The 72,089-nt window shown below is 36.2% G+C and overlaps 1 long non-coding RNA gene across 1 annotated transcript; it reads right to left on the reverse strand.

Annotated features, from left to right (window-relative positions):
- Window positions 1-2,500: 2,500 nt before the first annotated feature.
- LOC149544297 (uncharacterized) lies at window positions 2,501-29,140 on the reverse strand. Its single transcript, XR_016355765.1, has 4 exons — window positions 28,580-29,140; window positions 27,411-27,477; window positions 12,895-12,986; window positions 2,501-2,832 (listed from the first exon to the last, which is right to left on the reverse strand). It is a non-coding gene; the product is annotated as an uncharacterized LOC149544297 (long non-coding RNA).
- Between the last annotated feature and the right edge of the window lie 42,949 nt (window positions 29,141-72,089).

Below are 72,089 nucleotides of genomic sequence, written 5' to 3' on the forward strand. Positions count from 1 at the left end.
GGTGATGATCTTTCATGAACATATTTATTCAAAAGGTAATTACTTACAAGGTGATGATCTTGTAAATAATAGGCCTGTTATCATGGACATCTCTAGACATTGCTTCAGGCAATTAGAGATCATAGATAACGAACTCATGTTATTATCATAGACATCTCTAGACATTGCCTCGAGCAATTAGAGATCATGAGTAATAAATTTTCATGGACATCTCTAGACATTGCTTCGAGCAATTAGAGATCATGAAATCTTATGTTATTACTATGGAATCTCTAGACATTGCTTCGAGCAATTAGAGATCATAGGTAACATTTTCATTGTGGTTACTCTAGATATTGTTTTAGAAAATTAGAGATTATAATATACATTATGATAGTGTTCATAACTTGGTGATTTTTGTTATCTGACTTATAATTGTTTCATTGTGTGTGGAGATCAGATAAAGCAATTAGGTATTCTATACTGAAATTCAAATGGTGCATTACTTCTCCCTTGCTAAAGAGGGAGTTTAATGTTTTAGCATCAGTAGAAGTAGATAGTGTTTATCTGATATACTAATCCATAGTTATGCTTTAGATAAACTGTTATTGTTGCTTATCAAACATATATATACATATTTACATACACACACACACACTCACACAGACACACACATGCTTGGATTAATATATGTACTTGCAGCATAATCATTGATTGATAAATAATGCCTATCGACAGTATGGTCTTCATCATATTATGCAATAAGACAATTCATATTTGTATTGACACACTATTGTTAATGTATCGAGTGCATTGTTAATATCGGGTTTGTCTTAGTTTGTTAGTCATTCCATAGAGGAAGCATGACTCTATGGTGATCATGACTCTCCTTTCTTTTATAAAAGGTAAGGAAGATCATTGTGGAAAGTAATCAATATACGACATAACATACCCAACGATCTGCAGATAAATCGGTATTATTATTTCAATATATCTTCCATTAAAGTCTAACTTGCAAGAGCATCAGAACAATCAGCATACAGTTTATTTTATCAGTGATTCACAAAAGAAAGAATCTGAACTCAATTAGTCAAAGGTCATCATTATTTGAAGTCATACTATGCACTTCTATAATACAAGTGTTATCTCATTTATTGTAATTGTTTTATCTATCTGAGATCCATATAACTTAACAAGGGTTCCTTGGCTGCATTCTTCTTTGCTTCAGACTTCAATACTACTGTAAAAATTTGACATTCTTCATCCTTGAGGTCTTTAACAAACTCTTTCCCACTACAAAACAACACACTAGGCACTTTTTCTTGTGTTTCCTCCCCTTCCAATAAGGACTGAATTCTGAAAGTCTTTCCTCCCTTCTTAAAAGTTATGGCATTTTCTCTACCATTATACACAACTTCCCTATCAAATTGTCAAGGCCTACCTACCAAAATATGATAAGCATCCACAAGCAAACCATCACACAACAGTTTGTCCTTGTATCCTGCTATGGAGAATTCCACCTAAGCTTGCTTATTCACCAAGATGCTTAGTCCGTTGTTGAGCTAAGTAACCTTGTAAGGGTTTTCATGAGGCACCTTCTGCAATTTCAACTTAGTAACAACCTTCTTTGATATTACATTATAAGTAGTATTGGAATCAACCACTCCTTTGCATACTTTTCCTAGGATTTTGCATTTTATCCTAAACAATGCCCTTCTATGTTTAGGTTCATTAGGAGCTGGTTGTTTGATCAGCAGTCTCCTAAACATGAGGTTCTCACCTTTTTTAGACTCAATGTGATCTACATCAGATTCTTTTCTGCAATCCTCTTCAACACATGCCATTCTTTTGTCTTGATTTGAGGAAGAAGGCTTCTCTGGGCATCTGTAGGCTAGATGACCCAAGTGACCACAATTGTAACATTTCATACTTGCAAAGTATGAATTGGATCTGCCTTATCCTCGCCCTCTTCTTGATCCTCCTTGGTTGCTTTTCCCTATAGTGTAACCACCTCTTGAGGAGTTATCACTAGGTTGCTTTATGAACTTGCTTTCTCCTTGATTCTTCTGCTCACTACCTCTACCCTGGTAGCCTCCTCTTTGCCCTCTTTGATTTTTCTCCTTGCCTCTATCCTTGAAGTTGGAATCTCCTTTCCTTTTGTTCTTTTCCTCTACCTTTAGAGCTAGCTGATGGCATCTCTAAACTATTCAAGGTGCCCACAAACTAAGCTCCTCTTGGATATTCCATTTCCAGCCACCTAGATATCTTGCCACTTTGATTGGCTCATCTTCTTGCTGCTTGGATCTAAAACATATCCTCTAAAATTCCTCAGTATAAGAGGTCATATCTAGGTCTTTTTGCTTCAAACCTTGCTTTCTCTTGTGGAGTTGAATTTCAAAGTCTTTAGGCAGGAAGTTCTTCACTTTAGTGACCATAGCCTTCCAGTTAGCTATAGGAGTCTTACCCATGTTGATTCTTTCACCTTATACATATTGTTACTTAATTTTGACACATGTTAAAATTTAGTTCTGAGAATTCAAGTTTTATTTGCTGGAAACGCTTTGATTTGTTATTTGAAAGAATATAAATGTCCTTGTATCATTCATTTCATGAATATACATTTGATATTTTACACATAATGATGAAATACTGAAGGAAAAGTATCTCACACAAATTGAGAATACAATTGCTATCTTTCATATGTACTAAGAACAAGAAAAAAAAAATATATGAGAGAAAGTCAGAGATAACCAGTCATTGCCTTTCAGACTTTGACTGGTTAGATGTTCTCTGTCACTGCATTGTCGCCCATGGTTCAATTTTGATCTAGTAAGCTTCTGGTTCTTCGTTCTCCTACAAGAGAAAAGAGGTGAGGTTAGACCTTTATGATCTAAGCAAAGACTAGTTATCTATAACCACATACTCGCACACATCATATTCTTCTTATTTTTGAATTTTTACAAAAAATAGCAATGTGCATTCTAAGTATTCAAATGCAAATCACAGAAAGGTAATTTGTGAGTGTCACGAGCTCGTGCTCGAACTTCATAAAAGACTATTTCAAATACCAAAAAATTGAAAAGAGTGAGTTGCTGGAAAATGAAGCACTGTGACAAGGAACAAGCAGAGATAAGAACAAATTTTTTAAAAAAATTGTTAACAGTACAACAGATCAGTTAGAAAACATGGAAGTATTATCTGGAATACTGAAGCATAAACACTAAAACAAGCTGTAAGACAAAATGATCATCACTTTCATGCTATTTGATTGCATTACTGAATTACAGTGCGGTTCCAGATGAAATCTTTTTTGGATTTGCGTATGAAGCTTTTGATTTCATACCAAATAAGCTCAGTGATAGAACAACAACGTTTAAAGTTATAAAAGAATGCAGATATCTAGATGAAGATTATACTGTGCTTAGAATGTTATCATGTGGAATTTCACTTGATGAACCATTATTACAATATAAACTAAGGCAATGTATGCTAGAGGAAATCAAAACATTGAAGGAAGGCAAGGTTCCTATTGATGAATCCTTTTATTTGATGGGTACAACTGATCCAAAAGTATAATTAAAAAAGAAATGAAGTTTGTATAATTCTTGATCATGAGCAGATGAAATTGCAAGAAAGGACTTTGATGGTGACCTGTATTGGGTATCAATGAACACAAAGCTTTTGGAACACTTCAAACATGAAATGGTATGGGAAAGAATGTTACAAGAAGTGATAAAACTTTCAAACAACTAGTTAAAGTAGAACCCTATCTGTCAAGTGGGTTTAGAATACAATGCTATAGCCAGAAATAAGATGAAAACAATAAATTTTTATATGCAAGAAATCGTGCTTCCAGCACTAATGATGTTAACTTTCAAATACTGATATCTACTCAAAACCCAACTAGATACCTACAACATATAATCAAATATGGAGCTATTTCGACATAGAAGAGATAAAAAATGTGCCCCAAAATAAGGTCAAAGCAAAACCTTGCAGAAGAACGTGCTCCCAACACTGGTTCTTAAAATGGTGACAATTTTGTTAAAAGAAAATTGTGCTTCCAGCACTAAAGTGAAAACGCATTTTGTCATAACGTTTCCAAATATACCATCAAATGTAACAGAGTTGTGCTTCTAGCACAACAGCAAAATGTTTATTAAGAATGAAAAAATGTTACCTCCAGCCATAAGAGACCATGGTGATTCTAGAATATTAGCAGAAGAGATGGAAAAATCGTGCTTCCAACACTCAGACACGTAGAGAATGAGCAAAATAGGGTGATTCAAACACTACAGCAATCTGGTGACAACAAACAATGGAGTTTTCTTAGCAAACCCTAGCCGACTATCTCTCTTTTCCTCCATGCGATGTGAAGCACGAATGAACAACTTTTAGGGTAGCTAATATGACTTAAGTCTCTCACGCCTTTCCTGCATTGAATAAATTTTGAAATCTGTGGGAGACTTTTAAGTCGGTTTGCTTTTCTTACTTTCTTTTCACTATGTGTATGTGCCATGGGTTAGAAGTGTTTATAAACACTTAATTATTTTTGTAAATTCATTTGAAAACAAAAATATTTAATAGTGACCTTATAAACTATTCTATATTTTTTTGTTTTAAATGGAAAATCTTTGCAAATATGTTTCCCTTGTTTTCTATCTTTACCTTTGAGGACAAGTAGATAAGAGTGACCTATTTTTAAGAGAGGAGAAAGATTCATTGAAGACTTAGTATTTCAAATCCTTTGGATTATGAAGAGAGATTGTAGAGATTTTTATTTTGGTCGAATTCATACTTTGACCAAGCTTTTTGGAGGTCTTTATGGTCTATTATAACTCTTTTAGAGATTTTTAACATGAGTCATAGGTCCGGTTATGACTTAGTGCAGTTGTTAGGAAGTGAGTCATCTTCTTGATAAGTTTTGACTCTCTTTTTGTAGCCTGTCTTTCTGAATTCGACTAAGGTTGGGATTGTATTTAGGAAGCTTTTTGAACTCATTTAGGGGGTTCTAATTATGCAAAGAGGGAGGCTCTTGTGACATTTTTTGTCCTTGGCAGTTTTTATGCAAAATTTTGTAACTCTTTTGGAGACTAGTAAATACTGGCAATATTTTGGAGCAGTTTTCTATCAGATTCAAGCCTTCTTTCTTCCTGTGTTTGTGTGTCAAGTGCATAACTGATGAGAGATATAAGTGAGTTAATAATTCCTTATTTTCTTTTGTCTCATCTATTACCTTATTGCAGGAGTGTATGTTGTATGCAGGTTATAATTTGTGTCTAAGTTAAATTTGGTTTTCATGTGAAGAGCTCCTCTTCCTTGCTAATCTGTTTAAGGACCTTATTATGAAATATTAATGCATATCTATGCAGAATAGAAATGTTTCATCTTTAGTTATAGAATTCATATAGTCTTCTTAAGAAAGCCATTATTTTCTCAGTATTCCTATCACATTTGGTGTATCACCTGATTCTTTAGTTTAAGTTACAAATTATAAGTTCATTTCCAGTATTTCTAACTCTTTTCCCCATAAGTTTAAAGTAGTTTCATATAATAACTAGAGATTATCCAATAGGAACCAACTTAGAATCTAGAGGTATAATTTCTAGGTACGCATGTCCCACATACAGAAATGACTACCATGTTAGGTAGGATTGTTAAACTGGTATAGTTTAATAGGGTGCAAATTGTCAGCCTTAATAGTTTTGGCACGCCCGGTGGGACTTAAAGTTAGATTTTTTGTTCAAGAAACTCTTGCTATGTGGTATGCTACAGCAAGTTCACCACTTTAGAGAAGCTCATTTTCAGCATATCTGGCAACTCCGTTGGTGAAAGAAGGTGACCAATGCTTAAAATTTCATGAAAAAGACTAGAAGTTCAAAATCTTTTGAATATTTGGAGCTGTTGTCACCCAAAAGAAAAGGAAGAACCTTGGAAAAAACTCCTCGTACAAAGAGAGTTCAGACCACTCCTCCAAGAGTGTATGTTAGAAGAGTAAGATCATTGCAGAATGAACGTTCTATAATACGTTCGGCATCACCAACTATTAGAGAACAATCACCAGCTAATATTTCAAGAGATTTCAACTTTCAAAATAGCAGAAATAACTTTGTACCAGCCATTGTTATTACTGTATCAGCAAGTACAAGCTTAGTATCAACAAATATATCAATACAAGTATCCACAATGGCTTTACCAAGAGATTTTTCTTTTGTACCTTTCAATCAAGGAAGCCCTTTGAATCTACAGCAGCATGATGATATACCATTGGCAGCTTTGAAAGGATTGCTGGAATTCACAGGAGAAGGACAGATCACACCCTTTGAGCACATAAGAGACGTAGCAGCACTATGTAATGTTCACCATGTAACTCAAGAGAATGTAGCAGTGAGATTATTGGCTGCGTCATTCAAAAAAAAGGCATTATAATGGTTTAGAAGTCTTCTTGTGGCTTCTATATCAACTTGGGATGAGCTTGGAGATGCATTCACAAGATTTTTTGAAGAAAAATCAGATCATTTGTCATTGGTAGAGCAGCTGATTACCATCAAGAGAGCACCTCAAGAACAAATGATAGACTTTAATATCCGATTCCAAAAAACTTGGAATAGGATACCTGTTGCGGTAAGGCCTTCTATTGATCATGCATTTTTGTATTATCTAAAAAGTCTTAATAGTGATATTTCGATAATGATTCAATCAATGGGGGGACAATCATTACCTCAGGCTTATAGTATAGCTATTAGGGCAAAAAATAGTCTTATTCAAGCAGGAAAAATAGCCCCTAGGGCTCCCATGCCATATTTTTTGAATATTCATCCAAATATGCCACTTCATATACCTCCTCTTGCTACTATACCTGCTGTTCTAGCTATAAAATCAGCAAGGAGCCAAATTAATGCTATTCCTGGTCCTTCAAATGAACTTCAAGAAATCAAGACCTTTTTACAAACCCTAGGAAATGAATTAACTAGCATGAAAAAGCAGCAATACCAGGGTCCTAGGCTGTCGTATCAAGGGTATAACCAACAGCAGCAAGGAGCGGCTCAATCTTATCAAAATCAGGGGTATAATCAACAATTTCAGCAGAATAGACAGCCATATCAAGGTCAATGACAAAATATAAATCAGAGACCATATCAGCAATATAACTCAAGTTCTTCAAATCAAGCTAATCCAGTGAGAGATATGGTTCCTGCACAAAATAACCTTGCAGCAGATTATGAATGGTGTTATCCATGCAACCAAACACATAATCAGGCCACATGTTCAAATGGAGTGATTAATCAGGTATTTATGGTCCAAAATGCTGCTAGTCTATAGCAAGATGCATCTTCTACCATACCTGAACAACAACAAGATGTAAATCCCAATGAAACAACATTCCTGAATTGGCAAAGTGGAGAATTATGTGGCGTAAATGATGATTCAACAACTGTAACATATGCTAGAGCAAAGAAAAGAGCTCTAGAAATTGATCAAACAACTGATAAAGGTAAAGAGCATATTATACATGTTGGGCCATCATTCACAAAGAGACCAAATATACCACAGAAGCCTACAATCCAGTAAACGAGCAATCAGCCTCACAAAGATGTAGATTCGATTGTTGCAAAAATACACTAGAAGGTACATTCAGCTATACCTTACAACATAGTGGACAACATGAAGAGAATGAATGTGTCTATGACTAAGTGGGATTCCTTATCTATTCCGGGACAAGCTGAGATGTTAAAAAAGGCATTAAATGATCAAGGTGTGCAAGAGCAAATTGTTGCAAATCGTGAGAAGGTGCTGATGATAAATGTTGAACCAAAAAATGATGAAAATAGCAAATAAAAAATAACAGTCCAAGGTAAGGATATGAGACCTCCTCCTTTCTATGTTTCTTTAATCATTGGAAAAAATTTGGTACATAATTGTATGGTTGACAGTGGAGCAACTTGTTCTGTTATGCCAAAAAGAGTAGCTAATCAATTAGAGCTAAAATATGAGCAGTAAAAAAAGGAGTAGTTCAGCTAGATGGAACTTCTGTAAATGCCATAGGTCTCATTAAAAATTCTTTTTTGACCTTGCATGCTTGTCCTACCTTTTCCATTCCACAAGATATATATGTGATAGATTTACCTCCCTATTTTGGCCTTTGCCTATCAAGAGAATTTACAGCTAAGATAGGAGGTTATTTTTCATCTGATTGGACTCATATGATTTTTTGTACAAGATATGGAACAAAGGTGAACATACAATCATAAGTACTTGCAAGAGATATTATAGAGCCTTATACACCTAGCACAATAAATGCAAATTTTTTCAATTTTGGCCAAGATGATTGTGCTGCCCCTGTTTCACATACATCCCCTCCTGAAATTCCCGACATACTTTTAGATGAGTGGGCTACTGAGAATGCTTTCATGGCCGATTCTAGTACTATTCTAGATGCTGGGATAGGTAATTACATGTTTCAAGAAACTGGTTTGGAGTTACCAAATTTAGTTAAAAGAAGAGAATCTAATTTTGAGCAGCAAGATAAGGTTTGGAATATGTTTTTTGATGGATCATGAGGTAAGCAAGGTGCTGGTGGAGGAGTGATGTTAGTATCCCCTAATGGAGTGAAACATTATGCAACCTTTAGATTTGCTTTTTCTTGTACTAATAATACTGCTGAGTATGAAAGTCTGATTCAAGGATTAGAATGGGCAAGGAAAAGGGGCATTAGTTGTATAAAGGTTCATGGTGATAGTGAACTTATCATTAATCAAGTAAGAGATTTACATGTTGCTAAAAATGATATATTAAAACTATACAAACATCATGTATGGGACATTATTGAAGAGTTTTCTGCTTTCAATATTGTTTCTATTCCAAGGACTAAAAATCAGCATGCTGATAGATTAGCAGTTGTAGGTGCTCAATTTGATATACCTGCAGAAATCAGCAAGGACAATGTTCAGCAACATGTCAAGATTGTGGTAAGACCATCAATTCCTAATAATAATGTAAGGTGGCAGGTTTTTGAAAATGATGAATAGATCTTGTAGTTTTTGCTAGAAGAAGATATTTTTGCTATTTCTAATCAGAATAAATTAAAGCAGAATTATGGAGATCAGATAATACAATTGAAATCCAATAAATTGCCTAAAGATTTGGTATCACTTGAATCTATCTTTAATGCAGATGATCAGACAAAAAAGGGTAAAACTGGTTTGCTGGTTTCTTAAGAACATTATGATAGTTTAGAGGTGGCACCAGGGAAAAGCTTGAAATTTGGTAAGGTAAGTACTCCTTTGGAAAAAGAATCTTATGTTCAACTTTTTCAGGAGTTTGCTGATGTATTTGCATGGGAATATGGTGATTTAAAAGGTTTCAATCCTGAGTTAGCACAACACACCATAGAATTAGAGCCTAACGCCAAGCCAATTAGGCAAAGACAAAGACCCGTTAATCCCAAATTAGAGCCATTAATGTAGATAGAGGTTTTTAGGCTAATTGAGAGTGGCATTATTTTTTCAATTAAACATATTAGTTGGGTGTCCAATCAAATCCCCATTAGAAAGAAAAATAGAGAGCTAAGGTTGTGTGTAGATTTCAGGGATTTGAATAGAGCATCATTAAAAGATAGGCACCCTCTTCCCTCTATGGAATAGATACTTCAGTATGTTGCTGGTTTAGAGCATTTTTCCTTGCTAGATGGTTATTCGGGATATAATCAGATTCTGGTAAAGAGTGAAGATTAGTTTAAAACTGCTTTTACCACTAAATGGGGTACCATGGCATACAAAAGAATGTTTTTCGGTTTGTCAAATGTAGGGGCAACATTCCAAAAAGCCATGGATATGGCATTTAGTAATTTGATGTACAAATTTGTATTGGTATATCTTGATGATATCACAGTATATTCCAAAAAGGCGGCAGATCATTAGAGCCATTTAAGGCAGGTTTTTGAATGCTACAGAGAGTTTGGAGTATCTCTTAATCCAAAAAAATGTGTTTTTGCTGTGCATGAAGGTAAGCTTCTGGGATATGTGGTTTCTAAACAAGGGTTATAGTGGATCCAAAAAGGATATCAGCAATTTTAGAGTTACCATTGCCACATCATAAAAAAGGATTGCAGTCTTTTATTGGCAGAATTAATTTTGTAAGACGGTTTTTGCCTAATATTGTTGAATTATTGAAACCATTAACTGCTATGTTGAAGAAAAATGCTGTTTTTGCTTGGACAAAGGAAGCCAAAAATAGTTTTCAAGTTATTAAAGAATCTTTAGCAGTAGCTCCTTCTTTAATCAATCCTAATTTTAGTAAAGATTTTATCTTGTATGCATATGGTGGTTATGATACCATTTCCACAATGTTGGTACAGAAAAATGCAGAAGCTTTGGAATAGCCAATAGCCTTTTTCAACAAAGGTTTAGAGGATTATGAGCATAAATACAATTTTTTGGAAAAGCATTTTCTCACTGTTGTTAAGGCACTTAAGAAATTTAGACACTTTTTGTCTCACAATAAGATTCATTTAAGGGTTGCACACCCTAGTGTCAAAGAATTCTTAATCAACAAGGATTTGAATGAAAAAAGGGCTAGCTGGATAACATGAGTCATGGAGTATGACATGGATATTTAGGTGACTAATTTGGTTAGAGGTAAAGGCTTATGTGAGCAGATTGCTGATGGAGATGTTTTAAGGTCACAAGAGCAAGTAGATACTGTTTTGCTGATTAATGCAACAACTGATGCTGATATGTTAGCAAGCTAGTTACAAAATATGGTTCATTTCTTAAAAACTAGTGAGTGCCCAACTAATTTAGACAAGGAAAAATGAAGGTATTATTGTTTACAATTTGTTCCTTTTGTCTTAATTAATGATGTTTTATATAGAAAATATCACAATGGTGTCCTTCTCAGATGCATCGATTCCGATCAGATTGCAAATATTTTGCATGAATATCATGATGGTCATTCAAGAGGCCATTTTTCCCCTAGAAACACAACATATAAAATTATTAGAGGAGGATATTATTGGCCTGATATCTTTAAAGATAGTCATGTATATGTCAGAAAATGTGTCAAGTGTGCCATGTTTGCAGGAAAATAAAGGCAGCCAACTTTGCCTTTGTAGCCAATTAAAACAGAACAACCCTTTCAAAAGTGGGGTGTTGATTTCATAGTACCAATTAATCCTTCGTCAAGCACAGGACATAAATGGATAATTACTGCCATTGATGATTTCACACGTTGGACAGAGGCAACAATACTCAAGGATGCAAATGAGATAGCAGTCCTTAATTTTTATGATGATATAGTACACAGGTTTGGAGTCCCTGACTTTTTAATTTCTGATAATGCACTTGCTTTCACTGGATTAAAAATAACTAGCTAGGCACTTAAACATGGAATTTATCTCAGTACTAGTTCCAACTATTATCCACAAGGTAATGGGTTAGCAGAATCTTCAATAAGAATTTAATAAGGATTATTAAAAGAACGCTGCAGGAGAATCAGCGAGATTGGCACTCTAAGTTGAAGGCTGCTTTATGGGTGGATAGAATTACTCCAAAGCAAATAATTGGAAATTCACCTTATCAATTAGTTTATGGAAAGGAAGCTCAGTTGTCAATTGAAATAGAATTAACAACATTTGATCTCGCCACTCAATTGGTTCTGTTTGAAGAAGGAGATCCTATGTCAGTGCGATATGCGCAACTACTAGAATTGGAGGAAACTAGAAGGAAAGCAATGCAAAATATGGAGTATCAGCAAATGCAGGTCAAGAAAAGCTTTGATAGAAAAGCAAGAGTCAGAGACTTTAATGTGGGTGATGTTGTTCTCAAATGGGATGTTTTGAAAACTAGGCTAGGCCATCATACTAAGTTTGATCACATGTGGGCTGCTCCATTCCTGATTGCTAAATGCAAGGAGCACAATGCTTTCCAGTTGGCTACAATGGAAGGGGATATCTTGCCAATCCTTGTGAATGGGATTCACCTCAAGTCTTGTTTTGAGGTATGAGTTTCAGTTCTACCTTGTATATATTAGGTTAGTTTTCCTTATTTTGAATAAGTCCATCTGCATTTATAGTTGAGTTTTCCTAAGCGTTGTCCAAGCGCGTGTTAGTTTCTTGTTTTCCTAGGTTAATTTCTTGTTTTCCTTAAGTTTTAGTATGGTCAAGTTGCTGGTTTGTGTTGATAAGCTTTCATAATTCGCCCATCTCATTCATGCATGCATCAATACATGTGTTTAAATGAATACATATACATAACAAACACATGCATACACACATACATAATGTTGCAGCTAATCAAGTCCTGCTGTCAACATACATACATGCATATTCACATATACGCTATTCTACGCATTCATTCAAACTCACCCATTCATCCATACATCAATAACATGACCAGATTATGAAAGTTTCGCTTCTAAAGCTGTTACTTGAATTTGGCCATACATGTCAGTAAGCTAAATAAGAGCTTTTAAGTCCTATTAAACTCACGTACATGCATTCAAAACTCAACCAGCAGCTTTAGAAGTCGCGTCATGTCAGGTCTGGGTGCTAGGATGCATTTTATTTTCGGACTCCATGCCCAATGGATTTTTTAAGGCTACTGATCAAGTGTCTAGCAGGAAGACAAACAACAAGAAGTCGCCAAAAATGTTACTTAATTTTAACACATGTTAAAATTCAGTTCTGAGAATTCAAATTTTATTTGCTAGAAACGCTTTCATTTGTTATTTAAAAGAATATACATGTCCTTGTATCATTCATTTCATGAATATACATTTGATATTTTACACATAATGATGAAATACTGAAGGCAAAGTATCTCACACAAATAGAGAATACAATTGCTATCTTTCATATGTACTAAGAACAAGAAAAATAAAATATATGAGAGAAAGTCAGAGATAACCAGTCATTGCCTTTCAGACTTTGAATGGTTAGATGTTCTCTGTCATTGCATTGTCACCCATGGTTCAATTTTGATCCAGTAAGTTTTTGGTTTGTCGTTCTCCTGCAAGAGAAAAGAGGTGGGGTTAGATCTTTATGATCTAAGCAAAGACTAGTTATCTATAACCACATACTCGCACACATCATATTCTTCTTATTTTTGAATACGTACAAAAAATAGCAATGTGCATTCTAAGTATTCAAATGCAAATCACAAAAAGGTAATTTGTGAGTGTTACGAGCCCGTGCTCGAACTTCATAAAAGACTATTTCAAATACCAAAAAATTGAAAAGAGTGAGTTGTTGGAAAATGAAGCACTGTGATAAGGAACAAGTAGAGATAAGAACAAATTTTTAAAAAAAAATTGTTAACAGTACAATAGATTAATTAGAAAACATGGAAGTATTATCTGGAATACTGAAGCATAAACAGTAAAACAAGCTGTAAACCAAAATGGTCATCAATTTCATGCTATTTGATTGCATTACTGAATTACAGTGCAGTTCCAGATGAAATCTTTGTTGGATTTGTGTATGAAGCTTTTGATTGCATACCAAATAAGCTCAGTGATAGAACAAAAACATTTAACTTTATAAAAGAATGTAGATATCTAGATGAAGATTATACTGTGCTCAGAATGCTATCATGTGGAATTTCACTTGATGAACCATTATTACAATATAAACTAAGGCAATGTACGCTAGAGGAAATCAAAACATTGAAGGAAGGCAAGGTTCCTATTGATGAATCCTTTTATTTGATGGGTACAGCTGATCCAAAAGTATAATTAAAAAAAAATGAAGTTTGTATAATTCTTGATCATGAGCAAATGAAATTGCAAGAAAGGACTTTGATGGCGACCTGTATTGGGTATCAATGAACACAAAGCTTTTGGAACACTTCAAACATGAAATGGTATTTGAAAAAATGTTACAAGAAGTGATAAAACTTTCAAACAACCTATTAAAGAGAAACCCTATCTGTCAAGTGGATTTAGAACACAATGCTACAGCCAGAAATAAGATGAAAACAATAAATTTTTGTATGCAAGAAATCGTGCTTCCAGCACTAATGATGTTAACTTTCAAATACTGATATCTACTCAAAACACAACTAGATACCTGCAGCATATAATCAAATATGGAGCTATTTCGACATAGAAGAGATAAAAAACATGCCCCACAATCAAGTCAAAGAAAAACCCTGCAGAAGAACGTGCTCCCAGCACTGGTTCTTAAAATGGTGACAATTTTGTTAAAAGAAAATTGTGCTTCTAGCACTAAAGTGAAAACGCATTTTGTCATAACGTTTCTAAATATACCATCAAATGTAACAGAGTCGTGCTTCTAGCACAACAACAAAATGTTTATTAAGAATGAAAAAATGTTACCTCCAGCCATAAGAGACCATGGTGATTCTAGAATATCAGCAGAAGAGAGGGAAAAATCGTGCTTCCAGCACTCAAACACGTAGAGAATGAGCAGAACAGGGTGATTCAAACACTACAACAATCTGGTGATAGTAAACAATGGAATTTTCTTAGCAAACCCTAGCTGACTATCTCTCTTTTCCTCCATGCGATGTGAAGCACGAATGAGCAACTTTTAGGGTTGCTAATATGACTTAAGTCTCTCACGCCTTTCCTACATTGAATAAATTTTGAAATCCGTGGGAGACTTTTAAGTCGGTTTTCTTTTTTTACTTTCTTTTCACTATGTGTATGTGCCATAGGTTAGAAGTGTTTATAAAACACTTAATTATTTTTGCAAATTCATTTGAAAACAAAAATATTTAATAGTGACCTTATAAACTATTCTATATTTTTTGTTTTAAATGGAAAATCTTTGCAAATATGTTTCCCTTGTTTTCTATTTTACCTTTGAGGACAAGTAGATAAGAGCGACCTATTTTTAAGAGAGGAGAAAGATTCATTGAAGACTTAGTATTTCAAATCCTTTGGATTGTGAAGAGAGATTGTAGAGATTTTTATTTTGGTCGAATTCATACTTTGACCAGGCTTTTTGGAGATCTTTATGGTCAGTTATAGCTCTTTTAGGGATTTTTAACATGAGTCATAGGTCCTATTATGACTTAGTGCAGTTGTTAGGAAGTGAGTCATCTTCTTGATAAGTTTTGAATCCCTTTTTGTAGCCTATCTTTCTGAATTTGACTAAGGTTGGGATTGTATTTAGGAAGTTTTTTGAACTCATTTAGGGGGTTCTAATTATGCAAAGAGAGAGGCTCTTGTGACATTTTTTGTCCTTCGCAGTTTTCATGCAAAATTTTGTAACTCTTTTGGAGACAAGTAAATACTGGAAATATTTTGGAGTAGTTTTCTATCAGATTGAAGCCTTCTTTCTTCCTGTGTTTGTGTGTCAAGTGCATGATTGATGAGAGATATAAGTGAGTTAATAATTCCTTATTTTCTTTTGACTAATCTTTTACCTTGTTGCAGGAGTATATGTTGTATGCAGGTTATAATTTGTGTCTAAGTTAAATTTGATTTTCATGTGAAGAGCTCCTCTTCCTTGCTAATCTGTTTAAGGACCTTATTATGAAATATTAATGCATATCTATGTAGAATAGAAATGTTTCATCTTTAGTTATTGAATTCATATAGTCTTCTTAAGAAAGCCATTATTTTCTCAGTATTCCTGTCACATTTGGTGTATCACCTGGTTCTTTAGTTTAAGTTACAAATTGTAAGTTCATTTCCAGCATTTCTAACTCTTTTCCCACAAGTTTCAAGTAGTTTCATATAATAACCAGAGATTATCCAATAGGAACCAGCCTTGAATCCAGAGGTTTAATTTCTAGGTACGCATGTCCCACATACAGAAATGACTCCCATGTTAGGCAGGAGTGTTAAACTAGTATAGTTTAATAGGGTGCAAATTCTCAGCCTTAACACATATTTCTAGCATGTTAGAGCTGAGCCCCTATGCCTTGACTTAGCAACTTTAACCTTTTGTGCCTTTGATATCCCCTCACACTTAAAATGGTTCTCCATGCCATCTATCTTGTCCATGGTTGCATCTATATCTATCTTTCCACTGAAAAGTGGTACACCTTCCAAAGCTTTTCCTCCTAGGGCTTTGATAGCCTTCAAGAAGGGCTCTTCATTCAAGATAGGGTTAGGTTCAGGGACTACATCCTCCTCTGCTACCTCTCTACCCTTCTCAAATTCTTCTTCTTCTTCTTTCCTCTTGGCTGCTTGAGCAAATGCATCCAGTTGCACCTTTACCTTTGCTAGGGATTCTTCAAGAACTCTTTTCTTCTCCCTTTGTTCATCAACTTCCTTGGGGTGAACCCACAATAGTGTGTTACACTTTTCGGAGGAAAAAATTCCTCCAAAATTGAAAAAGATGAATTTTTTGCCCAAAAACTTTCGATAGAAAGTAATCATATAGTTTTGATAGTAAGTATGAAAGTTTCTATAGAATATACTTATTAATGTGGCTAGTTCGGCATTTTTCACCATGCTGGTTTCACCTACTGACTCTCCAGTAATTGCAGACATCCACCAACTTTGCCTAAGTCTTTAACTTGCTTTGATACCACTGATGTGACAACCAATCTTGCTCACAAACCCTAAGCTCTCTAGGGTCTTCTTAGGTCTTCTAACTAATCAAATAGGGCTTCTTTCACACCCCATTCCTCTGAGGATTCTATCAAAGAGATCCCACTTTTTCAATTGGTGCACATCAATAGATTAGTACAAGATTGCTCAAACTTTCACAAACACACAAATAACCCCAATGCTCCTTGGACCTTTCCATATGGTCAAATGAATAACTAGGCATGCCTTAGGTTACTCATCAACATACTACACCCAAAACAAGTGCAAAACCCTATTCAAATTGCAATCCACAGGTTAATTTGTACTCAGTTGCTTGGAAAAAGGCTACAAGAATTCACCCTCCAAACGCACTAAAATTGAGAAAAATCCCTTAGCAGCCAAAAAAATCACCTTTCTGGATACCCTTTTTGGAGTACTTGAATATTTTGTAACTCCTAAGCCCCAACTTGTCCATACAACCCAAGCAAAATTTTACGCTTAATTTGAGGGTTTCAAGGATTTTAGTGTTGTTCGGATTTTAAACCTCCTAAAATTCTTTACCAAGATTCTTCCTTTGGATTGGAGTTAGCCCTCACCATCTACTTATTCACCACATTCTTGGAAATAAGAATTAGACCTTTGAATCCACTCCAAATGCTCCTTTTCAGATTTGTGATCCCTAACCAAAGATGGTTTGCTTGCCTAGGGCATCACACTAAAAATGCTTGATGTGCTTCCCATGGTCTCTCCTTTTCTGTACATAATGTACACGAAGTCTAGTTCCAAATCTCAATTGGTCATACACTTCATACAGTGGGAGATGGCCCTAGCACTCCATTTTATGCTAGTTGCTCGGTTCAGAACAACAAACTGCTAGAACACAAAACAATTAATCTAAGCACACAAACCCTATGAAACAACATACAAAATAAAAACAAAAATGAAGGAAAAACTCCACTAACACTTCTAACTCAGAAACCCTAAGTTTGATCTTTAGAAAGCATGGGAAAACACTGAAAGCAAGAAATTGTTGTAATAAAGAATATGCTGATTACATTCTATACACTGTCATTTCTCCTTCTTCCAACCTCTTGAAAAGGTTGAGTTCGGCCTTATGTAGGCTTGAAATGTACATTTTCAACTAAGTTAAGTGGTTGAAGGGCTCCCATGAAGAAGTTTCTCTTTTTGCATAAAAGTTGCAAAAGTTGTCAATGACAACTTTGTAAGAAATGAGCAATTTTTGCAATTTTGCAAATTATCTACCCAAATTTGCTCTAGTTGCCACCAAACTTTCTAAAAGGCCTAAAATGTATCGAAAACACCTAATAAGGACCCTAAAACACTTGCTTTCCCTTTTTGGCCCTCAAAACCCAAAAATGCTTTATGGAGCCAAATGAGCACTTTTTGAGAAAATTAGGAGCAATATTTTGCATTGTGGGACTCTTCAAATCTATTCAATTTCACCTTACGACCAAGTTGATCCTATTATTACTCTAGTGATGTGGCTAGCATCACTACTAGCCAAAAACACCAAAGAATAACTAGGTCTACCCTTTAGCCTACCTAGGTGCTCTTGCACCATATCTCCTAGATCCTTAAAATATTTGTTACTACTTCATAAAGACCAAAGACCTTCTCAAAGATGTTTTTAGAATAAGATACGACACATGTTCTAATGGATTTGAACTAAATCATGAACCCTCATGATATTTGATAAGGTTCATGAATGCCCCTTAATGGTTAAAGGTTTTTAATACTCATTTATTTTCCCTTTCCATGTGATTGTTTACCGCATGGGGTAAATAGATTAATGCACATAGACAATAAACAAGAACAGTAGTACTCCTTTTATTATTCGCATATATGCTAAAGAGATTACATAGTGCTTCAAATGATGATTACAATGATAATCCAAAGTTGTACGAATACCATTTTGAAAAACCTTGCTGAAGGGGCCCGTCAGGTACATAATATCTATTGATGACATCATCCCCCCCAAAAGACAAAAGTCATCTCTGGACGACAATTACAAAATATCTGAGACAGATTAACAAAACTAAATACGTTAACTGACTAACTACAATGAGATACACCACTTTCACATTCATCATGTGCCTGCACCAAATTGGTCTCCAAACCATGTTGCATCTGTAGCATTTGCTAACACAATAATGTCTCCTTAGTCAAGCTAACCTTGATAGCCACCCATGCTGCTTTCTCTTCCAACTCCTAGGTACACGTAGCCAAGTGTTGCTCTGCTGCCCTCAACTAGATGATCAGCTCCTCCCGAGCTCTCTATGCATCCACCAAGATAGCTTCATGTCCAACACCTACTCCAAGTGCCTCAAATCATATCACCCTTCTCAAAGGGCTTGCTCTATTAATCTCTCCACCTCTGGCACACTATGCTTGTAGCAGCTCTAGGTCTCATCAACTAGTCACACTTTCCACGATTGATAACTAAACTGACTAGAGGTCTAGGGGCATTGCCCCCAGCGGGGTCAAGGGGTAGCACTTCTAGCCAACCACTTTTTTTTTCTACCTATTTATGTCTTTCCCTTCCCTTTGACATAATACATTATTCATTCTGAACATTTTTTATTTGTCGTCTTTTTTTTTTAGCTGTAGATTCTTCCTCTTCCTGCAGACTCCATTTGTTCTACTTAGTTAGGTCAGTTACCCCTTGACACATAGAACTTCTTCTCCTTCCCTGGCATTCGTATGGCCCTCCTTCAAGACTTTATGAATAGCTTTTGGCTTCTGCTATCCTCCTGTATTCATCCAGTACTGAAATGTACATGCCATACAGACCATGTGAAACATAAAAAAATGTGGTCTCCTAGTTCTCACTATGCAAATCCTGTGTCAACTCCTTGCTGTACAGTGGTCAACATATACTAGGTAATCGCCGTACAACGGTCTCTGTAGTCCTGAGCAATAAAATTCCTCCCACTGTTCTTTTTGAGTGTATGACCTTTAACTTTCTTTACTAGCATACAAAATGCCTGAGATGCTTTCCTAATCTCCCGAATCAAGCCGTACAGTGCCCACAGACCATATAAATTGGCCGTATGACGATCATATAGCTCCTGCATATGAAAAACTCCATATAGTGTTTAAATAAAAAGGGGGCCATACGGTGTCTGAATAAAAAGGGGGGCCATACAATGTCTTTACACCTGAGAAAATACCATATGGGCAATTAAAAAACTCACTAAGGCAAAATCTGTACGGTGGATAAATCAAGCACTATTTCTCTTTTTTTTTTGTATGGTGCTTTTCATTTTTCTAAAGATGTCGTACAGTGACCTTTAGTAATTTAACTTTTTTTTTTTTCCATTTTTATTTCTATTTTCTATTTTTTTCTATTTTTTTCAAGTTTACTACTTCTCGATATTCGTTGACGACGGAACAAGTCACACATGATACATTTTCAACTTTGAACCGTTCACCATTTCTGAAATTTCCTACCTGTATAGTGTCCATAACTTTATTGCTCTATTATTAGCTACTTCCTAAATCTGGTATGGCCCGACCCATTTGACTTTAAACTTGCCTGGTCTGATTTTGTTCCATCCGTCATACTTCAACACCAGCTATCCCAGTTGAAAATTGTTCAGTTTCATGTGTTTATCATGCCATGCTTTTCACCTATTCTATGTTACCTTCATGGCCCATTGTGCCTACAGTCATCGCTCATCAAGTTTATTTAAGTTACACGATCTTTCTTTCAGGTTCTCCATATCGCCTAGCTTGTTCTCGACACTCGGTACCATGAATTCCATTGGCTACCACTCATTATCGTCAATAACTATATTCTTGATTTTAGAACCTTCACTTCGTACTATTGAAGCTTTTATTAAACCCTTCCCCTTTGTTTCTTGTGCAGACTGTATGATGTGTTTTCCTTGTTGCTAGCACCTTTCTACTATATCCATGGTTCAACATAACATTTTCTTTCTGCACGGTTTGTTTATTGTGTACCATACGATGAAATCTTTCCTTTTTCTAGGTTCGTACTGTATGTACTTCCCTTCAGCTTTTTTCGTGACCGCCTTTCCTTCTTCCACTTCTCTATATTCCTTTAGACATTCATCTCCCTCTGCTTTCTCACCTTTGTCAACCCTTAACATATTACAACTCGAAAAGAGCTCGTAATCCTCCATCTACCAATGGAAAAGACCATTCACCAAATCCAAATCATCGTCTGTCAATCTAATTTCCAACTATAGAACTCCTTCCTCGTTGGGTTCCAATTGCTACTTTCCTTCATCCTTTTCTTTAGAATCAGATGATATGGCTTTTTTGCTCACCATTTGTGTGTGTAAATCAATAATGAATCATTATCCCCTGCTTTGCATTGATAGTGTATTCTTGTTCCAGTCATGCTTAACCTTTTGTTATACAAGCCATCCCTAGCCCAAAATGGCATCATATCCTCTCCTCTTCAATGGGATGATGACAAAATCGAGTAGGAATGACTGTGTTCCAATAGTCACTGGTTGTGCCATCAGGATTTCCAATGATTTGATCCTGTGCTGGTCTACCATGAGCAACTAGAATGTAGGTGGCCACAACATCAGTTGTCCCAACCTCTTCCAGGTATCCTCCGGTAACACATTCATGCCTAACCCTCTGTCTACAATTGTGTCTATTAGAATAGTTCCTACAATTCCCATTTTGACGACCGTTGGATGCCATTCAGATGTAAGGGCTAGTAGCATTGAGTCTTCTGTACTTGCTCCACTTTTCTTCTCCCTTCCTTGTTCTCTTGGTAATTTAGCAGTTGGAGCAATGTTTATGAGTGTCAATCAAAGTTGAGGAATTGTGAGTAGTAGATCGTTTATTTTGACTGGTACTTCAGTTTGTAGTATCTACCATACAATGTTATGTTCTGCGCAGTTCCTTGTTGAGGTACAAGTAGTGTCCTTCAAGTGAGCTTTCTTTGCCTACATTGCTCTCTCAATTTTGGCCCACGCTTCTTCCAATCTCTTCTTTTCTTCTGTGGAGTCGGGGTATAGTTTTTCTTGTTCTCATGTGATTGCTAGAACTTCCTCTTTGTTCATCCCAATAGTGATCAAATTCACTCTTAATTTTGGGCACTTGGCATCTTCATGGTCTCCTAGACCGCACCATCTGCATAACAACTTTGGTGCATTTACTGATGTATAGTTTCATGCAAAGTGGCCCCACAAATTATATGCTCGACATTGAACCATCGGACGATCGTTCGCATTGTACTAAATTTGACTGTGGCTCCCATTATTATTGTTGGTATTGCTGTTTTTTCCTCTTCTATTATTTATGTACCCACCCGAAGTGGCACCATCATTGCTGGTGTTTCCACTCCCTCTGGATGTAGAAGCCTCCTGTGCCAGGAGCACTTGTTGAGGTCCTCTCATTTTCATATTGAAGGGGCATATTTTTATGGAATGTCCCATAATTTGGCAGATCTCATAGAACTAGTTCTTTGGACAGGGTCCCTTCGTGTGGCCTTCCATCTTGCATTCGGTGCACCATAGCTCGTATCCATTTGTCTCTTTCTGCATATTTTTAAATTCTTTCATCATTCAGATCATATCCTTTTGGAGGGCTCAGACCTTTTTGCTGCCCTTTTCATCATCACCGCCATCTTCTTCCGCAAATGCATCATCTGAGTCGGATGAGCTACTTTTCTTTTTCTTTTTCTTTTTTGTCTTTTGTTCACTCTCTAAGTTCATCACCTGATTGTATGTTTTGGTGTATGACGATGGTGGCACAATTTTTATTTTCTTCCTCAATTCTGGGTGTAGTCCTTCAATGAACCATCTCTTCTTCAGCCCATCATCCGGCTTACTTTCCATTTTGTTTATTAATTCTTTTAACTTTCTGGCATATACACAGATGGTTTTATTTTTCCCTTGCTTTGTGGTGTAGGTCTCTGCTACTATCTTATTGTCGTCCCACAGTAATTGAAACTCAATGATAAATTCCTTTTTAACATTTGCCCATGTAGTTACTTTTTGGGGATCCGCATCAGCAAACCAATCAATTGATACACCCCTTAGGGTTGCCAAAAATTGTCGGACCCATTCATCTATATCAGTTATGCCATTTTCCATCCAAATTGTTTCACATGTCTTATAGTGTTTGATTGGATTGGCCGTTCCATCACTATCAAACTTTAGCAACTTCTCCTTTGGTCTCGCCAGTATTACTGGATTTTGCGTATGGGCATTGTTCTGTATTGCTCCACTGGCACCGTTTGGCATTGCAACACTAGTGTTGTTTTGCACTCTGACATCAGTGCTTTGTATCTTGGTAGTTTTTACTCCGACACTGGAACTCTATATCCCTGCGGTTTGCACTCTAACACCAGCGCTTTGTACTCCCACATTGGTGCTATTTCGAACAGTCATCTTATCAACATTTATGTTCTTTGGTGAAGAAGGATTGTTATTAAGCGAAGTTGTTCATTTCGAAAGTGTATTGCGGACGAAGAGTTCACTTGATGCTCATGATCCCTTGGCACTCCAAGTTGTGCGAGTCAATTCCCTTCCATCTGGATTCTCTTCCCTCGGCGTATACAAGTTCAAAAATTCCTCCCTTGCTTCTTCCACCAAATCCAACTGCTATCGAGTCTCTTCCAACAATTCTTCGGTGCTTCGATGTCCGTTGGCAATCTGTTGAAACCTCTATCTACGCTTGGCCTGTTGTGCCAAAATTAAATTTTCTTGTGTGGTGCATATTCCATCTTTTCCCTTTATCTTATTTCTATCCTTATTAAGCTAATTTGGAATTAGTCTTCATTCCTCTGCCTTCATTCTAGGTCCATTGGGCAACAACACCAAATGTTTACCGCATGGGGTAAAGAGATTAATGTACATGGACAATAAACAAGAACAATAGTACTCCTTTTATTATTCGCATATATGCCGAAGAGATTACATAGTGCTTCAAATGATGATTACAATGATAATCCAAAGTTGTACATATACCATTCCGAAGGGGCCTGTCGGCTACATAAAAACTATCAATGACATCAACTCGTCGGCTACACAAGATTTACCGATGATGTCAACCCATCGACTACACAATATCTATCGATGACATCAAAAAATGTTTACCGCATGGGTTAAATAGATTAATGCACACAGACAATAAACAAGAACAACAATACTCCTTTTATTATTCACATATATGCCAAAGAGATTACATAGTGCTTCAAAATGATGATTATAATGATAATCCAAAGTTGTACATATACCATTCTGAAGAACCTTCCCAAAGGGGCCCGTCGGCTACATAACAATTACCGACGACATCAACTCGTCGGCTACACAATATCTACCGATGACATCAACCTGTTGGCAACACATTATCTACCGATGATAGTGACTTTCAGATATTAACATATGTTATTCAAGTCACAAAACTGATGCCCATATGCTATTGTCATCAATACCTGCCCCCTACATATCACTATCCTTCCCATCTTTATAACTGACATCAGCCCTTTTTCTCACAGTCATAAAGTCTTGTCGTGTTCCTTGGCAAACTCAAAAGTATCACTCTTTCATGTTCATCATTATTTGAAGTACATGTCCTTGTACATGGAATTTTCTTTATAGCCCGAGGATCTTTTTTTCATATTTTGGATTATATCTCGCTTTCTTCTGATTGCAGAAATCATTTGTTGTCCATTCTTGCTTATGTTTATACATTCTTAAAACTGATCTTAGCACTTCCATAGCCTACTTTCATCACTGCTATACAAGCTTTATGTAATGCTAACAATGAAGATGCCTTTTCTTGCTTTTCATTCAATCTGATTAACATCATACTTTTTCATCTAAAACAACTTTACTTTGTAGCTCCCCTCTCTTGATTGTGTTGCCATTATGACACTTAAATGTTTCCTCTAATTTCTTTCTATGCTAGATCTGAAATTGTGCCTTATACTTGCTCATTTGTCCATGGGCATCCTCTTTAATATTGTCTTGAAAGTTTCGTTGCATTAGCTCTAGTCTTTCAACGAAACTTTTAATCTTCATCCCATCTTTGGATTGGTTACTTGTATTCTATATTGACTAACATTTTTATTCTAATCCATGTAAGTATTGCTACAACTTAGTCTCTTTTTTGGTGTCATCTATTTTATCATGATTGTCACAAATTTCTTATCACTGTACCTTTTTCTTTTGAAGATCTTGATTTTTTTTATTAATCTACTACTATTTATGTTACAAGATTCAACAATTGGCAGATTAATGGATTTCTGAATGATTGATTGATTACCAGAGGAACAAATGTGTTCCTTATAAAGAATTACAAGGACGTTGTTTCTAAAAGAAACAACGTACGCTAAAGACAAAATTAGAAACAAAACTAGAGATAGGATAGGAAAAATTCCTATCTGGACTGAAGACAAAAAGAGACACGATAGGAAACATTCCTATCTAGACTGAAAGATAGACTTTAGACAAGTACTTGACTATTATAGAAAGTATAAGATATTATCTTAATACCCTCCCTTAATGGTCAACGTATGGATGTCAAAACATTCTGTGATAACTGAGACCCTCCCTAGATCTATAGAATGCTGAAACCAAGAAGCTTTTCCAAAAGAGTGCTATGACTCAAAAAAAATTGACAAACCCAAAAAAAAAGAGACAGATTCAAAAGGCAAAAAATGCAGCTTTGTCTTGATTAGAAAGCTCGACAACTTTTACTATTGGCTAGGAAGCATTTTACCTTGGTTGGGTAGCCAAACATTTTTGGCACTCGAACTTCATATGGCCAAACTTGTGACAATAATTACACTGCACATTTTGCTTCGTAGAGCCATCCAAGGATTGAGCAAAAGGCTGATGCTAGGAAGGCTGAGAAGACTAATGGTTGCTGATGTTTGGTTGAAAGGATTTTGTAGCAAATGCCTGCTCTGAGGAGGCTAGAGAAGCACTGCTGCCAAACTGTTGTTTCCAACGATCCTGCTGCAGAAGTTTGGTGCATAATTTTGGAAACTTCAGATCAACATTAGTTGATGTAATGTTGAGTGTTTCTATGAAGTTCTCATAGGACGATGGTAGACTTTTTAGAGTGATGATGACCATATCCTCTTCCTCCATTTTTTGACCAATAGCTTCGAGCTAATCACGGATGTCCTTAACCTTTGTTAGATGCTCTTGTAAGGACATATGTTCATCCATCATAATGGAGAACAACTAATTCTTCCGAAAGAATGCTCGACTTTTGTCAGATGTTTCATACAGCTCCTTCAGATATTTCCAGATTTCTGCAACTGACTTGCCTGAAAGAATCTGCGGTAGCTGATCATTGATAACAAAGAGCTTAAGAAGCATAATAGCCTCTCAATTGCGATCATCAAACTTGTCCTATTTTGCTTGGTTGGAGGTCAGACGAGTCTTTGTGCCTAGAACAAGCTCATCCAAATGACGATATTCGAAGATTGTCAACATGCATTGCTTCCAGTGATTATAATTGTGGCCATTGAATCATAGGCTGCCCTCCAACATTAGATTAGTCAAAGATGCCATTTGCACGAAGTTTGAGGCAATGTTGAGGCTGACCCAGAAAAAAATGACAAGTGCCCAGAAGAGTAGACAGAAAACCCAAAAGGAATTTGTAGTCGCAATGTAAATCTGTCGGCCCAAAAATTGAGGGATGAAAAATGAGGTACCCAAAAATTTCCAACGAAGACCCAGATGAGATCTCGAAAAACCCACCAAGAATCTACAAACAAAAATAAATTTGGAGGTCAAAAACTAGGGTTTCAAGAAAAACCCTAGTTGGCAGCTTTGAAGGTCAGATTTGTAGGAAAAATGACGGATATAGGTAGATTTGAGATGGGTAGATTTTAGACAGGCGGATTGAACACATTTTCATTGCATTTGGAGGGAAAAAAATCAGATTTCGCAGTGGCAGACTTGCTGAGAAAAAACACAGAGCCGTTTTGAGAAAACGACACCAAGAAAAGAAAAATGCAAACCTTTTTTTTTTGTTCCATGATTTCGCAGACGAATGTGGCCCAGAAGAAGTCGAATCCAATCACAAATCTGGCAGTTGCTGAAAAAATCGTGATTGGAGAGAAAATACTGCAGTAGAATTTCAAGGACATTGTTTCTAAAAGAAACAACGTAGGATGAAGACAGAATTAGAAACAAAACTAGAAACAAGATAGGAAACATTCCTATCTGGACTGAAGACAAAAAGAGATAGGATAGGAAACATTCCTATCTAGACTGAAACACGAACTACAGACAAGTAGTTGACTATTATAGAAAGTATAAGATATTATCTTAATAATTTATACATATGTTCTTTACTTCATCTTGGGACTATGCTTTCACAATGTATGTATGTGCTTGCTTTATCTTTCCATGACTATCATATCTTGCAAGAAGTGTTTATTTTATTTTATCTGAGGCTTATAGAGTGCCTCTGCAAAGACTCTTTTGTCAAGGGACATACCTATTCACAAGTTTTGGACTATGCTTTGTCCTCAAATATTCTTATTTATCTTATAGGACTGCCTCTCTATAATCTTTGTTGTCTCTGTGTATTGACATTAACATGTCCACACTTCAAGCTCCTTCAATCTCCTTTAGTTTATGAGTGTTACTCAATTTTCACACATGTTCAGATGGAGTAAAGCATACATGTTTTATCACTTACACATTATACTTAGAATTGCAAAAAAGAAGCATTTTTTATTTATATTGAAATAATATATAATGCTTTTTGAATTATTCACCATGATGGTACAATTGATATTTACAAGCGTGGAATAAAGATGTTGAAAGTGAATTTCTCTTACACATTTGATAGTAAGAGTAGTCCCTATCTACTGATATAAGCTCCTATTCTACCAAAATGAATAACATGAAAGGAGTATAAAGAGAGGAAAGGTCATGGGCACTAGTCATTGCCTATAATGATTGGTCGAGTTGCATCCATTTGCTACCCCGAATCGCATCCCTTCCATGCAGCCGATCCCTGCATTCATAAAGAAAGATATGTTAGATCCAATAGATTTAAGCAATGCTAATACCTCACTTTGCCTCATATTCACAGTCTAACATGCTATTCATCTCAATAAAATAAATACATACATCAGTAGAGAAAGAGGACAATCAGGGTAAATGTTTCAGTATCAACATGTTTGTTTCTTGTATAGCTGATCATAACATATTGAACTATTTGTGTGGGACTGATTCATAATAGAAAAGAAAAAGCATTAAAGGGACAAGTCATTTTGAGTTGAAACCTTTTTTTTTTAATATTAGAAAAAGTCAAACACTAAAGGGACAAGTCGAATAGGATTGAAACCTTTTGTTTCAAATAGAATAATAGGGCAAAAAACATCAAGTTGCTGCAAAGAGCAATACAAGCATGCTTGAAAGTGAAAAAGCTACAGGATGAATCAGAAATGAAAAGTAAGATGAACAAATACCAAAGATTAAAAATAAATATCGTCATATTTAGACATCAACAAATGATGCAGTCCGTATAAAGTGTTTTATTTTGAATATTTCAGCAACAAGCAATAATATTTAACTGCAAGATTACATGATCAAAGTATAGCAATACAAATACAAGAAATAGTACGAATGGAAAATGCAACCATCAAAGAAATAACAAGAAAGTTTGAATGTGATCATGAGTATATCTTCCAGTCCATCAATTACCTTTCTGTCAAAGAATACAAGAGGGACTATACTTGGCAACGTCTATTTATATATAACAGATGTCAGAAGCAAGCTGTTACAATAAACACATAGCCAGAGCCATTACATGGAGTGGCAGTAGCAAATCATAGAATGGCCATAAAAACAACTTCCAAAATTGGTCATTACAATGAATACCCAGCCATAATGAGTAGGAAAAATTCCGTTTAATGGCAGTTCAAACATCAAACAATGTCAACCAGTTACAACACCATAGAATAGAGCAACAACCAGACAATGAAATAGCAATATAACAACAAAGAGATCCCAGTCATAGCAAACGACATGGTAACAACATCATATAAAATATCATAATGGCATTCGAAGGTATAGAGAATACAAAAATGCAAAAGAGAAAGAAGCCGACTTACCTAGTCCAAGCAATGGTGGCATTACAACAAATAGAGACCCTAGCCCCATTTTGTCTTTCAAACAGCAGCCACGTCATGGAGTAACAACTACAGCGGTCATGCCATAACAGTAAATTGTAGTAGTTATATCCAAAAAACCCAGTAAGTTGTAGCCAACCATGTTTCCCAGCCAAGACAAGGAGAAAGACATTCATGGCATGGAACAACTTCAGCACTTGCGACATGATAATGAAGAACAACTCATGGAGTAATAACATGAGCAATCGTGCCATTATAACAGGGCAAAGAACAAGAAGAGCTCAAAAAAGAAGTGCCATATCATCAATGTCCAGCTACAACAGACACGACATACATCCGTAAGGAGAAACCAAAGCCACAACATGGACAAGAATCAGAGCCATGAAATGAAATGAAGCAAAGACATGAAATAGAGTGATTAGCACTCATGGCATCAAAACAAAATCCATAAAAAATCGTAGAAAAGTCGTGAGTTCCTTGCTTTTTGGCTAGGGTTTCTTCAAACCCTACTCTCCTCTTTTCATGAATCGACAAAGTGCAAATGAAAGAAATATCCAACCTTTTTCTTTGTTATGAATGCCAAATTATGTTAAATTTGAGAAGATTTCAGGTCCATCTTATGTTGGAAAGTTTTCTTTTTAATATTTGTTATCAAATGATATGTGATTCAATTTATAGTTGCAAATTATTTATTTAATAAATATATATTCTAAAAAGTATATGGGTTGTTTATTATTTGTTGCATGATATATATTGTGATTATTATTATAAGTTGATGTTTTATAAATCAATTTGTAATAATAAACTTTAAAATGCACAAATAAAAATAGGAGGGAGTCCTTGTTGACTAGGCTATTTTTAGACTAAGAGAGAGTTGCTTTTGTAAATGCCTAAATTCAAGGGTAATTTCCAGTTGCTATTTTTGGACTCATAGATCACACTCATGACTTTGGAGTCAATTATGGAGAGGTATTTGGCATTTATAGAGTCCTTTTGGACTTTTCTACAAACGTGTTTGGTCAAGGCATAGTTTGGAGTGCATGTGACACGTTTTTTGAGTTGTAAGGCTATTTTTGTAAATAGTTTTCTCTAGATTTTGACTCTTACTTCCCAATTTTGTGGGAAAGTGGTGTTGTTTCAATATTGTTATGTACCCCTCTTGCTTATAGATTTGAGGCCCAGATTTTGAGAGAGAGATGTGCATGTGATATTCGTCCATGGCATCTTTTTCTTGTTTTTTATGAGCTATTATGCAAAGATATTGTTATTTGGGCCTTTGATCAAAATATAGTTTTCATTGGATTCAACATTTGGAGTAAAGGATTTGGTTGTGTGCTTTGTGGTGATTGATGTTATCTAGTTGTGTTTTATTGATAAACCTTTTGGGTAATGTTTGTTTTGCATCTTCTATGTCTGATATCTATTGTTCATAGGTTTTCAGTTGTGTTTCCTTGGTGATATATTTGATTGTGATTGATTTCCTTTCGTATATTCATATTCTAACCTTTTCTTAAAATATTTATGTGGATTAACAGTTCTTTCAAGCTGTGTTTTCATGATTATCTATTGAAATCGTTCATCATGTTACAAGTATAACAATAATTTGCATTATTAATTCTAGTTTGTCACCTTAGTTCTCATTATTTAGGTTTCCATTTTGAAGTTTACCTCTTTACCCTTTTCCATACAAATTTCACATCTTCATTAGTATAGGTGAGATATCAAATATATTAGATAGGAACTGGCCTAGAATTTGGAGGTTCAATTAGGTCATAGGTTATCCACAACCTTTGGTTGATCCAATGTTTCTCCAAAATCACTGAGGGTTTCAGGACTTAAAGCAATTAGGGTGTGGATTTTGGAGGTAACAATGACAATAATTTCTTGCATAAAATGTTGCGTGTCTATACTCAGCATGACTATGCCATATGGTAGTCTCACTAGCTCTGTCATGCTACAAGTGCAACTTTTTATAATCACACATACAAACTTGTGCTGGATCTCTTAATACGTTGCCAAATTTTTCATTTTGAACACCATTACAGACACATTTCTTGTTGTAAGTCTCTTATGATTTACTACGACATAACTAGCTCATACTTGGTCTTGAAATTCATATTTTCCCTATTTTGGATCCCCAAAGTGAATGATGTTGCTAGAGTTCTCCACTTAGAACTGCCAAGAGAGTGAAAACTCTTGAATGGAAGTATGGAAAATCTCCAAGGTCATAAATCTTATTTGAAGCCATTATTTCTTAAACACATTTTGCAGATATGTAAGCAGAGTCTATATGCACCCTTTGTAATGCCTGCCCAGAGATCCTTGGAACAAGTATTCGATACAAGCCAAGATATTTTTCTTTACAAGTATGAATGCACATGACAACATTATACAGGGATCACAAAAATTGTAACAAAAGACTTCACCAACAATCCCAATAACCAACGAATCTCCAAATGCCACTACCAAACTGACACATACAAACAAAGAAATGAAACCAAAGATGACAATAGAACAAGGAATCTCATATATGTCGAAACAAGGAAATTAAGCAAACATAAAGGGTACCTAAAACACCAAATTGTGTTCCTTGAAAACCAGTGGAGACACCCCTTGTTTTTTGCGTGAGGAAATACGACCGATAGAATTTTGTGTGAGGAAGTACTTCTTCATTCGCGGAAGTACAACATGCCACATGCGGATCTAACTTTTGAGCAAGGAAATGCACCAAATGGCGAGAGGAAATGCTTTGCTTAGCAGCGAAAATACCCAAAACTAGTGTGGGGTTTTGTGCAAGGAAGAGCTGTACGAGAAAACCCAACACACCATGTGAACTTTTGCACTATCGTGCAAGAAAGTACAATTTCATGCAAGGATCCAAAACAACAAGCTAGAAAACATAAGGTAAAAAGATAGGAAATGAAGTCTCTCCGTACTAGGGAGTACCGGATCCATAAATCGAGGCATAAACACTTGAACACTATAACTACAAGATGAAAACTACATTAACCATTTGAAACATAGTAGTAAAAGAACATACTAAAAGTAACATTGCAGTGTACATAAGCAACACCATAGTGTGCAAGAATAACAAAACTCATGCGCAGTTTCTCCCAACCATAATAGCATCATGAGACCTCAAAGGTCCTAGCCATCCCTCGCACATAACATCCCAAACTACCGACTAGATCATCGGAGCTATCTTATGAGGATGTCACTACTAAAATGTACTACATCATAAGAATAAGGAAATCTAACATGCTAAAAGTAAAGCATTAGCTATTCCAATGAATCAACACATCATCTAACATATGCTAAACATCATAATAAGGGAATGTGTCAAATAAACTAACATCATCTAAACATGATATCCAAGTATTCCAATGAAAGTGTAAATCACAAGAAAGCATATGCCAGAACTCGAAGTACCAAGTGAAAGCATCCAGCAACAGATGCACTAGGACAATACACCATCTCTGTACATTGGTTCCCAGCAGTGGCATAGGTAGCTATGCCTCCCAACTACATGAAACCCATAGGTCCACTCTTGTCATGCTAATGGAGATAATGATACAACCACAAACACACATAAAGCAAACGTTTATGGCTAACACTCACGCCAGATAGTAATGATGATGAAAACCAAGATCATGAGACAATGCAAGTACAACAGGTCCTAGTTAGACACTCAATGGGCTACTATGTAGGGGCTGACATCATGGAGAGTCGCTTGGCATCAAAAAGCCCAAGCTAGTATTGGCAGCTGCACTCCCTAATGGAAGGAGCACAATCCAAGCAACAACACTCCCTAACGGAAGGTGCACAATCCCACTTTTTAATTATCTTAAATTTATTATCACCTAGTCTATTTATTTAGTTATCACTTATATAAAACTTCCTCTATCAACCCATGGGAAATAGTCACCAGGCTTTGAGATAGAAGCCCCTCCACATGCTATGCTACCCTACCCATGTTCATCCAATGATGAGTTCCCGTAGTCATGCATATTGCCAACTCAACCCCAAATGATCATAACTTCCGGCAAGTCCACGAAAGATTGGGCCTCGCAAGTCACCCCACCAATGCACACGTATGTGCTCGTGTGTGGTGCACCACCATCACAAAGATCATAACACAAGGACTAGATGGGAACACAAGTAAAATATCACTCAATCGAAATAAACTAGGGAAAACAAATTCTACATGAATCCTAAGAAACAATAAAACAATGCATCATAAAACTCACTCAACCGGCCTTAATCTGGGAGGATGGATTCTACATGAATCCTAGTGATCCAATAAAACCAAACATCATGAACTCACTCAACCAGCCTCAATCTAGGAGGATGGATTCTACACGAATCCTAGTGTCCACGAAATAATAACAAGGATCCAAAAGAAACAATAGCACCACGTATAAAATCACTCAACCAAACACAAAGTTAGGAGTATGGATGTGACACACATCCCAATGCAACATAAAAATGCAACAATGATCTAACTGGTATCCCAACAGATGATCTAGGTCCATGATCAACATCATGCCAAGAAAATTCAAGAAAACAGGGCAATACGCAAAACAAGGTAAAAACCCCAAAACTTGAAAACTTCAAAAATAAAACCCATTTGGTCTTTGGGCACAAAAGTCATGAAAATCCAATAAAATCTGGGTTTGGAGTCTGTATGCAAAAATAGGCAGCATAATGGTGCAAAACCCCAAATCCTCATCCCAAAAAAAAGGGAAATGCTCATACCCGCCCAACTAGGTAGAGCTAGCATATAGAAATGGAGGGGAACACTAGTTCTCAGCCTCCTAACAAATGGCTACCAAAAGCAAAAGTAGAAACAGAGCTGAAACAACAAAACAATGTAATGTTCCAAGATATTGATGCAACAATTAGCCGAGGGTTTTAACAAAAAATGACTGTAATTATGTTTCAAATGGGGTCCGTACAGACTGTAGCTATCTGGAGGGTGCCATATAAATTGAGGAAGAATTGTGTACGGATGTGTCTGGAGGATGGTACAATGAACGTATGGAGTCAAGAAATGAAGCAGGTCTACAGTACAGATTCAGGAAGTGATGTAGGTCTGTTGTACTCTGAGAATGGAAGCAAAATATGGTTGTACAGTAATAGAAGCTTGCCACACTATGCAAATTCAGGCCATATGGTGACCAAGCCTAGCCGTACGGGGGTTGTAGATGCTGTACGATGATTGTGGAGAGGGGAAAGTATGCGGATGCAGCAAGGGAGCCGTATGGGGGTGTTTGAATATGCCCAACATGTTTGAATGTTGAGTGTATGGTGAGTGGATGGAGGGTGCAAGACAATTACTTAAAAATGTAGAATGTAACATACAAATTGCAGACGAAGAGCCAAAGATTCACCAACAGGTACTGATATTTCCACATACAATTAAGCCTTCAATTTTCCAGATACAGACTGAGTTGAACACCGACAGAATAGGGTGAGGGTTGAGTCCCACTGAAATCGCACGAGCCAAATAGGGAAGATCTTTCACTTTTGAAATGGCGAACAATCTGGAACTCCAACAAGAATTCATAGTATAGAGAAATATAATCCCAAAAGCATACCTACAGACTACCTACAAGCCATGCTTAAATACCCATTGGAAAACTTTCCAAGGGTGTACAAAGATAGCTGACGACGACACAAACTACGGAAACAAAAATAAAAAATGGGCCTGAGATATACTAAATCAATCAGAACCCCTAAATATAAACAAGAATAACTTGGGCCCAAATTAATTAAAATTGGGAACATCAGAAATCCTCGCCGCCCAAAAATCACTTGTCCTCAAGCAATTCGTAACTCCAAGATCCCATACCATGTGCTAACATGGATAGCCATATCTGATAGAAAGTCCATGCTTCTTTAGGGTCACATGAGCATGATTGAATTCAACTGAGATTAGTAGACCACCATCAAGATTCTGATGCACCACTTTGATATAAACATTTTTGTATCCTGACTCACTGGGATCCCAAGGATGTCAATCATAACATATATTGATGTCATCATGTTCATCACGAACTCGATGAAGGACTTAGCATCAGAGATGATGAACACGAACTTGGCATTGGTGATGGACATGATAGTGATGGACATGATGGTGACAAACACAACAAACTTGATGACTAATATAGACACAGACATGGACTTGGTGTCGGTGATGGACATGACGATGTCAGACACAAACTCGATGATGGACATGGACTTGGTGTCAGTGATGAACACCAGCTTGACAATGGACTTGGCATTGGTGATGGACATGATGGTGTGGGAAAAAAACTCGATGACGGACATGGACTCGACTTCGGTGACGATGAAAGTGTCGAACATGAATTTGATAGCGTTGGTGATGGACATGACGGTATCGAACATGAACTCAACGATGAACATGAACTTGGCATTGGTGACAGGCATGATAGTGATGGAAATGATGATGACAAACACAATGACAGTGATGGATACCAAATTGATGATGGACACGGACACAGACTAGGCATCGGTGATGGACACGACAGGGTTGGACACAAACTTGACAATGGACATGGACCTTAGCAATAGACACCACTTCTATGATGGACACAACTTTGGCAACTAATAGAGCTTCCTCAATGGATAGTGTGTTGGTGACAGGCACAACCTCAGGCACAGCATGATCCATCCATGTCTTCACAAGATCCATGGAAGCAACTTCATCATTTTTTTGGTGTTCTCCCCATGTTGGTGTAGTAGAAAGATTTAGAAAATCCTCCTGGAGCTGCTTGTAATCATGTCTTCATTCTCCTAATGGAAAGTGTCACTCTTATCATTGTCATCCATTTTTTCCCACTTGTGCAAATGAGATATTAGTTTTTCTTCACAATGCTTAAAAACATTATTGACCAATCTGCATGTGGCTATAGAGGGGACACATTCAGGATTACGAACAACTCATAACATAGATGTGATGGGTTGGAATATTTCATCCATCTCCTCAATGCATGAAATCATAAGGTTCTCCATAGCAACTGAAACCTTAGTATCATGATCTTCCTTGATGGTGGCTAAAAAGTGATGAAACATGTTATCAACTAGATTTTGCAATTTTGGATCTCAGAGGAGGTTACCCATTTTTACATTTGCATGATTCTCCAAGATTATAGATTTTCTACAAAAGGGATCAGCACTAATATCTAGACTCTGAAAGCTATCAAAATTCAAATGCAGGATCTTTGTCATGGTGTTATCATCATATGGTGTTCTAGGGGTTGATATTCTCTAGATCTCACTGATACATGCTGCAACTGCCAACTTTTTCCCCTTGTCATGGTTTCTTAAAAGCCTAGGTTGACTTAAGGCATCCTTAATTGGTGAGAGGATTCTCTGTATAAATCTCGAAGGTAATTGGTTAACCTTACACAAACATACTTCCAAAAAATCTAATGGAAGATCAACACCTTCGTTGAGCTCGTTGCTGATCCCTTGTAGTGTCTTCAACCACCACTCTCCATTGGTGCTTAGTGTCATAGTGCTATCCCAATCCCAAAATCTCTCAATCATCCCAACAGGCTGACAAGATCACTAGCTCTGATACTACTGTAATGCTCCAAGCTAGCGATGGAGAGATTAACCGAGGGTTTTAACAAAAAATGATTGTAATTATGTTTCAAATGGGGTCCATACAGACTGTGTAGGTATCTGGAGGGTGTTGTACGGAGTAAGGAGGAATGGCGTACGAATGTGTCAGGAGGATGGTACGATGAAGACCATACAGAGTCAAGAAATGAAGTAGGTTTGTCGTACGGAGTCAAGAAGTGATGTAGGTCTGCCATATGGTGAGAATGGAAGCAGAATATAGCCATACGATAATAGAAGCTTGCTGTACTATGCAAATTCAGGCCGTACAGTGACCAAGCTTAGCCGTATGGGGGCTGTAGATGGTGTACAGTGATTGTGGAGAGGGGAAAGTATGCGGATGCATCAAGGGAGCCGTATGGTATGGTGACTAGGCTGTACAGGGGTGTCTGAATATGCCCAACGTGTTTGAATGTTGAGTGTATGATGAATGGATGGAGGGTGCAAGACAATTACTTAAAAATGTAGAATGTAACATACAAATTGCAAACGAAGAGCCAAAGATTCACCAACAGGTATTGATATTTCCACATACAATTAAGCCTTCAATTTGCTAGATACAGAGTGAGTGGAACACTAATGGAATAGGGTGAGGGTTGAGTCCCACCGAAATTGCATGAGCCAAATAGCGAAGATCTTTCACTTCCGAAATGGCGACCAATCCTAAACTCCAACAGGAATTCGTAGTACAGAGAAATATAATTCCAAAAGCATACCTACAGACTACCTACAAGCCATGCTTAAATACCCATCGAGAAACTTTTTGAGTGTGTACAAAGATAGCTGATGGCAACACAAGCTACGAAAACAAAAATAAAAAATGGGTCTGAGATATACTAAATCAATCAGACCCCCTAAATAAAAACATTAATAACTTGGGCCCAAATTAATCAAAATTGGGAACATTACAAACGAGAGAGCCCTACCTCGCAGCAAAAAGAGAAAAATGGGAATCTGAATCATAAAATAAAATTCTCGCAGAAGTAGCCAAAAATTGTGGCGATCCAAGGTGTCCCCGAGCTGGATCCAACGAGACCGATCTTGCAATGATCCCATGCCCGTAGGTCCCACAACAAAAAAATAAGTAAATCCTCATGAAGAGGATTTTGGGTTTTACTCTCAAACTTTCTAATTCAAAAGTGATAAGTGAGAAATTAAATTCCTATTTGGATACTTATTCACTTTTCGAGTCAATAATGGATTAGGGAAAATAACAAGGAGAAATAGTTAAACCTGAATCAACCTAAACAAAAATAGGCTATTCCAAGTAATTGAAATTCATTTATGGAAAAGTTTCCAGAAATTAAAATTAAATAAAATAAAGCCCGAAAAATTAAAAAATCACAGAATTTCCTTAACGACCTTTGCGACAATGAAAGCCTCCAAATGCACAAACACATTCACAGGTCTAATCACATAATGCAAATGAGTCCAGATTTATCAAATCATTAGAAGGTTTAATTTAAACATTTAAATAAGATATGTCTACCATACAAGGACGACATTGGTAAAATATGAATAGCTGAATCACATACTCCATGTGCCACTACTAGGGATATAAATCTGACACACTAAAATATATGATCAAGTGCAATTGCATATAATGACATAGTCAAAGCAATAAATGCATTAAATACTCAAGTTAACCATTTACTCAATTATACCGAAATAATCTATTTACATCACTCACGCTTGTATATAGCATAATGAAGCAAAAATGAAGTAAATAACCATAGCATTAAATCTATCACATAACATAATCAGAGATATGTCCAAATACCAGATAATCAGATATCATCATAAAACATACTGTCATCTCAAAATGGCATCATCATGCAAATACGATCAACTGAGCAACATAGTAATCTAATATCTATGATACTAAAATCAAAGTATAACATCTGACCCTCAGGTCATCTCAAATGTAAAACGTAACAAGAGTAAAAAGGATCTCTTGGATCAAAATATAACAAGGTAAGTATCCGCAGCACATAATCAATGAATCCAACATGGACAATCCAATTCTAATTATTTAATCATTTAATAATAGTTGTATAAAAAACACAAAAAGGCACTTAAAACACATATGCGAACAAAGTCATATGCATGACTAACCATTGCTATAGGGACCTAGTCTAGTGTAGCAAGGTAATAGTATATAGTGCAATCTCTGCACACATTTCAGGTTAATTACAGAACAACATCATGATACCACATCTACCCTGGTAACCACTAGTACAAACCTTAGTGAAACCATCTAACACATAATAATCTTGTAAATCAACCATAAGCATAATCAAAGCAACTGATACAGCAACATAAATCCAATCACCTCAAGGGTGTAGACCACTCATGGTCCCAAACATGATCACTTTACATAGAAAGATCAATACTGTTGCATCCATCAGGATGACTTACAGAAATCAAATGGGAGAGGCACTACACCCTTATTTATGATAGTGGCACTCATTTTTGTACTTGTCAATGTTTACCACATAGATTAAGTAATGCACATAGATAACAAATAACAATAGTACTCCTTTATTCGCATATGCCAATAGGTTACATACAAAGCATAAGATGATTTACAATGTATCCAAATAGGGTATAAATACTTTCTGCTGAACCTTCCTGAAGGGGTCCATTGGCTACAAAACAATCCTAATCTACCCGTCAACTACCAAATACACAATCTCCGACGGCATAACCTAGTCGGCTACAAAATACAAAATCTGCCCACGACATCATCCCCCCCAAAAAGAAAAGTAGTCTCCTGATGACTAACAAAATAGGAGACAACCCACATACAATAAAACAAAAAATACTAGAGAGGAGGTGGTGCCCCTGAAGAATGTTGCTGACAATGCAACTCATAGACTTGCTCTGTCAGGATGCTCAAATCCTTCTGAATTCATGTGTTAACCTCTATGGCCTCCTTCAGAAGAAGCGCTACATCCATAGCCTGTATCTTTGCCAACTATAATTCCTGTTCAGGAGACAACCCACATACAATAAAACAAAAAATACTAGAGAGGAGGTGGTGCCCCTGAAGAATGTTACTACCAACGCAACTCATACACCTGCTCCGTGCAGATGCTCAAATCCTTCTGTATTCGTGAATTAAGCTTGACGGCCTCCTTCAAGAGAAGTGCCACATCCATAGCCTGCTTCCTGGCTAACTGCAACTCCTATTCTGTTGCATCCTTATCCCGTACAACCACTTCCTTATTTCACAAAAAAGCTGCTCTCTCAGCTACCCATGCTGCCTGCTGACTTGCCAAATCCACTGCTAACTTCTCTCTAGCCTCCCTCTCAACCACCAGAGATCTCTCGGCTGCAATCTTGTCTACTGCCCTATCCACCTCCGCATGCCTGTGAGCATAATAATTCTCCTTATATAGTCTCACAATCTCATGCACTAGCTTCTCCAGCGGAGTGTTACGCGGCCCCAGCTCTGGCTCATTGGCCCAATCTACCAACATCTCCGATGTCTCAACTATTGGCCAACCTCTCTCCTCAAAACATGAATGGAACCACTGTGGACAGATCCCCCTGATGTAAGCTCGAACCAAATGCCACTCCCTCCGCTGAGTCATAGCCTGCAATGCCACATCGTATCCCTTCTTTAGCGCAACCTTCATAGCCTTGAGGTAGTCTCTACATCTGTCCTCATTCGACCCATAATCCTCCTTTGGAAAATCCTCCATCGTCCACTCAGCACCACTATCATGTTCTTCATCTACGGGGACCATGCCCACATCTGGTGCAGCCTCCTTTGCTCTCGACGCAACCTCGGCATGTGGCACCCCCACCTCCTTAGGCAAGGTACTGCAGCTGATACTCCTAGGTGCTTGGGGGACTTGATAGACAGACCAACCTCGATAGGGATGAGTTAGAACTACTATCTCAAGAAAGAACTGGCTCTATCCATCACCTTCGGCTGCTCTGACTGTGCAGGTTCAATGCCCTCCTCCCGTTGTGCTGGCTGGGCTGATTGGTCTGTCTATACTAGCTTGGCGGATGCTAACAAGGAAGACAAAATAGTGACGACTGCATCATAGTCAATCACATCCAAGCAAACTTGGGGCTCAGGCTCCGGCACTGGCAACTCCACCCTCTATGAGACTAGCTCCACTAATGCAACTGGAACAACATCAACTATGACCACAGAGAAAGTAGCATTTGGAGTGGTCGCTTGTGTAACAATAGCTATCGTCGATGGGAAATCCTCAGCTACTGCTTGAGTGACATCTACTACGGCTGGCGGGATCATCATGACCGGTGCATGATGCTAACCGAAAGGAGGAATGTGAGACATGGGAGCGGACAAGTGCACTGAAGTTGACAACTACGGTGGGGTGAAAAATGCGGGCTCACTATTTGTTGGTTCGCTGCCAACCTCTGCGAAAGTACTGTCTTCCTCGTACTCTGCCCCGCTACTCTCCGAGGTCTCCTCCCGTCAACTGTCAGTATCCCCGTGAGCTGCCTACAATCCCTGAAATACCTTCTTTTGTCTCATTGTTATCCCACCCATGTCCACATGTCTCCAATAAAATATTGGAGGCTCTCCTTGTGCCAACTTCCCCCGAGGTGGCACCTCAAAATCATCCATTGGTATCTGATGGACGGTTGCCACAAGAAATAGACCAATCGCATGATGTGGCATAAAGAATGTGTGATGCTGAAGCATCATGAATTCCTCCATCCTATCAGTAAGGACCAAAGCCCAATCATACACCGTGCCCTGCATGATGCCATTCATGAATACAACCTGTGGCAATGCAATATCTGAAGCCTGAGTTGCACTCATCAACCTACTCTTGATCACATCCATAATGCACCTCCAGTGACCCTCCCGAATGAAATCTCTGCGGAGCCCTCTACATTTCGACCCCTTAATCACTGAATCCATCTCCTTGGGTGAAAGATCGTAGCCTGCTAGCCATATCCAATGTCCATTCCTGAGAGAGCTTGTGGTTTTTAATTTCCACCTTGTTACCTCCAAGACCAGGGATGCCAAAAACCCTCATGAAATCCATAGGCCTAAAAGAAACTGTCATCCGGTGCTTTTTATACAAAAATGTGCTCGTTCTAGTGTGCCGATTATATGCTTCTATCATGGTCCTCAAAATTGATTTGAATAACCAGATGGAAAAAATTGAAAGCTAGATGGCCCAATGCACCTATGCTTGTATCAAATTTTTTTTAACCAAGTTGGCCTTTGGAGTTTCCTGCCACCACTTCTAGCATTCGTTGCCATTGAGACCCTCAAACTAGACGGTAAGATGAGTGAGTGCCTCCTTGATTTTCTGTTTCTTGCTGATGGAAATGGATGGCCCTGCAACCTGGATTCCCAAAGCTAAAATCCTGGCATTCTTCTCCATACTTGTATTCAACTGGTTCTTCCACTGCTTCCATTTTCCTGTTGATTCCATGCAATAACAGCTTCTTTCGTCCTTATATAGTGTATGGTTCCTCCTTTTGCATGCAGGCCAACAAAATGAGTGCTAGCCAAATAACCATTCGCAGAAGAAAAAACACTCCGCACAATACCTTCCGTAGGAGAGAAAAAAGCTAGTCGCAGGAGAGCTTCAATTCGAGGGAAAAAAGTTTAGGCAAGAGATTTTCCGGACTGAGGACCCTTGGATCAAAGTTCCTTCTCAATCCTTACTCCAACAAGTACTTGAATAACAAGGCATAGGCATCAACTTTTTCCTGTCTCCAAACTTTCAATGTGCGAGGGCCAATGCAACCACAGATGGATAACACTATGCTAGCACAGGATCTTTTACTTCTGAACCTAACTGCAATATGCATGCCTTGATAGAAGAAAACTTGCCCTTGAAAATGAAGCTGTTGAAATCTCTATTTGGTGCCTTCACTCACACGCATCCGCTTGCCTTCATATGTGGACTTTTTATCCTCCAGTGTTAAGAGAGTTGCATTGCCAACAAGTTCCGCCAGCCACCATTGATTCTACCATGGAAGCAATTAGCAAGTCTTTTATCCATGAGAGAACAATAGTTGCGATTAACAAGGGTTAACCGCGGAAGGCAACAGCGATTACCTGCGGAGAGTATAGTGTTGCAGACCGTGGAAGACATAGAGCGCCCGTAGAAGGAAAGGAACACGCGAAAGAAAAGTGCCCACGGAATAAAAGCGCCTGCGGAAAGAAAAGCTTTGAGTTTAGTTTGCGAGGATACAAACTTCCTATGGGACACAGAAGAAAATATGTTGGAGTCTAGTCCGTGGAGAGGGAGATAGAGTCTAGTCTGCAGGAATACAGACTTCCTATGGGACACTTTACCCGTGGGAATATACATAAAGTTTCCATGGAGAGACAACCGTAGAATCTCCTGCTTGTAGAACATAAGGTTTCCCATGAAGAGGTGCCCACAGAACCATGAGCTTCCCTATGGAGAGATAACCGTGCAAACACCTGCCCACGGACAGCCCGTGGGGTCCCACTACGGCTCATTACCAATAAAAATGAACAAACTATTTAAAAAATGAACATTGCTATTCAAAATGAATCGTAATTCATAAGGAATGCAATCTTTTATCAACCTTTATATACTCAGTTTGTTTATACTACTCCACTAAGTCTTTTTTTTTTTTTTTTTAAATTTTTAACAATACAACTCCACTATGATCACAACTTAGCTTTTTACCCTGACTTTGCCAACCTGCGACGATGGGGAAATTTGGCCTGCACTATTTTGTGATGTCAGAGGCATGTTCCTGGCATGATACATCTTCAATTTTGACCCGTTCACTGTGTGAGGTACCTCTTGCCCATCCAAAGTCCATAGTTTTATTGCTCCATTGTTGTCGACCTCCCGGATTTGGTATGGTCCGACCCATCTGACCTTAAACTTTCCTAGCTTTATCTTATTCCATCCATTGTACTTCAGTACCAATTGCCCCAGCTGAAACCTGTTGAGTTTTAGATGCTTGTCATGCCACGCCTTACATCTGTTCTATGTCACCTCCATCGCCCACTGCACCAACAATCACTTCTCGAGCTTATTCAACTTATGCAGCCGCTCCCTTAAGCTTTCCATGTCACCTAGCTTATTTTCTAGTGCTATTCTCAAACTCGAGATCATAAATTCCATTGGTACCACTGCCTCCTGTCCGAACATTAATTGGAATGGTGTGTGCCCTATCGTCACCTTGTACGCTATGCGGTAAGCCCAAAGAGTGGAGGGTAGGTTGTCCTCCCAATCTTGTCCTTCAATTGCACAAGATTTGTAAATTATTGATACTAGAATTTTATTTGTAGCCTCGACCTATCCGTTTGCTCTCGGGTAGTATGGACTCGACAGTGCATAAAAAATCTTGAATTCGGTGGTGAGCAGTCAGATGACATAATTAACAAAATATCCACCCCTATCACTTGTTAACTATAATGGAATTCCATACCTAGTAATGATCTGCTCATAAATAAACTTTGTTGTGCTGACGGTCGAGTTATCTGGTAATGCGCGTGCCTCCGCCCACTTGGTCAAGTACTCCATTGCAACAATGATGTATTGGCACCATCTAGCCTTGATCACCTTCAGGGGTCCAATGAAATCCAATCCCCACCGTTCGAAGAGTTCCTACGCATGGGATGAGTTCAGTGGCATGAAGTCTCTCTTCAGCGGCTTCCTGACCCGTTGGCAAGTGTCACACCCGATGACCCATTCCCACGCATCGTTGTACACTATTGGCCACCAGAGTCCTGTGAGCAATATCTTTTGCGTAATGGTGTCAGGTCCCATGCGTCCTCTCGCGGGACCCTCAAGTGCTTCTTTTAACACCTGCGGTATTTCTTCTTCTAACACACACCATCAAAGAATATGATCCGGCCCCATTTTGTAGAGCAATCCGTTGATCAATTGGAAGGTACAACTCCTGATTATCAACTTGCACCTTTCATTTGGTGGCATGCCACTAGGGAATTGTCTTGTTGACAGGTATTCTCCAATACTCCTATACCATTCTGGCAATATTGCAATCTGGAACAATTGTGCATCAGGAAAGTTATCATTCACACCCTCTGTCAATTCCCCTATTCTGATCTGTGATAGATGGTCGGCGCTGACATGTCTCTTCCCACGTCGTACAATGATTTTGAAGGTAAACTCCTGCAATAGGAGTAGCCATCTGCTGATCCTTCCTTGAATGAAAGGTTTATTGATCATGTACAATAGAGCCTGGTGATCAACATAGAACACGTACGGTGTAGCGAGCAAGTAATGCTAGAATTTTTGCACCATGTAGACCATTCCCAATGCTTCTCATTCAGTCGTACTATAGTTTTTCTCTGCTTTTGATAACAACCGGCTGGCAGAGTATATCGGGTGATCCAACTCGTGGCTACCTGTCTACACTAAGGTTGCTCCGATCACATAATTAGAGGCATCGACATGAACATGAAACTCCTTATTCCAATCCTGATACGCCAAGATGGGTGCTATAGCCAATAATACCTTCAGCCCTTCAAATGCCTCATCCTGCTCTTTGTCCCATCTAAATGATTCTCCTTTGCAAGTTAACCTATCCAGCGGTTGTGACACCTTGGAAAAATGTTTGATAAACCTTTTGTAGTAGCCTATATGTCCCAGGAAAGACTTTACCTCCATCATATTAGTGGATGGTTGCATTTCCAGAATGACTCACTTTGTTTAGGTCAGTCTTCAATCCTTCCTTACAAGAAATGTGTCCGAGCAGTCTTCCCTGTGGAACCATGAATCTGCACTTCTTGGGGCTCAATGCTAGTCATGCTCTGCGACATCTCTCCATGCATTCACCAAGTGTTTCCAGATGTCTATCCTCTGCACTGAATACAAACCAATTTTCGAGGAATGCTTTGAAGTTTCCCATGAACATCTTGTCAAAGATGTGCAGTATAATCCACTAGAAGGTGGCCGACGTGTTACACAAGCCAAATGGCATCCAATTGTACACATAGACCCCATCTTCAATGAAAAATGTTGTCTTTAATTTGTCCTCCTCCGCTATAGAGATCTGTTTGTATCCAGAGAACCCATCCATAGAGGAGTAAATTTCATGTTCGACGATCTCCTCCAAAATGCTATCTATAAATGGAATTGGGAAGGGATCCTTGATCGTGACTGCATTAAGGCATCAAAAATTTACGCATATCCGGATCTGGGTGGTGTCTTTCTTTAGTGAGATAACTATAGGTGACACCCATTCACTCGTCTGCACCTTGAAAATAATTCCAGCCTCAAGCATCCTGTTGATTTCCTCCGTAACCCATGCTGCGTAGTTCTTGTTCATCCTGTAGGGTTGCTTCCGTACAGGTATTGCTCCTTCAATCAACAAGATGCGATGCACACACAACTCCAACGATACACCCTTTAGGTCCTTGTATGTCCATGAAAATACATCTTTGTATTCTAGGAATATCTTGAATCCTGTCCCTTTTGAGTACTAGATCCCAATTATCTCTGACTAGTATGTGCTTCGGCTCTGCCTCATCCCCTAAATTCATTGTTTGCAATGTGGCTTCATTATACTTAATTGTCTCCCCCTCACTGAATGTATGAGCGGGTGTAACATCTAACGGTGCATCCCCCTCCTTTACCTTAGTGAACTCCTTTGGAAATTCATTCCCCCTCACACCTTCCTCAATTGACAGTACATTGCAACTATGAAATAGTTCGTAGTCCTCCATCTGCCAGTGGAAGAGACCATTCACTGAGTTTAGATCATCATCTGTTGAGCCTCTGTCCAACTGCAAGACTCCCTCCTAATTTGGTTCCATATGTTGTCGTCCTTCATCCTCCTCTTCTCCGACCATTTGGGTGTGCAGATCAATGACAAATCATCGGCCTTTACTTTCGAGTGACAAGGTGTTCTTCTTCTAATCATGTCCGACTCTAGCTTGAATAAGCCATCCGCGGCCAAGGATGGCGTCGTATCCTTTTCTCTTCAGTGGGATCACGACAAAGTCTAGTAGGAATGGTTGTGTGCCAATCGTTACCGGCTGTGCCATCAAAACGCCCAGAGGTTTAATGCCGTGCTGGTTTGCTGTGAGCAACTAAAATGTAGGGGGCCACAACATTGGCTATCCTAGCTTTTTCCAGGTCTCCTCTGGTAAGACATTTACGTCAAACCCTCCATTGACTATTGTGTTTGTGAGAACATGTCCGAGGATCCCCATCTTGACAACCGCAGGATGTCGGACGGATGTGAGGGCTAGCAACATTTGGTTTTCTCCGCCTACAACAATTTCCTTCCCTCTACCTTGTTCTCCTAGTATCCTCTGAGTTGGCATGAAATTTGTGAGAGTGGATCGAAGCTAGGGCATCATAAGAAGCAAATCATTTATCTTGATAGGTATCTCGGTTTGCAAAATTTTCCATACAATGTTTTGTTCGGCGAAATTCCTTGCCGAAGTACTGGTGGGGTCCTTCAACTAAGATGTTTCCAACTGTGATGCCTTTTCAATCTCTGCCTGCGCTTCCCCAAATTTCCTCTTTTCCTCCGCTAGGTCTAGGTAATCTTTTGCTTGCCTCCGCGTAATCGCCAAAACCTCTTCTTCATTCATCCTAATAGTGATCAAGTTTACTCCAAATTTTGGGCACTTGGCATCTTCATGGTCGCTGAGTCCGCACCATCTGCATAACAATTAGTCGTCCGTTGGCATCATACTAGATTCTACTTTTGCTGGTATTGTTATTGTTTTGCCCATGTCTATTATTCTTGTATCCTCCCGATGTGGCACCTGCACTATTGGTGTTCCCGCTACTGCCTGACGGGGAAGCTTCCTATGTAAGAAGCACCTGCGGAGATCCTCTGGTTTTCATGTTAAAGGGGCATTCCTTTGTCGAATGGCCCATGATCTGACAAATATCACAGAATTGGTTCTTTGGACAGGATCCTTTAGTATGACCATCGGTCTTACACTCCGTGCACTATTGCTCACTACCCTTTGTCTCCTTCTGCATATTTTAAAACTCCATCATGCAAATCATGTCCTTCTGTAGGGTGCGGACCTTCTTGCTACTACCTTCATTGTCCTTGCTATCTTCTCCAGAAGGCTCATCGTCATCAGAATCAGATGAGCTAGTCTTCTTCTTCTTCTTTGTCTTCTGCTCACTTTCGAGGTTCAATGCTATGTTATAAGCTTTCGTATATGATGACGGCGGCACAATTTTCATTTTCTTCCGCAAGTTTGGGCATAGACCTTCCATGAACCATCTTTTTTGAAGTCTGTCCATTGCCTTATTTTCCATTTTGTTTATCAAGTCTTTTAATTTCCTAGTGTAGATGCGAACAGTTTCATTCTTCCCCTGCTTAGTATTGAAGATCTCTGCTATAATTTCATACAGTTGAAATTCTGCTAGAAACTCCTTTTAATTGTTATTCCAACTATTTAGCTTTTGTGGATCTGTACTAGTAAACCAATTGATTGCCACACCCCGTAGGGTTGCCAGAAATTGCCTCATCCAGTCATCTTCATCAATAATGCCATTTTCCCTCCAGATCGTTTCACATGTTTTACAGTGTCGAATGGGATTGGCCGTACCATTAGCATTGAACTTCAACAACTTTTCTTTTGGTCCTGCCATCACTCCTAGATTCTATACACCAGTGTTGTTTGTTCCTGCAAGATTGGCGTTGTTCACTCCCACACCAGTGGTCTGGATTCCCACACCGGTGGTCTGCACTCCCACACTGGTGGTCTGCACTCCCACACTAGTGGTCTGCATTCCCACACCGGCAATTTGATCTCCTACACCGGCGGTCTATTCTCCTACACTGGTGGTCTGTTCTCCGTTCTCCCACACCGGTAGTCTCAACAGTTGTGAACGTTGGTGAAGAAGGATCTTCTGAAGTTGTCCCCCGCGGAAGTGTTGTCATGCCCAAAAAAATAAGGGCAGAACACACTTAATTTTTTTTTTTTGATATTTAAATTTACTAAGTTGGTGAGTTAAAACAATTAGTTAAATAAAATAAACCGAATTCAATTAATTAAAGACCTAACACTTGATATACATAGTTGCTCCCAAAACATTACATTCATATAACATTAGGACTCAGCTCACTAGTTAACATAGTTCACCCTTAATTCAAATTCAACACACATAAATCAATAAAAGTATCTATTAAGCAATTGTCAATTAACATTATGAAGAATTGATCCCGACTACCATTTAAATAATATAAGCTATTTGTGCAACGAACTCACAACTTGAAATAGTGTCTATCATGAAATCAACGAACTTTATTACATCTTAAATTTATGATCTACAAAAGGATAGAACTATTCTTAAAACATAGAACTTTACTAATTACTAAATTAACTTTATAACCATCTCAACAACTTAATGTCAAAAGTGAGGTTGACTCTATAGATTTAAAATATTTATCATTATCCACTATAACGTTAACTAATCAGAATGTTAGTGTACAATATAATTGAATTCTTTTAATAACAATTTAAGTAAATATAACTCTAATTATTTAGAAATTACAATCATAGAACTAACATTAAATTAACTAAACTAATTTAAATAACTTTTACTAATACAAAAGAAAATACAAGTATTAACATTGCTAATGTCTATGATACTAAACTCCCTAATACTAACTAATTATCATAATACTAACATTAAAAGTCCCAATTAAAATAATTAATAATAAAAATTAAAACCAACTAAATTCATTTAATTAAATTTACTAACTAACTCTAAAACCTTTTAAACAACAATATTAAAACTAACTCACAAAACTAATTTAACTACCACTAAACTCTAGACAAACAAATCTATTTATTTAAAAATATTGATTACAATTACACTAATTTAAAATTTGAACAAAATTAAACTACTCACAATAAACACTATAATAACTATAGTGAAATCTAACATTTACATACTAATTCCTAAACTAACTCCTAACTAGCCCCAGCTGCCCAACACACTTTCCTACACGTGGCCCCATGTTTGCACACGTAGACCAAAGTACTCCACGCGATCCAAGTGCTATGACAAGTGCGTAGGTCAAGGATGAAATGAATGAGTTGATGTTTGTTAATATATATGTTTTTTTTTCTTTGAAAACTTATTCAATGAGCAACCCCCATATCAATGCTAACTCACCACCCAACACCCAACTCCTAGGCCCTGCACTTTCCAAGAGGTTTGCAAGCTGGCCAAGAATTAAAGAAGTGCAGGTTAAAAAGATTATGGAAGATTGGTGTGCCAGGACTACAGGGGGGTCATAAAGGTAAGAGGAATGTTGGCCAGTCATTTTTAAACCTTTCCAAACAAATCTTACTCCAATCCCAAGCGTTGACAGTACTATAAGGACAATCTGGCCATGGGGCATGATCCCAAGTGGTTTGGCGGGGGGAAATTTCGCATGGATATGGACACATTTTTTTGGAAGCAAGACAAGCTACCTTTTTCCATTAATTACTAGTTGACTTGGTAGCCAAAAAACATAAGTTGTAAAAAGAAAAAAAAAGAATATTTCAATCTGCCCCAACTAGCATGCGCAGTACCTCTAACACAAGGATTTGCTTAAGAAATGAAGCCTTGACCACGCCAAGGTAGGGTGAGTGGTGTAATAAAGACTAAAAGTTTATTAGGTGAGCTTTTGGTTAGAGATATATGAATATATATATATTTTTTAATTTATTTGTTTTGAACGAGCCTTCTTCTTCTTTATATATTTAAAGGATTTTGTAATGGAAATTAAAGAATCAAATGGGAATATACTCTGTTGCTCCATTGGATTAAATTTGCTTTCATATACAAATTCCAGAGAGCAATTTGGCTCTTGGGGGTGTATAATTTTTTTTGAGTGTAGAATATTTTCTAACATGCATAATTTTCTCCTAGGCATAATTTTGTGTCTTAGGGATTCTTATACAAGGAGGTTTATATCAGCTTCCCTTCAAATTAGAAATTCACCAATTATTTTGTTAACAAGAGGGTTGAATAAATTGTGTTTATCAACTATGTGAAGTTTGTTTTATCTCCTAATAAACATGAGTCAAATTTAAAATTTCAACATAAAAAAATTTCTTCCTTAACATAATTGAAACTTGAGAATTGCATAGTTCGAAGAACATCAACATTTAAACTATTCTTCCACACACTAATATGTCAATTGAAATAACACATGATACAATACAAGGAGGTTTTCTCAATCCTTTCTCTCTATTAATTAACCTGGTTCAAGGCTCCATCGGTAAAGAACCAGTAAGAAAACTTGACCTCATTGCCAAACACATCAAAGCTTAAATACATTTTTTTACATAATGTTGCAATTCAATTGAATTCTCTTCTAGGGCTTTCACAAGAGATCATTTCCAATGTTTTCAGTGCATCAAGGGAACCATGGGAAAGACAAGAACTGACCCGAATGTAAAAGAACATATATGATGAACAATTCAAGCATGCATTCCCAACTTAGTTTTTCACAAATGGTTCAACATTGAACCAAAATAGGGGGGAGGTGGATTTTCTCAATAGGAGATGTCAATCACCATACCATAACATAGCCCTTTCGAGGCTAACATTCAGGAACTTCCGTTCTTCTACAAATGCCCTTTCGGGGCTAAGATAGCAAGGGTATTCATTTCTTCCCTTTTTCAAAAATTCAAATTTTCATAGAAGATATGAGATGACAAGTAGGGGCCCATAAACCCTACCCTATTTCCCTCCTCTCACTATGAGAGGAGACTCTACACTATTGAGATCCAACTAAGGCCCTTCCCCCATACATGGCCACTTCTTCCCTATCCAAGGGTGAGTGATGCCAAAAAAATCCCCATGAAATCCCCTCAAAAACAAAACATTAAGGAAAGCATAAGAATAACATCAAGAAACAAGTAAAGATCCCTCCAAATCAACCCCAACACACAAGCAAGCAATACAAAGAACAACACCATTTCTTATGCATGATTCAAGCATGAACAACATGAAGAAACAATTCAAAATAGTGAAGAACTCCTACCTTCACAAAAGGTTATGGAAAAATGGTAAGTTGAGAAGAGCTTTTCCTTTTCTTCCTTCAATCTTCAAACTTTCTCCAAAACTAGAGATTGAGTAACAACCCAAGACTACTCCAAATTGCCTCTAAGTATGATCCTTAACTCAACTAGACTTTAAGTAACCTCAAGATGGAGTTTTGAGTCACCAACTCAAGTAGGAGACAATCAATTTTCGCAATCAACCAAAAATAAGATTTTTGAGTGACCCTAAAAGTCAACCAAATAGACTAAGGGGTTGGAAAGTGCTCCCCACCCATGTCCTTACCCCTAGGGTACTTAAATTTAATGTTTTTAAACTTTAAAGACTTAATAGGAAACAACCAAAGGCTAGGAGAATAGTAAGATCAATTAACAACCTTCAAAGAAAGACAATGCAAGGATAACACAATTTAACAAGGGGTTTAGTTCTGTTTTCCATGGGGTTTTTCGGGCTAAATTTTTTGCACACTCATTGCACACATCAGTAGTTCAAGAAACACATGTATATATATGTAAGAATATGTATCAAGAAATTCATGTAAATTAAAACATCCATTTTTCTGCAAATCAATTGTTTATTCTCATTCTATTCATTAAAATTGGAAAATTCAAAGTATTAGTTTTGCATTCATTCACTTCATCATCGTACATGTTCATAAAGCATTAAATGAAAAAATCAAATATCTGAAAGTAAAGCATCACACATCATAAATAGCGTAATAATGTTCAGTGTATCAAATAATGTTCTGACATATCGAGTCATGAGTATCAAAATAATAATGTATCATTGATGCTAGGATGGGTCGAGGCGAGGCCTCACAAGTGTATCTCGGACGAAGAGGTCACTCCACGCTTGTGCTCCCTCGGCACTCCAAGCGGTGTGAATTGATGCTCTTGTGTCTAGATTCTCTTCCCTCGGCGAACACAAATTCAAAAACTCCTCCTGTGCTTCTTCCACCAACTCCACCCGCTATCGAGTCTCCTCCAACAATTCCTCCGTGCTCTTGTTTCCGTCGGCAATCTTTTGGAATCTCCTTCGGCACTCTGCCTGCTATGCCAGAATTAAATTACCCTGAGCTGTGCGAATTTCATCTTTGTCCTTCACCTTGTTCTTATTTTTATTCAGCTGATTCAATATGAGTCTTCATTCCAGCCTTCATTCCAGGTCCATTGGGCAATGGCACCAAATGTTTACCGCATAGATTAAGTAAGTAATGCACACAAATAACGAACAACAATAGTACTCCTTTATTCGCATATGCCAACAGGTTACATACAGAGCATAAGATGATTTACAATGTACCTAGACGGGGTATAAATACTTTTCACCGAACCTTCCCGAAGGGGTCCGTCGGCTACAAAACAATCCTAATCTACCCGTCGGCTACCAAATACACAATCTCTGATGGCATAACCCAATCGGCTACAAAATACAAAATCTTCTGACGACAGTCAAAATGTTTGTAAAACAAGCATGTGTTTCACTATTTCTTACAACCTACTACTGTACAAGCCATCTTTGTGGCCTGAAACCTTCATCTTATATCATAGGTGGTCTCTTTCATACTGAACTATAGATTCTCATTGACCCTTAACATAAGAGTTCCTTGTAGGTATACTAAACTGCATCTCTGTCCGCTTTCTTCAGCTATAAGATTACATGCATACTTTGTGATTCTATGTATCCTTTTCCTTGCTCTCACTGTGCATATTGATGTCTATAGTAACTTTTGATATTCCGTTCTATTGATGTTGTTGAGTAGATAGTTCTAATAAACCGTCAAAAGCATCTCCACTTTGATCATCTCATGACTGATTCTTATTTGCCAATGACTCCATTTTCAAGAAAATGAAAATCATTTGACACCTCTTTATTTTTGAAGAACAAGATATTATCACGGTTTTAACTTCGTTATTTCTTCCAGCATATTATCATTAGGGTCTTTTGACATTTGATTGTCTTATTTGGGACTATCATTGCCATAATCTCTCCTCAAATTTTTGCTCACTGTCACTACCACAATATCTCTTCAAGTATTCATAGTTTATTTATTAATTGTGCCTTCAAGACCATGGCAGCAGATTATTGGTTTATCAGGTGAGTCTATCATGGTCACTATGGTCTCCTTTGTCACATTTCAGGCTTCTTTCCTTTTCACTATTGATTCATTGAAGACTATCAGGCAACAGATCCTAATATCTGCATATGCATTTACCATCGGTTTAACTAACAAGTGTTGGGCCCATTTACCGTTGCACCAAAAGCCATGACTATTAGTGAACATGGAACACCACATAATTAACCACCTGTGGGCAGGGGAGCGCGTCGCATCACCCAACAATCTCCCCCTCGACACGCATACCAGGTGCTTACGTGGGTCGGGAAGGCACCGGGGAGATTTGAACCCATGATCAAGCCAAAACCAGGCTTTGATACCAATTGTTGGGCCCATTTACCATTGCACCAAAAGCCATGACTATTAGTGAACATGGAACACCACATAATTAACCACCTGTGGGCAGGGGAGCGCGTCGCATCACCCAACAACAAGATGTGGAGCTAAATATGCGACAACAACAATGTGAGGGGAGAACTGGATGAGATTCTTTAAAAAACTCTTTCTTGCATCAAGCCAAGCCTTATCCTCTCCTATTACAATGTACCTTTAACTTATGTTCATTTATATCAATGTGGGGATGCAAACAACAACTGGAAAACTTGTCTATTTCACACATTTCCCCTTATGGAGCCTCTGCCATGTAGATCAAACTCAAGGTAGCAAGGTGTTGCTTCCTTACTAGGCATGAAGACTTCTCAATAGTAGAGAAACGAAAAGCCTGAATCCTACATGTAATGACAAGTATGTTTGACATTTTTCAGTAAACAATAAAAGAGTATATATATATTATATATATTCTCTTTTCCTTTGCATAAGAAAAAGAAAATGTAAATACTAATTGACCATCTTGCAAAACATGACTAACATCTGTCTACATAAACCACTTAAGTTTAAAATGAACGTTAGGCACTAAAGTCTTTTAGTAACTAATTTTCATGTAGGAGGCTAAAATAGGCCAACATTTACATGAGTATATAGTGAAGAATTCTTAAATTACTTTGAGGCTAGGAAAAATTATCCAACATCAAATATTTATTAGTTTGACTTCAAAACTAAATCTATGGATGAGAGTGTTCCTGGTAGCTTTAATCTACTTGTTTTAGAATGTAATGTACACTGATTTAATATTTATATTCTAACCTAAATGGATAAAGATATAATGATTGAATTTAAGAACATTATTAGGAACATAGTGAGTCTAAGAATGTCATATGGGGACGACTATATAAATAAAGGGAAAATATATAACATATAAGGAAATTTGCATATATACTAATGAAAGTATTGTCTTTGATGTCAAAGTTCTATAGTCGAGATTATTGAAAATGATGTATACATATAGTGTGATCGAAGGGAAGTGCTAATGCAATCAGATGAACCTTGGTGCAACCAATACACGAATAATGACTCAATAAACAAATTTATTGATATGATGGAGTACAATGACAATTAGTACTAATAAAAGACTTCATAGTTATAGAGCAGATTTTATTTTGGTTAAATTGAAAAGCAAGTCAAATAGTGATTCTCATAATGTTATCCTTCATTAGAAAGTTTACAAAGACATCTCCAAAGAATAAACAAAAAGATGATAGTTAAAAGAAACAATAAATCATTTAGACAATGATATCTCAATAAGAGTAAGCAAGCATTTAACCAGAATGACAATTCATTGAAACACGCATTTGATTAAAGACAAATTATTAAACATACAAAGAACAGGACAATAGATGCAGCAATAATATTTATGCATGTAGATATCCTCTATGATCAAATGATAAAATCAAATATATCATCGTGTGGAAGAAGATTACAGCTTTATTCAAAGAAGACAGCTAGCGGCAAACAAATGATGATGGATTCTTTGGAATTATCAGACAAAAAGAAGTTATGTTTAAGTCTTAAAACACATAGAACATATCAGATGTTTGGAAAGTAAACAAAGTATTTGGGAGCAGTGGGTAAAAGTGAAGGATATGAGTCAGCAACAATGAAACTTGAAATGCTAAGATACAACGATGATAATATATATTCAAACATAAATGACTAACTGGAGATGACATATTTCTGTCCAGCGATGAAGGTTTGAGGTTTCTAATATAGATGGTTATTAAAGAGGATTGAAGCCAATCTGTATCTTGTGCAGAATGAATGTATTCATCACAAAACCAAACAAGCCACGATATTGGAAGCTGAAAATAAAGATTGACGAAGATGGAGGTTCTATGTAGAGAAGCCATCGGGAGTACCCCAAAAGGATTACTAAATGCTTGAACTAGCAGAGCGTTGGAAGGCTGCATAGATATGTTGTTAGTGGCAAAGAGGATGATATGATCTGAATGCTAGGATGAAGCCCAATTTACAAAGACAAAGAAATTTATTATAACTGTAGATGAAATATTATGCTAAAAAATTATTCTAATTTATTCTGAATGTGCAATGACATCCTAGCATCATATATGTCTGGACTATGGTGTCAAATATCGAACCAAAGATGAGTTATGGGCACAGTAACATGAATAAAAATATAATACAGAATAAAAGCAGCGGTCAAAATAATTATTCAACGGAAGATGAGATATGGGTAACTCCGAGTTATGTATAATGGAATGGCGATAATGTTCAAAGAACAGGTCAGCAAGAAGCGTTGGAATTCCTGGCAAAAATATAGCATAAGCAGGGAACGATGTGGTAAAGAAATATCGTGAGAACAAATAATATTGTGCAATTATGGTGTCAATGTGAGCAGATTGGATTAAAAACACATGGATTCATTTTAAAGTAGCGTTATGAAGGAAGCCATGAAAGAGAACCGTCAGAAGAAGTCAATAATTCTGCAAATGAAATAATAAAGTTTTAACACATTCCAAAATCAAGAAAAGAACTTACGACAATAATCCAGATAAAGCATACAATATGGGTTGATGTTGAGGAGCAGTTCGAATAGTTACAGAACTCTTCAGAATGTAGCAAATGGATTATGGAGGCTGAACGATATTCAGCATTGGAAATTTATGGATTCCGCCTCACTTAATATGAGGGCAGATCACATATTAGCGTCAACGATAGAAGAATGAAAACATTAATAAAAACCATATAAAGGTAACAAATATGATCGGTAACAAATATGTGATCATATGAAGGCTCCGATTCGAGTTATAAAATGGTGCAATTATGTTTAAGGAAAAATGTAATTAGTTTTGAAGGGTCATGAGCATTTGACTTTGAAAAGTCACACTATTTTATAAATCAAATAAAAATATGGAATGTTACATTTGAAAATAGAAAGGAAGTGCATATCTGAACGTTTAATATCAGGGGGGAGATGAGTTAAAAGAAAAGACCAAAAAGGATGTGAATGAATAGAGCAGAGGATATAGTGTATGTGGTGAAAAAAGAGGAATATGTCACCAGTGAATGAAATAGAAATAGAAAATGAATAAGTTTGAAGGAAGTAAGCATTTGGAGAAAAGAAAGAAGGAAGAGTGAATGATTTCTATATTCAGATTTTAATTTGATATATATATATATATATATATATATATATATATATATATATATATATATATATATATATATATATATATATAAACAGAATAAAGGTGTTGTAAAAGAATACATTATACAATCAGATTTATAATCTGATATATACCTATATGTGTAAATATTAAAAGAGCTAAGTGAAAGCATGAGTTGAAAAGTATTGGCTGACTTCAAAGTTAGAAGAGCTTTAGAGTTTCCATTATCAGTTATAAGAGCGACATTATTCAGGTGGAAAATCAGTTTGTGTGCAGTGGGGTAGTACCCACGAAGACAAGCAGTGGGGGTTGGAGCTTCTAGTAAGGTCGGAGCCTGCAAAGTGTTGGAGTTGGAGCTTCCAGTGAGTCGGTGCTCATAAACATAGAGGTTGGATCCTGTAGTAGGTTGAAGCCTACAAAATATTGTAAAAACAATTATTTGTTGTGGTTTTCTCCCATATTGTATTTTCACGTAAATCTTGTGTAATTGTATTCATGTGCATAATTGTTTATTTCAGCATTTAAGGTTATTGTTTTGATAAAAGTTTTAAATTGAAAAATTTCTTATTACACTAATTCACCCCCCCGCCCTCTCAGTATAATCATGTGCTCTTCAATTGGTATCAGAGTCGATTCCTTTTATAAAGCCTAACCATTTGAAGGTAGATCTAGTGAGCACACATGGATAAAAGGAAAGGAAATGCGAAAAAGAAAACCAATAACAATGCACTGAGTAACAAAGTTGAAGTGATCGATAATGAATTCTTTGAAAAAAGAGTTGACTCTATATACAATGATGACTGTATTGACATTATTGAATCAAATGCAAGTGATAATATGGAAGCAAATAAATGTGGTGAGATGACAGTTGGATTACACATGATGATATAAAATGATGATGTTCAATTCAAAATAACCTTGTGGATGATGCAATAAAGATGATAAAAGAATATATAATGGAAGCAATGAATCAAACACCAAGGAAGTCTTTGATGATGAAGGATCTATTACAAATAAAGAAGATGAAGAAAAGGCCAATAGTGAGGACAAGCATGTGGATATCATTGAAGAACTTCATTATGCTTATTGATGCAAGACCCTCCTAGGCTTTCCTACAATCCTGCATGTTTGGAGGGATTTTGGTTAAGTGTTGAGGAGCGTCAAGCTTGAATTTTAATAGAGTTATGTTTTCATGGTTAGAGATGTGTTGGAGACACATTGGAGGACCTTTTCTCATGATTTCATAGAGATTGGATGGATTAAGTTGAAGTTTGATCTATTTGAACCTTGTTGCTGAAACTGTATTTTTTTTGGTTTATGGGTGCCTGTTGCAGGCTGTATAACTAATTATCTTTAATGAATAAGAGGCTGAAAACTTTAGGGATTGAAGAGGGCCTAGATTAATATCTCTAGTTAAGGACACAAGTTCTAATTCATTATAGGTTGGGAGATATGGCAATTCTTCCAGAGTATCAATTTTTGGCAGTTTTACGCAATAGTCTATTGTGTGTGACTTTCAGGATGGGTGCACACTTTTCCTTGGGGAATCAGCCTTTGTGAATTTAAAAGGTTGTAGAGGACCTAAATTTCTATGTATGATTCGAAGCACGAGTTCTAATTCAATCGGGGCTAGGAGATATCATGGCTTTACTCGGATATCTATTTTTGGACATTTAATTGTTGTTGCAGGCCGACTTGTGGCATTTAATTTATGTATTTGTATTTAATTTGTGTTCTGGGCCAACTTGTGGCTTAGATTGGTATAAGTAGGGGTCTTGTGGAGTCTTTTAGTCATTATTGAGTTTGGGGATGGAATGAAGGATAGATGCAAATTTTAGGAGCTAGAGCTACAAGTTAGGAACTAGAGGATCTCTTGGTGGACCTACGGGTACAAGTGTGGATTCTTTTTGGTGTTCTTATCTAGTTGTGTATATGGACTAGTTGAGATTGGTTGTAAGTTGGATCTTGTTAGATCTTGTAGAATTGATTTTGTAATTACTGTTTGTATTTGGCCCTAACTGAGAAGGCCTTACAGCCAGGCATTTTACATGTAATCAGTTATATATCTATGAATCAGGAATTGTAATTTGGTATTAGATCTTGCATTTTTGTTTCTTACTATTGTGTTTCCAATGTGTGGTTATATTGCTAAGGGCTAGGAAATCTCCTTTGGGGATTCTTTTGCCTTGTACTGCGTTAGGTGGTATCAAAGTGAAGGTTGTTCCTGAGTGTGTTGATAGATCGCCGAAGCTGTGGCAATTTACACTAGGATTTCCAAAGAAGGTTGATCTTGTGGCTGATTGATCTACTGGATTGGTGGATTTGTTGCTTAGGGTTTGTTAAAATTTTAGAAGATGCCTTCAAGAAGATTGGACCCTAGGGCAATTGCTGATCTTAGTGACGCTGTAGAAGAATGGATCTCAGAGAAGATGAGTGCAGAGTTCAGATATGAGATTGCATTGATGAAAAGTGACATGATTGTTGAAATTATAAGTGCTTTAGGTGGTGTACAGAGGCATGTGGGTACTGAAGGAAGTTATGAGGAAGTTGCTAAAGACTTTGAAGCTACTGGATCTAGTGGTGAGGACATAACTGATCGTGTGGAGAGACCTATTGGAATTAGGGCTAGTCAATTTGCTAGACCTGGATCTTAGTTGAAGCTGAAACATAAGATGGAAGTTTCTAAATTTTTAGGTACTTTGAATCTTGAAGACCTGATTGATTGGATTGGTGAATTGGAAAACTACTTAGAGCTTGAGGATATTGAGGATCCACTCCAAGTGACGTTGGCACAAACTAAGCTGAAGGGACATGCTACTCTTTGGTGCAAAGAACTACAAAGAGATAGAGAAGAGGAAGGTGGGATGAAGATTACTAGATGGAGATTGATGGTGACTAAGTTGAAGGTTAAGGTCATTCCTGCTGATAATGAACTTGATTTGTTTAAAAGGTTGCAGAATCTGAAGCAAAAGGATATGACTATGGAAGATTATACAAAGGGGTTCTACAAGTTGACTATTCGGTCTGGGCATAGAGAATTGTCAACGGAGAAGGTAGCGCGGTACATTAATGGTTTGAGATTCAATATTTAGGATGAGGTTGGTATGTTGAATATTTATTGAATTGAGGATGCTTATTAGTATGCTTTGAGAGCATAGGAGAAGCTAAAGAGGAAAAATCAAGGTAGTTCCCAAGGGAAGGAGAAGCAAGATAGTTAGGGACAAGCTAAACCAAAACCAAAAGGTGAACCAAAACCTATTGAATAGAAAAGAAGGACAGGTGGAGGTGGGTTCAGAAGTAATTGTTTCAAGTGTGGTCAAGAAGGGCATAGATCTTTTGAGTGTCTGATTGGGAGGACAACTGTTGTTGTGAGTGAGGTTGCAGTCCAAGATAGCCAGCCTAAGCAAGGAGAGAGTTTGTTGGCTCAACGAGTACTGATTTGTGAGAGGACATTGGATTCTTCTTAGAGAACTAGTTTGTTTAGGACTTGTTGTAAGTCTAGTGGAAAAAACTGCAAGATGATTGTGGATGGTGGTAGTACTAATAACCTTGTTGCTGAGGAGATGGTTCAAAAAGTTGGTTTGAAGAGAATGAGACATCCTTATCCTTATAGGGTTGGTTGGTTACAAAGTGACCATGCCTTGGAAGTGAGGGACCAATGCCTTGTTGATTTCTAGATTGGGCAGTATAAGGATCAAGTGTTGTGTGATATTGTGAATATAAACAATTGCCATGTGTTACTTGGTAGACCTTGGTAGTATGATTGCAGGGCTATGCATGATTGTGTTAGGATTGTGTTTACTATTGAGAAAGGTGGTAGGAAGTTTTTCCTGATTCCTTTGCAAAATGAAGAGATCGGTAGGAGGAACCTAAGTATTGGTAGCCAAGTTGAGTTGGCAGATTCTGAGAAGGTTGGAGATCAGCATGGAAAGTAGACCTATGGAACACATGTGGTGGATGTGAAGAAGAAGAAGAAAAACAAGGGAGAATGTACAAGTTGAAGACTTAGAAGACATGTATGTGAAGAACCAATTTGGGATTTATGTGTTGAATCCCAAAATATGTTCTTCTTGTTACTAAAACATCTTTTCGAACCTAGGGTGTCTAATGCAGGAGCATCCTAGGCTTTCCTACAATCTTGCATGTTTGGAGGGATTTTAGTTAAGCGTTGAAAAGAATCGAGCTTGGATTTTGATGGAGTTATGTTTTCATGGTTGGAGATGTGTTGGAGACACATTGGAGAACCTTTTCTTATGATTTCATAGAGATTGGATGGATTAAGTTGAAGTTTGAGTTGTTTGAACCTTGCTGCTGAAACTATATTTTTTCTGGTTTCTAGGTGCCTATTGCAAGTTGTATAACTAATTATCCTTAATGAATGAGAGATTGAACACTTCAAGGATTGAAAAGGGCCTAGAGTAATATCTCTGATTAAGGATGCAAGTTCTAATTCATTATAGATTGGGAGACATGGCAATTATCTCGAAGTATCAATTTCTGTAAGTTTCACACAATAGTTTGCCGTGTGTGACTTTTAGGATGGATGCACACTTTTTCTTGAGGAATCAGCCTTTGTGCATTTATGGGGTTGTAGAGGGCCTAAATTTCTACCTATGGTTCGAAGCACAAGTTCTAATTCAATCAGGGCTAGGGGATATCGTGATTTTATTCGAATATCAATTTTCAGACATTTAATTATTGTTGTAGGTCAACTTGTGGCATTTAATTTATGTATTTGTATTTAATTTTTTCTAGGCTGACTTGTGGATAAGATTGGTATAAGTAGGGCTCTTGTGAAGTCTTTTATTCATTATTGAGTTTGGGGATGGAATGAAGGATAGAGGCAAATTTGAGGAGCTAGAGATATGGCTTAGGAATTAGAGGATCTCTTGGTGGACTTGTGGGTACAAGTGTGGATTCTTCTTGGCATTCTTATCCAGTTGTGTATCTAGATTAGCTGAGATTGGTTGCAAGTTGGATCTTGCAAAATTGATTTTGTAATTGTTGTTTGTATTTGGCCCTAACTCAGAAGGCCTTACAGCCGGGCATATTACATGTAATCAATTATATATCTATGAATCAAGAATTGTAATTTGGTATCAAATCTTGCATTGTTGTTTCTTGTTGTTGTGTTTCTGCTATGTGGTTATATTGCTGGGGGCTAGGAAATCTCCTTTGGGAATTCTCCTGCCTTGCACTACATCACTTATAAAGAAAGTGGAAAGCTAAAGAAGAAGATTGCAAAACTGAAATCTTAAATTCAAGAATTCTATGAAGTCCAAAAAGAATCAAATGAAGAAATTGAAAAGATGAAAGAACAATTAGAAGCATCCAAACTATTTCAAGATTGGATAATGAGGAAGATGAATGCAAAAGAAGTGGATTATGTTAAATTGAAGGAAGAAGTTATCAAGTTGAAAAGTGATTTAGAGAAAACCACTGTTAAATTGAATACTATTAAATTTGAAAAGAGTTTTGAAATTTTGATAGATATAATTGATAGTCAAAGACCATCCATGAGAAAGACGGTAGTAGGTTATGAAGGAGATGAAAACAAACAAGATTATACACTCGAAAGCTTCACTAAGGAAGGAAGTAATTTGACAAATTCATTCACAAAATTTGAAGGAAAAGAAGTAAAAAATATGGTAGTAAGAAAAGTCAATCAAGCACATTTTCTTCAAAGTAAGGATATACATATGGATTGTTACATCTCAAATTTTGACATAATTTTAAATTTTTTTGTAGCCGTTAGATTGAATGGATATTCTTTCATAATCATGTGAAGAGGGTAGTTAAATATATCTGTTATATTCATTATGTTAACTATTTAATGAAGATGGTCATTATCCATTATTTGTTATATGATGATTAGCAATTGCTTGATTTTAGAATTATGATTAATAATTAAATTCTTTATCTATATTAAATGTTACTATGGAATTTGTTATTATTTTGAAAATATTGCACGGGTGATTGCAGAAGAAGATGAAGGGGAGAAGCATTGTTAAATGAGATCAACAGAATGGGATACTAGCTTAGTCCAATTATTAAGTTGACAGGTATGACCTTTAATTACCTTAGTAAGGACCTAAGCGACTTGAACATTAGGATACAATCGATGGATCCAAATGAGCTATTAAATAAGCATTTAAAATATTAATTATTTTAATTAAAAATAATGCGTACCTCAAATGGTTTTTGATTGATTTTTCCACCACATCATTATAATGTATACCTATGTATGTGCACATAGATATAAGAATAAAAGTTACACCATAATATTATTTTTATAAATAATATGATGCCACCGCATAAGTACATCTACGTGCAAGTAGATAGATATATATTATAATTATCCTTGATTTATAACCTTCAAATCTTTTTCCATATTTATTCAATTTCTTGCTAAAAATTGAAATGCACATTTGGCATATTTTATTGGCGATCAAGACCCAAGTCTCTTCTTTATAAGTTATGGCTTCTTGGAAGCCAAAGAGACTTCGAATATTTTCTTATATTATGAAGCCAAGAGAGACCATGAGCATAAAAAACATATCACCAATTTCTTTTTCACATATCACCCGATTTCTTTTTCACATATCACTCGATATCCTTGCAATATACCACCTAATAACTGTTGAATTTTCCTTGCAACAATTTGCCTTTTTTATCGATATTTGCTGAAGATGTGATTGATAATCACACTATGATTTACGCCTGAAGATTTATTCCATGAAGGAGCTAATTATTAGTGTCCAACAAGACTCCATTTTATTTCCAGATTTTACCAGGTTATGTGGTTGTCCATATCTCAAGCATTGCAATATGTTTTATTATCAGATATTACTACATTGTTAATATTATATCAATAAGATACAGTTCCAGATAATGATGCAAAACATCTTTATTTACAATATTATCTGTTAGTCCCTCTCTAGGAAAAAACTATTTATGATGAATAAAAGCCAAGTATCCATGACATGATATCACATTTTATTTATGTCATTGAAAGTCAGAATCAAATGGTATTTAAGTCTTAAAGTTATATTTCTTCGATCACAGAATGTAATAAGCTCGAAACATATAATATTCTTATATCAATTGAGGATCAACAGATAGAGCTGATTTTTTTGAGATTCGAGCACCAGCGATATAGCCATGGAAAAGGTGAAGAGGTGAGATGAAATTTGCAATAAAATAGAAATAAAAGTCAAACATGATACAAAAATTCTAAATTAATTTCATTTAATAGCTCATGCTTGTTCATACTATTGTTCCCTATTGCCAAGTCGAGCGGTGGTGATCAGGTCATTAAACCCATTAGAAAACCATGGCCAAGGCCGTTAAAGGCATGTTTGTCATCTATAATGACTTGATGCCAGTAGTGCTAGTTATTTAGACATGTCCATCCATAATTGTGTAGACATTCTAAACACTAGAATGCTCAGGTGGCTGGACTAAAATTATCCCAAGCCTGATCCCAAGGTAGGGAGGGCTTTTCTATTCAATAGATTGTGTGGGGATGAATATGGTTCAAGGTTTGAAGGTTAAGCCTAAGTCAATACTTCTCCTCTTACCGAAAGTCGAGGCTTGCACAACCAATTAAAGACTCATCAGATACTTCTCATATGTTCTTCTTTCTATTAAGTGTTATGGGTTTACTTTACTTGTATACAAGGAAAGATAGTAAATCATTATTTTAGTTATATCAGTTGATCATAGTATAATTATTACAATTATTTCAGTTGATCATTATCATAATTATTTCAGTTAATCATTATTACAGTTATAACAGTTGATCATTGTTACAGTTATTTTAGTTGATCGTTATCATAGTTATTTCAGTTAATCATTATTATAGTTATTTCAATTGATCATTGTTATAGTTATTTTAGTTGAGTTTTGTTATCTCAATTAATCGTTGGTAGTTAAAAGTAGTTAATGTCTCATGAAAAGGAATTCAATATATTTTGTTCAATAATTAGTTGAGAAAAACTCTTTCTAGACCACCTTTAATTTGTTATGAAAATCCGTTTGTTACATGGATCACATCCTAGCTTTTATGGATATTGTTACTCATGCAACTATTTTGGTCACAAAGAAAAAGAATTGAGAACACAAAATTGATGGAGATATATAAATCATTATGGGCACATTGCACAACACTGCAGATATGGGTTCATAGAATCACATAACATAAATCATATGAAGAACAAACAAAAAGAGCCTATCTTTGTAAAAATAATGAAGTCTCATAGACTTCAGGGTAGAATAATTGGAAGGGAAGAACTAGAAAAGTTTGGAGAAAGAAGATAACTCCAGAAGGAGAAACTAGTGCAAGAGAAACTTGTAATTTGTACACCTCTTCGCTTGAGAGAACAAGCATAAGCTTAGGGGGAGACACATACAAAATTATTCTTATGACCCTTGGATATGAGAGAGAGATGATCACGTGCAAAGGCTATAGGATTGAAAGATGATTGCATTGATGTCAAAGGTTGAAAAGAGGAAACTTCAAAGAAGCAGATCCAATAATGGAAAACTTGAGCATGGATGAGCATTGAGGAGCTCTTCTTAGGGGGAGTACAAAAAAAATTTCAAAGGGGGAACATTCAATGACTAGTTTACAGATGGAATCTTGATATTCATCCCTTTGCCATTGATGTCAAAGGGCAAGAAAGATTGGAAGAAGGAGATATTGAAGAACTAGAAAAGTATTAGCATCAATGACAAAAGGGGAGATTGATGAAAGTATTGTCATTGATGTCAAAGTTCTATAGTCAAGATTATTGAAAATGGTGTATACATATAGTGCAATCAGAGAGAAGTGCTAATGCAATCAGATGAACCATGGTGAAATCAATACAAGAATGATGATTCAATAAAGAAATTCATTGGTATGATGGTGTACAATGACAATTAGTGCTAATAAAAGATTTCACAGTTATAGAGCAGATTTTATATTGGTTAAATTCAAAAGCAAGTCAAGTAGTGATTATCATAATGTTATCCTTCATAAGAAAGTTTACAAAGACATCTCCAAAGAATAAACAAAAGAAATGATAAATCATTTAGACAATGATATCTCAATAAGAGTAAGCAAGCAGTCCACCAGAATGACAATTCATTGAAACGAGCATTTGAGTAAAGACAAGTTATTAAACACACAATGAACAAGACATTAGATGCAGCAATAATATTTACACATGTAGATGTCCTCTATGGTCAAATGATAAAATCGGATATATCATCGTGTGGTAGAAGATTACAGGAACATTGTAAGTATTGAAAGTGTTATTCAAAGAAGGCAGCTAGCCTCAAACAAATGAGGATGGATTCTTTGGAATTACCAGAAAAGAAGAAGTTATGTTTAAGTCTTAAAACACATAGAACATATCAGATGTTTCGAAAGTAAACAAAGTATTTGGGAGCAGTGGTAAAAGTCAAGGATACGAGTCAGCAACAATGGAAATTGAAATGCTAAGATACAACGATGATAATATGTATTCAAACATAAATGACTAACTGGAGATGAAGTATTTCTGTCCAGCGATGAAGGTTTGAGATTTGTAACATAGATGGTTATTGAAGAGGATTGAAGCCAATCCGTATCTTGCGCAGAATGAATATATTCATCACAAAACTAGACAAGCCATGACATTGGAAGCTGAAAACAAAGATTGACGAAGATGGAAGTTCTATGTAGAGAAGCCATCGGGAATACTCCAAAAGGATTACTACATGCTTGAACTAGCAGAGTGTTGGGAGGCTGCGTAGATATGTTGTTAATGGAAAAGAGGATAATATGATCTGAATGCTAAGACGAAGCCCAGTTTACGAAGACAGAGAAATTTATTATAACCACAGTTGAAATATTATGCTAAAAAAATTACTCTAATTTATTCTTAGTATGCAATGACATCCTAGCGTCATAAATGTCTGGACTATGGTGTCAAGGCTCAAACCAAAGATAGAACATGAGTTATCGGCATGGTAGAGACATAACATGAATAAAAATATAATACAGAGTAAAAGCAACGGTCAAAATAATTATTCAACAGAACATGAGATATGGATAACTAATAGTTATGTAATGGTGATAATGTTCAAAGATCAAGTCAGCAAGAACAACAATCTGAGTCAGCACATAAGCCAAATAACGGTCATGAGACTTGGTTGAGATTATTAAAATGACTAAGTTTCTATGGTGTTGGAGTTAATAGAAGTTTATCAACAATTTTTGAAGTCAAGCTTTGGAATTTCTAGCAAAATATATAGCATAAGCAGGGTTCGATGTGGTAAAGAAATGTCGTGAGAACAAATAATATTGTATAGTTATGGTAGAGCTAGAGTTCCTAAAAGATGCAAAGATATTGTATGTCAACCTAAATTGTATACTTGTCTGAAAGTTGTATACTTGTTAGTATTGTTTAAAAAATCATAGCTTTAAAGTTCAACTAACTCTAGATCTTAAGAGTATCAATTATACCATTAATGAGCAAGATCTCATCAGCAAAAGATAGCAACTTCTGCAAACTATCTAGCTCACTTATTCTCAATGGGAAAACTATATTATTCATGTGATGCCCAAAGAATGGTTACACAATAAGAAAAACTTGTTAACAAACAAAATGGTAAATTGGATGAAGAAAAAATGGGTGCAAATCATTTTTTTTTTTTTTGCACTGATGCGACACGACCACTGGTACCATGGGGACGGGGAAGACTAGAACCCATGACCAACCCCCGCAACAGGGAAGATTTAGCCAACCGAGCTAGGGCCCCTGCCCCAAAATGGGTGCAAACTTTACTCATGCAATTTAGTAAGAATATTTTAGAGATGCTTAGAAATGTAAAATTAAAGAATACAAGAGCATTCCAACAAATAGTTCTATAAATTATTGTAAGTATGATTTTAAAATATAAGAGTACTTAGAGTAAATAATGTCATAATTTTTGTACACAAACTATTGAAAAAAATAAAAAATAAAACACATGAAGGAAAATAATATGATTACATTTTAAAATAATTTAATTTAATTATTAAGTTATAAGTTTTCACAATTATAATATAAGAAGTAATAAATAATCTATATATTTTGTTTATATATATATATATATATATAGAGAGAGAGAGAGAGAGAGAGAGAGAGAGAGATTCAAACTTTACAACTTTAAGAAAATAATGTTTCAACAATGTAACATGAAATTGAAATTTGACTAAATAAACTAAAAATGTCAAGTAAAACTAAACAATATATAGTTATAGAGAGAGATTCAAACTTTAAAACTTCAAGAAAATAATGTCTCAACAATGAAAAAAGAAATTGAAAATTGACTAAACAAAATAAAAATGTAAGTAAAACTAAACAAAAATTGAAAATAACTGTCCAAGCTTTTTCTTTGTTAGTTAATATAATTCGATTTTAATTATTAAGTTATTTTTAAAGTATAATATAATATATAAAACTTTAAAAAAAGAAAAATTAAAAAACTAAAAAATATTATTGTTAAAATATGAATTTTAAATTTGATTATTCAAACAAATAAACAAATTATTCAAACAAATTATTGACAAATTATTTATCAAATTAGTTATGCTATAGTTTAATTTTTTATTGTATAGAAGTTAAATAAAACAATTACAAAAAACTTAATTGGATATGATTATCATTATTATATATTTAAATATTGTATTTATTAAAATAGTTACAATTAGAAAAAATACATACTATTAATAGATTAATTCATTATGACATAATTTTTTTTTTTTTTTTTAAAACTTAATAAATATATTCCAAATATTAATTCTAAATCTAAAAAATTTGTGAAGTTAATATTATTTAATTAAAATTTTAATTTAAAGATAGATACAATTAATATTACTTAATTACTTAATTATTATCAAAGAAGCTCCAATCATCTAGAATAAAGATACCAAATATAATAATAATATATAATATTTCTTTTTAAAAATTCAAATGATGAATATAGTAACTATTAACTAAATTCTTGTCTTATGTGAACCAAAAATTAAACTTCTATTTAAACTATTTGGACTAAAATTACCAATAATCTTGTTTTCCATGATTGGTGATTGTTGACAAATATTTAAGAGGCCTTATGAGGGATTTATTACACTATTTTTCTTCTTTTTTAACATTCCAAAAAATATGAGATAAGCCTAGGAAATTGGTCTCGGGCCAATGAGAATTAAGAAATTAAAATGTTTGCAAATCAATTAAAAAATACTATGTCTAAAACCTTAGTTGAACAATATATTTTTGCTTGATAAGAATTAATGTCAGTCAGGGTGGGGGGCTAATGGGAACATTAGTTCCCTACCTTATATAAGGCAAGGATTGTTACATTTGAAAATTAAAAAGAAGTGTATATCTGAATATATAATATAAGGGGGAGATGAGTTAAAAGAAAAGACCAAAAAGTATGTGAATGAATAGAGCAAAGGATATATACTGTATGTGATGAAAGAAGAGGAATATCTCAGCAATGAATGAAATAGAAATTGAAAATGAATAAGTTTGAAGGTAGTCAAAGAAGGAAGGGAGTGAATGATTTATATATTCAAATTTTAATATGATATATATAAGAGTAAAGGTGTTGTAAAGGAATATATTATACAATTAGATTTATAATATGATATATACTTATATGCATAAACATTAAAAGAGATAAGGGAAAGCATGAGTTGAAAAGTATTAGCTCACTTCAAAGTTAGAAGAGCTTTAAAGTTTTCGTTATCAGCTATAAGAGCAATATTATCCAGGTGAAAAAATAGTTTGTGTGTAGTGGTTGGTGCTATAGAAGACAAGCAGTCAGAGTTGGTGCTTCTAGTAGGTTGGAGGCTACAAAGTGTGGGACTTCGAGCTGCTAATGAGCCGATACTTATAAACAGAGAGGTTGGAGCCTTTGGTAGGTTGAAGCTTACAAAATATTATAACAGAACAAGTTTATATAAAAAGAAATTATTTGTCTTGGTTTTCTTCCACATTGGGTTTCCACATAAATCTTGTATAATTGTGTTCATGTGTATAATTATCCATTTCAGCATTTGAAGTTATTATTTTGATAAGAGTTTTAAATTGCCAAATTTCTTATTGTACTAATTCACCCCCCTGCCTCTTAGTATAATCATGTGTTGTTCATATACATTAAATTCATATGAAGACACAAATTAATCATGCCATTAAAACATACAACATTTCAACAAGTCAATAATCAAACTCAATGCTCAATATGTCATAATGCATTCATAATTTGGAATTATTGTCAATGTGTATCTAATATTGAAATAATAATGTAGAAATTTTAAATATACTCAAAAATATAATTTAGAATTCTTTTCCAATAGAAACAAGAACAATAACACGCCTTCCAAATTGAGACACACTACTATCATTTAATTCCGAAACTACACTTCCAGTTCGTTGTAAGTGGATTGATATTAATACAAAAAAGTTGTATGTATAGTTATGATCATGATATAGGTTTTTTACATTAAGACGATATCTTGATGTAACTTCCAATATTCACCATATCTTCCATAAAGGACCTAGAGCAACCCAAGATCAACCAAGCACTCTGATGTTTTTCCTAGAGAAATGACACAAGGATGCATGTTCTAGGTCTATAATGTACTTTTCAGACTTTCCCAACATCTTGTAAAAAATCTTCTATATAATTTTGAGCATGTAACAATAATATTAATTCCATAATTCTTAACATAATGTTGTCAAATACTAATCAGAGAGCCCCATATAGAAGGAATTAACTACCAAACAGTAATAAGCATGTTAGGGCGAACTTGAAAGGAGGGGCCCACTTGATTTTATTTTTTAAAATGTTGTATAAAAGAAAAATATTTTATAAGTGCCTATGTTGTCTATAAAATTGAGGATGTACATCCACCCGGGGGACTTCCAAGGCATCCCAACTGGAAACTGTCCTCGGGACATACAAACACCCTCAATTTTTTTTCTTAAAGTCCAAAATCTTTGGGATGCTTCCCAAGAATTTTTAGAAAAGGGGAGTGAGGTAGGAAATTCCCCTAGCTATTCCCAAGTCCCTGAAATGTTTTTGGTATGGGGACAAGGGTTTTTGGGTCGGGGATGTGTCCCTAGGTAACACAAGAATAATATGATTGGTTGGATTTAGATAAACCCCTGGAAAAGATTATAGCCCCTTTCATCTTTGGATAAGAAGTAATAACATATCTTAATATGGACACATATACATTATTATTGTTGATTTTACTGTAGTTGTGGCTAGAAATTACAAGCCAACATCATAAAGGTTATGATTAGATTTATATTATTATTATGAGATAATATAATTAAATTTTATAATTATTGTGTTAGATAACTATGATCATTAGTGATAAACATATCAGACATTAAGATTTAAATTGATAAACAACTTTCAATAAATTGTCCACTATTTTTAATGAGTTGCAAAATAGATAGTAAACATGAAAATAACATGGAACATAATAAATATTCACAAAAAAATTACTCTTCTAAAGTGATCTTTGTTTGGAGCCTACCTTGTTAAAGGGTACACGCAAAAGAGCTTAAAAAAATTACTATTGAATGTTACTATATAAGATTTCAGTAAGATTGTCAGGTCCACTCAATTAAGATTTTTTTTGCTACAAAGGTTAAAATATAACCATGAAATGATTTTTTAGGCTTAGCACTACCTTGCTTGGTTAGATCTATATTTCTCTCTATCTCTTTTCTTTGTTAATCCTTTTGATCCTTTTGATTGATCCACTCATCCACTTAGCACTTTTCTTGCTTGATCTTCACAATGTAGCCCACTTGGTTATTCTTTGGCTATCAACTTTTTCTTCAAATTCTTTAACTTGATTAGCAACAATGCACATCACACTCATCCCTTAAATAATAATCTCTCTACTTCATTTCTTCATCTAATCCATCCTTTTTTTCCACTTAAATACATCCTTTAGATCTTCATTCAACTCAAATTCATTGAATCTAGTCACTTGGTTAATAGTAAAACTATGAAAATAATAAAACTCCTTCATTAGAAATGTCATGAACTTTTTCTACCTTGAAGTTTGTGCTCACTATGAAAATAGTAAAACTCCTTCATTAGATCTCTCTTGAATAAACTTTGTCCTTATCATTAAAACTTCTTGAACATTCTTTAATTATATCAAA

Source organism: Cupressus sempervirens, chromosome 8 (genome assembly GCF_028749045.1).
Source record: "Cupressus sempervirens isolate cs-2001-9-10 chromosome 8, ASM2874904v1, whole genome shotgun sequence".
In the NCBI taxonomy this organism is placed as follows: Eukaryota; Viridiplantae; Streptophyta; class Pinopsida; order Cupressales; family Cupressaceae; genus Cupressus; species Cupressus sempervirens.